The sequence below is a fragment of the Lissotriton vulgaris genome, chromosome 2_1 (assembly GCF_964263255.1).
Source record: "Lissotriton vulgaris chromosome 2_1, aLisVul1.2, whole genome shotgun sequence".
NCBI lineage: Eukaryota > Metazoa > Chordata > Amphibia > Caudata > Salamandridae > Lissotriton > Lissotriton vulgaris.
Window position 1 is genome coordinate 1,393,611,657 of NC_141687.1, and position 72,089 is coordinate 1,393,683,745.

Genomic DNA, 72,089 nt, shown 5'->3' on the forward strand with positions numbered 1-72,089 from the left:
TAAATATACCTTTACTTGCTATTGCAAATCACCGTGGTTCGAAGCAGATCGACAGCCTACTTGCCCGACGCAGCTTGCTACAGCAAGTGCCGAAGGAAGCTGACTCTTCATTTGACCCACTGATTAGGAATCTGCCCTCATCAGCTGAGAAATCCAGCTCCAGTGTTTCTGACTCCCCTTGGGGGGTGTTGGTAAATTGAGTCCAGAGAAAGAGAAACCAGACCTCCTTCATTTTAAGGTATGGAGCTGATTAGAACCTAGAGAAAACTTGGTAGATTCTTGGCAAAACTAAAACCTATGCTAAACAATACTTACTTCCTCCCTTGTACTAGACTTAGGTTAGGTATATTGGGGTAGGTGTATTTTAGAAGCACCAGTTGAGTATTTTAGTCTATGTTATTTATATATGTATTTTTATATGGCTTAGAAACCATACCATGCTGTTACAGTATTATTTCATAATACTATTCTCGCTGTACGCATTATACTTTGCATTCTGTCTAACGATTGAAGCAGTTCATATCTCTTGCATTAGAAAGAAGACTGTTCAACAAGCCTTTTATTGAAAACACCCATCTCCCTATTTTTCTGCACACTCTGTAGAAACGAACACTTATCTATTGTTTCCACAACTCTGAGAGATATATTCTTATTCTTGGGAAACAAAGTTGTCATGTTTATGCGGTTGTCAGAAACTAATCCCTTCTTGTGAATTCGAGAAAGTTTCTAGTGACTTCTGAGCTAGCTGGCACTCACAATTAAGTTTAGTATATTTGATAGAGACCTATTGACTTAAGTCCTACTTCAAATCTAGGATATATTATTCCAATGCGCAGAGCCTATTGGGAATATAGGAACTACACTACAGTAGATACTTCAAGCACTTCCCCTCCTCGGTATCCCACCTTCTTTTTAACACTAAAGTATAACAATTCAGCTCCATATTGAAGTTGCGGGGGGATCATTCTACGTAGGTTTTTTGGGCTGGTCTACATGACATTTTTCCAAAGGCCTTATAAAAATTCTTTCAGCCCTCTCACTGAGGCAATAACCGTGGTCTTCAAATCCTCTAGGTGAAATTTCCTTTTCATGGACCGCTCAAACCTAGCCTCCAAGATACTTATATTCATTAACTAATTCAAGTCTCTTCGAGCCTAGGTGCCAATTAAGTTTGCTTTTGATTTTTGTAAAGCAAAGCATCCTAGTTGCATCCATATTTACCACTAGTTTTTTCCATCTACAATAATCCTCGAATGTATTTCCTTTGCAGGCCTATTTCTGTCTGGTCTAAATACCAGATCCTCTGCATCCATAAGGCATGCCACATGTTTACCTTTCATTTTAGGACTAAATCCATTTGCAGCAGCTAAGGTCACAGGCAGATCAGTGACTAATATAGAGAAAAGAAAGTAGCGAATTCACACCCCTGTCCAAATGCATTATTCACTTGTATTTTTTGTGTTAGAGTCCCTGCGATGTCCATAATATCCTGAGCCCATTTACTCCTCTGTAATTTCTGAATCAGTCTTAGAATTTTTTGGGGATATCTATTTTTTTCAATGCCTCCAATAGGTGGTATCTATCTACCAGATCAAAAGCTGCACAGAACTCTGCAAAGCAGCAAAATAAACTCCACCTATGCTCCACGGATTTACATGCAATAGACCAAAGCCAAAAACAGTGGTCAATTATTCAGTGCCATTTCTTAAAACCCCCCTGGTCAGGTGGAACTATGCCATTAAGATCTGCCCAATCTTTTAACATTCCCAGGATTATTTTTGCAAATACCTTTTCAGCCACATCCAGGAGATTAATCAGCCTATAATATTTTGGGCTTTTTGTACCTTCCTTTTTATGTATCAGCCTAATGATTGCACCTCTCCAATTTTCAGGTATAATCCCTGTATTCGAAATGCCTATCAAATAACCTATACAGTACCTCCGCACACCAATCTGGGCAAGTTTTTATAATTATTGCAGGCATATTATCGGGTACAGCAGCTCGGGTAAGGCTTTATTTATTTTATTTATTTATTTTCTTATATAGCGCAGGATTCGACCCCCAAAGGGGTATCTCCGCGCTTGCGCATAGGTACAGATGTTAGACTGATAACTGAATAGTAGAACTACCAGCGAACTATGAGGTCGAGTATAGATGGGTTTTAAGGAGCTTCCTAAAGGATTGGAAATTTGAATTGGTATTTAGGGTAAGTGGAAGTGAGTTCCAGAGAATGGGACCTTTGTAGGAGAGGTCACTCCTTCCCTGTCTTGCCCTCTTAATCCTGGGGACCTGAAGCAGTTGCTGGTTACTTGAACGCAGGGAACGTCCAGGACTATAGGGGATAACCTTGTCTGTTAGGTATTTAGGGCCTGTACCAAAGAGGCATTTGTGTATGGTACAGCAAATTTTCAGGCAAGAGTGGAAAAACACGTCGCAGGAGTCCGATGGTGTGGAAGCATAGACCAGCAACTTGATTGGCATGTTCTTTAAGCACCAGTGCCTGATCCAAACGTACTGCAAGGTTTTTAACGGTCTGTTTTGGACTGGGTACTGGCCCAAGGTCTAGAGGCCACCATTCTGGGGACCACAGAAGCGGGGCCTCTCCGAATAACATCACCTCTGTTTTGCCTACATTGCATTGAAGGCAATTTGTAGCCATTCAGTTTGAAACCGCCCTCATACCATCCACAAAAGATTTCCTTATTGCTGGAGTAAGGGACTGGAAAGGGAACAGGAGCTGGGTGTCATCAGCGTAGGACACCGGGGTGAACCCATATTCTCTCACAATGCCAGCCAAGGGTGCCACATACACATTAAATAGTGTGGGGCTTAGACATGAGCCTTGTGGCACTCCCTTGGTGAGCTCCCTAGAGATGGATGGAAGGGAGCCCAATCTGACACCTTGTGAGCGGCCTGTGAGAAAACTCTCTGCCCAGGACAGCGCCACACCCCCTATGCCCACCTCCCGCAGGCGGCCGAGAAGAATCTCATGTGACACCGTGTCAAAGGCCGCAGACCAATCTAACAGCACCAGAATCATTGAGCCCCCTCCATCTAGTGCCATCCTGATCGTATCGGTCACTGAGAGGAGGGCAGATTCGGTGCTGTGATTGGGTCTGAACCCCGATTACGAGGGGTCCAGGCCTCCGCTGTCTCGATGTATTTTGACAGACAGGTGTTCACATGCTTCTCGGCCATCTTGCTAAAGTATGGCAAGAGGGAGATGAGTCGGAGGTTGGAAAGATCCGTCCATGGGTGTGCCGTGTTCTTACGAATAGGGTTCACCACCGCTCTCTTCCATTCCATAGGTACCCGCCCTTCCTTGAGTGAGAGATTTAATACAAATTTGACCTCAGGTCCAATCAAAGTACTCAAGGGGGCGATCATTTTGGTGGGTAGAAAATCATCCAGAGACCCAGATTTTATGTGACTGATAAGATTGAGAAAATCAGTATCATTAATAGATGGACAGGTGGTAAATGAATGGTCCCTAAGTATGGATGATTTAGGTGGATTAGGAGAGCTGTTCATGTTACTGGAGGCTATCATGATTTTATCATAGATCGCGTTTATTTTGTTCTCAAAAAACAGAGAGATGTCATCACAGAAAGGCTGAGAAAAATCATCCGAACTTTCACAGGCCATCGGTTTTACAAAGGTCTGTAGTATTTTATAAAGTTCTTTAGAAGAATTGCCTGCTTCATCAAGTTGCTGGATAAGACTGTTTTTCCTAGCCAGCCTTATGTTTTTATAATAATTCGATTGAGCCTCTTGATGTGCCCTTTTATTCTCCTCCGTTCGGGTTTTCCTCCAGTTCTTCTCTATCTTTCTACATCCCTGTTTCTCTACTCTAAGTGCTTCGGTGTACCATATTTCTTGGTTAGAGGTGGGATGTTGTTTATGCAGTTTTAGCGGTGCTAGTGTGTCTACTGCCTTTGTGAGGGAATCAATAAGTCTGGAGAGAGCAGAATCCGCGTTATCTATCTCAGTGAAGATTGGTCTCTTCCATACCCTCTCTAGCTCTTCTACTGTTATTTTATGCCACTGTCGGCGCCAGATAGGTGGGAGCGGTGGCTTATGGGAGGGTTTAGAAACACCCAATAAGGAAAATTCCACTAAATAGTGGTCAGACCAGCTTATTTGGGTAGCAGGATAGCATCGTGTATTGGGGCAGTTGGAGAAGAGTATGTCCAATGTGTGACCTTCTTTATGTGTGGGGCCCTTGTTATGCATTTCAAGGCCTAAAGTGGAAAGATCAGCTAAAAATGTTGAGGTTTCTGGGTGTGAAGGGATATCAACATGAATATTAAAATCACCCAGGAGAATAACATTTTCTTTTGCTTTAAAATGCGGTGCCAGTGCTTCCACCAGGGATAGGGTAAAGCCCGATATAGGTCCTGGAGGGCGATACACTAGGGCTCCGTTCCAAAAGGTTTTAGCATCAGAGCTTATTTTAAAAATCATAATTTCCATTGATAAACAGTGTGTTTAAATGGGCAGCCGGGTGAAGGTTAGCCTTGCAATGATATTTGTTCTGTTACTTAATGTGAATATGGACCTTATATCCTCACCCATTTTCTCCCAAGGGGTTACTTGTTTCCCCACCATCTCCACTTTTTTACCTCATATCTCCTCCAGATGGTCTAACCAAGCTTCTTCCTCTACCACACAGACCATCCATCCCTGAGTTTTTCCTGACTCTTCTTGTACTAGTTTCCAAAATGTTTTATGTTTTTTAGTTTCTATTGCCTGTCTCATACGTCTCTAACACTTCTCTTTATGTTCTCTTTTCTGGTCTCTGTTTGAATTTTGTTTTTACCTTCTCCTTAACTTCATCAGCGCATTATGGCTTTCTGTGCCATACGTTCATTTAAGATTTCTCTCCCCTTTCCTTATCTGCGCCTCAAGAATCTTACATTCCTCAGTAAACCATTTGTTTTCATAACTTTGATTATTCGTGAACTTTACATTTCTTATTCCCTTCCCTTTTGAAATTACTCTAAGGCACTGTACTACCTGTCCAATGATATTCTCATACCATTCAGGATGAGGCTCCAAGCTATCACTTAGTGATGTCATTTGCTAGTAATTTGACAGTTTTTCCATATATTCTTCTGTTAATCTAGTGGACAGCCGTTTAGGATAATTCATATGAACGGGGATCACGTTTTTCCTTTGAATTACTTTTCCTCTTCTCAAATTTTATCTTAGATGATGGTGATCACTTCCCTCTTCAGAGCCCACTTTGATGCCCCATATTTTGTCAAAGTCTAACCATGCATATACATAAAATCAATTGGGCATAATTGTTGGCCGATCCTGAAAGTCTGTTGTGCTGGGCAAACCTTCACCCAGCAGCCCATTTAAACAGACTAGACCTTTTGAGCCCAGATACATTCCAAGCGCTTTATCCCATTTTGATCCTCTAGTTCTAGGGACATTTGCCATCTTTATACTACATGGTTTCAGCATTTCTTTGGACCATCTATCCACTTTGTTCAGGTTCAATCTGTGGTTCAGACCCCCCATCAATATAAAAATATCTTTCAAGTAACTTTCGTACAACCAGTCAATGTCCTCTTTCATCCTTCCCATTTCCTGCCTATACTCCTCAGACTGCCCCCCTGTATATAGACATTAGCTATTATCAACTTTTCAATCATAGGGTATGGGTCCCCGGACTCCACCTTAGAGGCTACCAGCTATTTACATCTTACTGATAGAGGTTCACCTTTCTAGCTATTCTGGTTGATTTTAAGGTGGATATCCACCCTGCAGGTCGTCCTTGTTGACCTTTTGTTGCAGACTAATGAGCCAGCACATATCCTTCTATTGTTAAAGTTACATCGCACGGCCAGCGTTCTTGCAGACACGCAATTTTATGAGAATCTAATATTTTTTTGAGGGTTTCTTATTTTGATATTTTGCTAACGTCATTTATATTCAAAGAAAGAATCCCAAGGCTGTGCGATGACACAGTATCTTAACCAACTTCACTTAGCCACTCCACTTCTCTCTGGGTTGGTGTAGCATAGTTCAAGAACGTATCTCCACAATTTTCATCACTCCAGCCCTTTGACATCCTCCCTCCGGTTACTGTGATTTCCATGCCTTCCTTTCCATCCAGGTCCTGGTCAATTAGTCCTATTTGTCTTTGCCCTTGGCCCACATGGTGGCTCAAGAATACTAACATTTGATTATCTACTACAGGTAGTTCTGCATCTGGGACTAACCTTATTCCTTCCTTCTGCAGCTCCTTTTATGCTTTTGCTATTGTAGATTTTACTAAACCAGAATACATCAGGGCTGGTGACCCCCTTCCAGTTTTTATTTTGTGAAAGCCCTATTTGTCAAAGGTTGTTTGTCCCGATCTCTCTTAGGCTGGCACATTTATAGAAGGATAACAATAGCTGTGATCGATTTAAGGGGTGTAGTTTTCTTAATCTTTTATCCCCAGCCCTGTAGTGTGATGCTTCTAAGTGCAGCCACAAACTTCTCTCCTCCTTATCTTTTGTTTTTTCTCTGGTTTTCCTTTTCACTTCCCTCCCTCATGTGGTTGAGTTCCCACTAATCCTTCCTTGTTCCATCACATTATCTTTCCTTATTAGTAGTCTACTTGGGCCTCTATTCTCCTTGTCTCTACTTTGATATTTTTTCAATCTCAATTGTATTTTCTTTTCCTCCTTTTTCATTTCTATCCATTCGTTCTATGCTTGAGCTCTTTCTGAGTTTTCTGGGCATTCTTTTTTGAGTGCATGTTTTCTGGTTTCTTATTTCTACCATTAATAACCCTGACAATGTTCTTTTTTCCCAATAATTTCTCCCTCCCCTTTATAGTCATGACCACCCTTCTTGCTCTAGGTATGTATTATCTGTAACTAGTTGCCTCTCCAAATTTCTTTACAAGCATTAGGCACCCAGAGACATATGCACTGTGGCCCCCTACTATATGCAGAGCTTGCTCTGACGGCTCCCTATTTACATTTTCACTCCTTACTGGTCTGACTATGGATGGCATATGTTCTCGTATTTGTTCTTTTTGAGATTTCAATATATAACTAATTATCATAGATACTTCCAACAGTCCTTGTAGAATCTTTATAAGATCACCATTACATCTAATATAGTAGAAGATAGAGACGCTGAAATCTCTAGGTTGGGGGTAGAGTCAAATACTGAGCTTGCAGTTATCTCACTTGCACTTTTCGGGTTTAGCTCTGGGCTCTCCATCTGCCCTCCCCCCCCTGTTCAGACACATTACCCACCAATCCTGAGGTACGATTCTCTCTATGTCCCTCCTTCGTCTTCTGTTGATGTGGGCTTTTGCCTGTCTGTGGGGTGAATAGACGTGGTGATGAAGACAACCATGGATTGAAAGTAAGAACACTTTGGTTAGGTAATAATTGTCTGTTAATGATGGGTAAGTCTGGATCTGGTGGAATCAGGCAATTCAACATGACCTCGTAGTGGGCATTTATTTGTTGCCCATCAGCACTTATGCCTGGACTTGGCAATTGTTCTTTTCTTTTAAAATGTTTCCTCACAAAGTCCTTGATGGGGTTAGAAAAGGCTAACCCTCCTTCCTTCTCGTCTTGCTGAGGGCTTTCCTAGGATATACTGCTGTTGATATGGCATGCTGAATTTTCCACTTTTCCTTTTGAGGCTGTCTATTGGATCATTTCCAGTTGTAGTGTCTGTTGACATGCCATTGCCGTTCTGCAATTTGCCTCTGCCAGGTGACATCCCAACTATTACGCAGCATTTTTCCCGTACACTCCTCCAGGGGCACCTACTGCACTTTTGAGATGATTAGATTACTTTGCTGTACTCAGTCACGGCTCAGTAGCTTACTTAAAAAATTACTTAATAACTAACACTTCCACTTACCTCTGCAGTGCCTGTTTGCCTGTATGCCTGTGTGTTTTGTTATCTCCTGTCGCGGCATACACCGTGTAGGAGAGAAGGGTCTGCTTCCTATGGTCACCCCCACTTTTTGCTGTGATGTTCAGTTTTTTCGACTTTAGTCTGGCTATAGCCCTTCTAATCAGGACCACAGCCTAGCTGTTCTCTCTTTAAATTGATACCATGTACTTTAGGTACATACCAAATTGGTTACTTGGTCACCTTTGGAGCCCCTGAATAGTGTACCCAAGATACCCAGGGCATAGGTGCATCCAAGGCCTACTAGGGGCTGCAGCATGTGTTACGCCACCCCTGGCTGGCCTCCAAACTGACACCACAGGTCTGTTCACACAGCCTGTGTAAGGTGGTGTAATCACCCCTTACTTATGTATAGTATACCTATATCTACCTTATATATAGACACATATACACCTATAAGTCACTCCTAAGGCAGACCTCGACAATCCTGGAGGTAGAGTGCTTGGTTTTATGTGAGAGGGTGCCCTAGCATGAGCTGAGCCCCTCTGCAGCTTTCAGAACCATCTCCTTATAGCTGTTCTATGATATAGCCATACCATATACTCTTAAGTGCATTATGATCCTTGCGGTAAATGCTAACTTTGGTTTGTCTTTATCAAAACATGTCGTGTAAGGTGTCAAACACTTTGGAATACTAATCCCGCCAGTCCTGGCGGCGGGGGTAGCATTCCACCCTTCTAGAGGGAGAAGACATGTAGTTACTGTACAACCTGGTTAAAGTTAAACAGAGCCTCAGCATCACAAAATGGATGTTGCTGCCATAGACATGAGTCTGACCTCCTGCTGCTGGACGAAACTCTGGCAGGGGAGGCCAGGACAATAGGTTTCCTGTCAGGGGAGGTGATAGCACCACCCCAGACAGACTTTAGTGTATTGGGGCAGGGAGGGCTGCATTCAGTGAATGCTTTTCAAACACTGTCTGGGGCACACAAGATGCTCCATGCATAGCCCGCTTCAAACCAGTTGCTGGGGCATTCAGCCCCAGCTCTGACATGAAACTGAACAAAGGGAAGGGGGTGTAACTAACCCCTCCCCAGGTCGAACCATAGGTAGTCCAACCCTTTAACTTAGTATAAGTATAGGAGCTGTGTCCCTGGTTCTTTAGATTACCCTGGACGAAACTTTGAAACACAAATCCTGGACCTTCAATGTTCCATTTCAACTGGAAGATGGAAGACATCTCCCTTGTTGTCAAGGAGTGACCACCCTGTGCAAACAGGCACCACCAGTAACCTGCCGGTCTACATTGTCGCGGCTCCCGCCGGAACTCAAAGACTTTGCGAGACAAGACATGGACTTCCAGACATCTCTGACGCTGCTCGACGATCCCATCAAAGCTGAGACCCATGGCAGACACGAGAGATGTGGGACCGGAACTCCTTGACATCCTGCATTTTACTAACTGCATCGACTCCCGATGTATTTCGCAGGTATGCATTGGGGTACGAGTAGCCCCAGACCCGAGCACCATTTGCACTGAAGCTCAGGTCTCCACACTCCACGAGTGTCCTGTGGGGCCCGCTCTTGCATTTCAGTTCAATGCATCTTCCCGGTTCCTAGTCTGTTGGCTAGTGAGCCCTCTGAAAACTTCCTTTTAATTCCAGTTTGCTTTCCTGGTTGCTCCAGGCTTGCTCCAGCTTCCCTACAAAAGAGAAGTGCCACAGACCTTGCTGGTCTGCACCGAAGCCAATCTTCATCTCCTGCTTGGATTGCATTTGCCAAGGCCTGTTAAGTCCAATCCAGATACCGACACTGCAGTCAACTAGATCCTTTGTGGGACAGCTCGAATCCAGCTCCTGGTTATTGTCGACACCTCCTGGACCTTGTGGCTGTAGAGACAAGCTTCACTTCTTCACATGAAATTAACCGACATCGCCAGGTTCCTTCCTGGTCACTGGCTAGTGATCCAGACTCTGTCCCTTCTGCTTTCAGGTTCTTCAGATCTTCGATCCACCCTTGGATCCATCCGGACACCTTTCCTCTGGTCGCCTGCAGCACTTCTTTACAGATCTCCATTGAAATCAACGACAAAACCCGACATCAAAAGACACCTATGCACCCAGCTTCCGAGGGTGAGGTAACACTGGTACTCCTGTAGTGCCGAGGTGATTGGCCCTCCAAGGGTCCTAGTCTAAAAGGGTTTCATCGTAGTCAACCTAGAATTGTCCTTAATCTTTAAACTTGTAACTTGCTTGTTTTCCATAGAAAGTCAATGGTAACTTGCGGCTGTGTTTAGACACTGCACGCATCTCCCGTGGGCCTCCTACTTCCTAACCTTTGGTTGTTTAGAGTAGCCCCAGCGATTCCCCAGGCCCCAGGCCTGTTTTCTAACTCAGAATTGGTTGTTATACCACTATTTTACTATATGGTTTGTGAGGCCCCTAGGGCAAAACATATACTGTGCAACTTATCGTATGCTAATGAAGTAACTTGTATTGTACTTTACCTCTGACCTCATAACTAGTGTAGAGGGGTTGTGTTAAGGATAAATACATATATTTTTTTCATTTTTTTCCTGCCACCCTGTGCTCCCTCCCCGTCTGACCTTTCCACCCTACCACCCCATGATTCCTTAGCCCCTTGACCCCTTGAGGAACCCTATCTACCAAAAAAGGATAAGCACCTATTCGGGCATTTTCTCCCTCTGGGTTTTTGCGTAGAAAACGTATTTTAATGTAAACTTAAACTGGAGGCTTGGCTTGAGGTTTTTATTTTAACTTCTATGTTCGCCCCTCTCACCCCCTCCCTGTTTTTTAATCTTTATCTTTGCTATTAGGGTGTCGACTTCCTGGGGAGAGCGATTCATGTGCATGCGGTTGTTCTACATTACACGCAATGTCGCTGGGAATCTCAGTTGGGCCCTTGCCCCCAGTCCGTTCAGCTCTGGTAATCTCTTCCCCAGCTCCCACTGCCTCTCTGCTGTTATGTGAGAAGTGTCTGATCTAATACAGAATGAAAAGGAAGACTGTTCTGCAAAAGGAGAAGGGATGGCACCTTCCTTCAGATCTGCGGACAAGATTTGTTCTTTTACCGATTAAGACAAAAAATTGACCAAGATTTTCTGGGGCTTCGACCTACCAGGGTTCCTTTTAAATGGGTCTCTATGGAATCTCTGTATTTCATAGGGAAGAAAAATTCTCTCATCTCACAGAATTTTTAAACAACGTTGTAGAGGCTGTCTTTTAAGTAAGGGTGGTAGGATGGAAAAACAAAATGAAGGGTCATAACATTAGATTTGTGTCTTGGACTATAAACAGCTTAAGATGCTCAAGACGACAAAGATTAATCTTTAAATACATAGAGATGCTGCCAGCACATGTTTGCTTACTACAAGAAACTTATTTAGGTCAAATAGAATCTGAGAACATCTTTTCTAAACTCCCCTGGCTACAAAGTTTTTGTCACTCACAGCAATCGGGGCACTGCCGAGGGGTGGCAATATTGGTTAAAAAAGGTCTCAACTGCGAGATAAAATCGGTTTTAACAGACCGATCAGGAATATGGATTATCGCCCAGCTAGATTTGGAAGGGGAAAAAATTACATGCAGTTCTTTTTATGGTCCCAATGTGGACGACCCCTCTTTTCTGATTAAAGTGCAAGAGAATTTTATCTCAGCGTCGCCTCCGATAATTGTTGGAGGTGACTTCAACATTCGCCTCGACCCAGCTATAGATAGGTTCAATCGTAGTCATGTTATCGAATCTTCAAGATCTGGAAGGGTTTTGAAGAATCTTCTCCTTAATATCAATATGGTGGATGTCTGGAGAGCAAAAATGGGGGCTTCACAGAGTTTTACTTTCCATAATAAAAAATATCACCACTCAGCAAGGATAGATTATGTCTTAATTATTAAGGAATCCCTAGATAAGATCCAAAATATCTCTGTAGCATCTACTCATCTCTCGGATCACGTCCCTTTACTTTTTACATTCTCTAGAAATAGGCCATGTTTACAGTCGAGGTGGACTCTGAATAGAGCCTACTTGATGGATACAAATATTATTCAGGTAATAAAAGTGGCCTCAACCGAATTTTTTACTTTGAATATGGGGTCTGCCTCAATGGATCAAGTGTGGGACGCATATAATGCTAATTTGAGAGGGGTGCTGGGTACCCAAGTAAGAATTAAAAACAAGGAAAATGCCCTAGAACTGCAGTCTCTCGAGTCAAGAATATCGGCCCTTGAAAGAAAAAGGATTCAAGTAATTCAGGAGAATCCAAGGGGCTTGGTGCAATGAGAAGAAGACCTTGAGAATGCAAGACAAAAACGAAGGATCTTCCTGGATGGGAAATGCAAGGCCCAATGGCAAGCACGTAACATGGAAAACTTTGAGTATGGGGAGAGAGCTGGAGCATTGCTTGCGTGGAAAGCAAGATTACACCGGGCAAGAAATGACATAAATGAACTTATTATAGATAATCTGGGAACAAAATCTAGTAACCCGGAAGATATTCAGAATTGCCTTCGGTCTCTATTTACAACCTTGTATAGCGAGGAAATAACACCTCCCCCGAAGCAATTAGCTCATGGCTCAGGGATAAGTCCATGTCTGTTTTAACTAAAGCAGCTAAAGATTCATTGGAAGCACCCATTACAATGGAGGAGATAAAGGCTCAAATCAAGAGGGCAAAAAACAAAAAAGCAGCGGGCCCCGACTCCCTCCCCAATGAAAACTATAAACTGTTAAGTGATGAGCTTTTTCCCATTCTCCTGATTCTCTTCAACTCAGTTTATTCCATCACCGGGGTGGTCCCAAGATCTTGGAGAGAGGCTGCAATAGTTTTAATATTGAAGCCAGGGAAAAACCTGTTGTTGACTGACTCCTACCGACCAATCTCCCTGCTGAATGCCGACTATAAAATCTTAATGGGCATTTTAGAAGGGAGGCTGGCAAAGCTTGTATCAAACCTAATTAATCCCGACCAGAAAGGTTTTATGGCGGGAAGGTTCATTCAGGAGCAAACCCAAATCTTGATTGGCAACATCGATCTGGCTGAGAGGAGGAATGACCCTTTAGCAGTTGTGGCCTTAGATGCCGCTAAGGCATTTGATCGAGTGTGCAGGAGATATCTCTGGGGGGTACTTGAGACAGTGGGAATGGGTCCGATATTTGTGCAAACTTTTAAAAAATGCTACTCTGGGGCGTCAGCGAATATATTGGTAAATGGCTCCCTGATTCCGAGTTTTGAAATAAAGAGGGGAACAAGGCAGGGGTGCCCCCTGTCCCCCCTCCTATTCAATATTTACATCAAACCCCTGGCACAAGTGATCAGGATGGATAACGACATCAGTCCATTTAAATCACAAGAGTATCTGTGTAAAATAGCTCTTTACGCAGACGATGTTATCATATATACAAGCGATCCCAATATTGCCATTCCCCGGATTGAGACATTGCTGCAAGAGTTTGGCACACTGTCAGGGTATCTGGCCAACTCGACTAAAACAGAGATCATGTGCTGGAATACGGTGTACAGGGGTGGCCCAGAAAGTGGGGAGTTTAGGTATTTGGGGATTAAAATCGTAAAAGATCTGAAGAAAATTCCCATATTAAACCTGGCTAAGATTGAAAAAGACATAGAGTACCTCTTTGCAAGATGGAAAAATCTCCTGCTGTCTATTTATGGCAGGGTTAATTTAGTAAAGATGACAGTCCTCCCCAAACTGACCTATCTGTTTAATACTATTCCCCTTACTTTCCCACAGAAAGCTATCACCAAAATCCAGGGCAAGATTGGAAGTTTTATTTGGGGACAAAAGGGTGCCATGAAAGAAATTGAGAAGGAAGCTTTTAAAAGGCGGCTTGGCTCTACCAGATATTAATTGGTATTTACTGGCATTTCAGTTTAAGGGCATTAGGATGCTGCTTACAACACCGGCTGAATCTAAGTGGGGTAATCTTTTGAGGGAAATGGCCATAGCAGAGTGAGACAATGGGCAAGGTCGTTTTTTGTTTAAATTTGGGGCCCCCAGATTTTTTAAACGAGTACGCCTAAAGGTTTTGAAAACCGCCCTGTCAACATGGTATACATTGAGGCGTATCTGGGGTTTAGAGTATTCCTCTAATTTAGCCCCAATATGGGACTCTCCTAGGTCCCCAGAGTGCTTGAAGGACAGCTTAGCGGTTCCAATAAAGGGGGCAGGATTGCAGATATGGTCGGATTTGGTAGATCCGGGGGTTTACTTCCATGGGAATACTTATCGACCAAGATTGGTCCCACATTTTCAAGATTCAAATATATCTAAATAAGATCATGGTATGAAGGTGAGGGTGAGATCAAAGGGAACTGGGATCTGGAACAGCTTTTTTTAGATCCGCATCCAAGAAAAAAAGAAATAACTTATTGGTATGCAAAGCTGCTTGAGGCGGAAGATAGAGAGATCCCATCCCAATCCGCTGTGTGGAATTCCCTCCCCCAGGCCTGTCCGGCAGAAGAAAGATTGGAATTTTCTCTTAAAACCTTATACAAATATATAAAGCCAGCGATATTAAAAAGGAACCATTTTGTTTGTGTTAAATAGGCTTTATTTTCTCCTGCCAAGATTGCGAAATTTGCTTCAAGTCCGACGCCCAAATGCCCCAGATGTAACACCGATAAGGCTGATGATCTTCATCTGTTTTTTGACTGTCCAGAATTAACTGTATTTTGGGAGAAGATGAGGGAAATTTAGGTTGCAATTTTCAGTATAGAGTTGGAATTGGACATTAATTTGGTCATTTTTGGCAAGAACGACTCCACAGCTGAGGTGCTCTCCCAGTTGGAAAAAGGCCTATTACTGTATTTGATAATCATAGCCAGGAGAGAAATATGTTTAAGGTGAAAAGACTCGACCGCCCCCAAAAGAGAAAGCTGGGTTAAAGCCATATTAAAGATCGCTCATAAGGGTCAGGGGGATCTGTCAGAGAGTCAGCCCAGCATATAGTCCCCCCTCCTGGACTGGGGTCGACATTTACATCTGATAAACTTTTAGAACAAAGGTGGCGGTTTCCCGGTCCAATGATTACACCTGACCTCAAGCACAAGAGGCTGCCCGGGGGATATGGATCTATGCAGTGAGTCGAAGGGCGCCCAGTTGGATCAGAGACGGCTTGTTAAACCTGCTCATATCTAAGGTGAGATGAGGACAAAAAAATATAAAAATAGAGCAAAAAAAAAAAGGATAAATACATATATATTTGATATATACCTTGTGTGGTGTCCTTTCATTTGGTATTCAAGGGATTATAATTGGTAAAGCAACTTGCTTAATGTGCTCTCTGAAGTCTTAGCGTGATGACTGCTGGTCCATGCTACCACTAGGATAGCTTTCTATAAGGTTGACCTTACAACCACCATCAATAAGGGTCGAGTAGACTGGTGCAAGGTGCCCACTAGAACTAGTGGACATCATATGCCATGCTAACTTCTCACATTGGTGGCAGCAGTGGGATAAGAGCTTGCATTGTTTTACCAAATAATCTTGAGACATCGTTTGAAAGATCACATTAAGGTTCCTGTAGGTACATATAAATCAAGTTCTTATAATACATACGTTCTACTGAACTTAGCATTCATTCATTCATTCATAACCACTTTATTCGATTTTTCAAAAAATCATAAAAGTATGCTATATACAATAAAAACATTTCAACAATTCATAAAATGCATACAGTACATCCAAGTATCATAAAATAGCAATAAAAAGCATATAAACTTAGCAGTTGTAGGTGGTAAGGGCTTTGCACACCCTGACTACAACTTCTAGAGAAGTTCTAGTAGGAAAACAAATAGTGTAGGTAGGTGCACACACCACACATCACTAGTCATGTCTTTAAGAGCAGGAGGTAGCACCTCTCTGCCAGATGTCAGCAATCTACAGACAACTAAGTATGATACCTTTAGTTTCCAAGATTTGAGAAGCGTATGTGTGGTCAGAAAGTTAAGACAAGGACGGATTCCAACCACCCAGCACCTTGTAAATCTTTTAGTGGCAGATGACCTAGCAAAAGCATCAGACCCAGATGCACAGAGTAGCAGGGAGGGGGGCCAACCTTCCACAGAAGAGGATACTAATGGGCCAGACCCACTGGACTCTGATGAAGAGGTTGTAGACCAGGTTGAGATAGATGAACCAGACCTGGGAAACACAGGACTATCTGGAGGAGGAGAGGGCCTAAGAAGGCCTCCCTCCAGATCTCAAAGTAGGCCTAATGTTGGGAACAGAAGACCCAGATCCCTTTCCAGTGGATCTGAACATTCTGACTCATCAGTAGGCTCCAATGCCTCTGCTCTAAGGAGAATGATTTCCCCTCAGAGAAGAGAAAATAAAGCTAGGATGAAAGAAGTCAATCTTAGGATCAAGAGGCAAGAAATTGCCATTGCCAAAGAGACCCTGGCTCTTGAAAGAGAGAAGAAATTGTGTGGGCTAGAGCCCACTGGTAGTAGCATAATCCCTAGTGGTAGGGATAGGTCTCATGACCATAAAAACCTGAACAAAATTGTACCTCCCTGTAGGAGAGTAGGGTCTGCTTTCCTATGGTCACCCCACTTTTTGCTTTTTGCTTCACTGGTTTTCAACTTAATGTGGCTGTGGGCCTGCTAATCAGACCCACAGCCCAGCTGCTCTCTCTCTAAATTCACTACAATGTACTTTAGGTGCATTACCAATTGGATACTGGGTCACCTTATGAGCCCCTGTACAGTGTACTATAGGTACCCAGGGCATAGGTGTATCCAAGGCCTACCAGGGGCTGCAGCAAGTATTATGCCACTCCTGGCAGGTCACTCACATTGACACAACTGGCTGATCACTCAGCTGGGGCAAGGTCGTGTAATCACCCCTTGCTTAGATATAGTATTCCTATATCTACCCTATATCTAGACACATATATACCTATAAGTCACTCCTATGGCAGGCCTTAACAATCCTGGAGGCAGAGTGCTTGGTTTTATGTGAGATGGTGCACTAGCATGAGCTGAGCCTGTCTGCAGCTTTCAGAACCATGTCCTTATAGCTGTTCTAGGATATTGCCATTTCATATACTCTTAAGTGCATTATGAACCTCGCAGTCAAATACTGACTCTGGTTTGGCTTTATCAAAACATGTTGAGTAAGGTGTCATACGTTTTGGACTACTACCCCATCACCAGTTCTGGCGACGGGGGTAGCATTCCACCCTTCTAGAAGGGGAAGACATATTGTTCCTACTATTCCCGGTTAAAGATAACCAGAGCTTCAGCATCACAAAATGGATACTGCTGCCACAGACACAAGTCTGACCTCCTGCTGCTGGGAGTCCTTCCAGTGAGGGAGGCTTGGACAATAGGTTTCCTGTCTTGGGAGGTGCTAGCACCACCCCATACAGGTTCTTGTGTATTAGGACAGGGAAGGCTGAAAGAAAGGAGACACTGCCTGGGGCACACAAGGTGTCCCATGCATAATCCAGTTCAAACCGTGCTGGGGTACTCCAGCCCCAGCTCTGGTGCAAAACTGGAAAAAAGGGAAAGGGGTTTAACCACCCCCTTCCCTGGTCCCACCCATAGGAGGGACCTAGCAGGTAAGCCAGCCCCTAGATTTGGTGTATAGGTAGGAGCTGAGTCCCAAGACTTTAGATTATCCTGACTGAAACTCTGAAATGAAACTCTGGACCGTCGACGATCTACTTTGCAAGAAGACGATTGAAGAATCTCCCAGCAGCATTTTCTTCAAGGCTCCATAGGATTCAGCGATGAAACCCGACACACTTTGACACCTATGCACCCGCTTCCTGTGGGTGAGGTAACGCGAGTACTTCAATGCTCCTGTGGGTATTGACTATCCAACTGTCAAGGTTTCAAGTAAATTTCATCGAGTCCAGTCAGAAGTGCCCTAAAATAACTAGTTTCCATCTTTTACGTTCCCATTCATTTTCTATGGTAACTTGCGTGTGTGTAAAGACTCTACACACGTCTCCTGTGGGTCTCCTGCTTCCTAACTATTGGTAGTATAGCGTATCCCCAGCGATTCCCTAGGCCCTAGGCCTATTCACTTTCCGTGTAGCGGTCCTTATACCACTATTTTAGTATATGGTTGAGCGTGCCCCTAGGGCCCTACTGTATTTTGTGCAACTTATTGTATTTTAATTAAGTATCTTGTTATGTGCTTGTGCCTCTGACCTCATAAAGAGTTCAGAGGGATTGTCTAGAAATAAATACATATATATTTTATATATATCCTGTGTGGTGTGCTTTCAATTGGTATTTAAAGGGGTTACATATGGTAAAACAGCTGGCTTCACATGCCCTCTTGAGTTTAGCCTAAGACTGCTTTGTCCATGATACCACTAGGATAGCTGGTCTATAAGGTTGACTTTACAACCATCACCATAAGGGTTGTTGGGACTGGTGCAAGGTGCTCACTAGAATAGTGAACAGCATATACCAGGCCAACTTCTCACACTCCCTATCAGAATGGAGATGACATCCACGAATGGATCATTGCTTTGGAGAGGGCCTGCGAAGTATAGCAGGTACCCCAAAGTCAGTGGGCAGCAATTTTGTGGCTCTCCTTTGCAGACAAAGGCAGAGACAACCTCCTCACTGTTAAAGAAGAGGATGCTGACAACTACACTGTCCTGAAGAGTGCTCTGATAGAGGAGTTTGGCCTAACCACTGAGCAGTACAGGTTGCTGTTCAGAGACACCCAAAAGACACAGACTCAGGACTGGACAGATTTTGTAGATTGTGCTACTAAGGCTCTGGAAGGCTGGTTACTGGGCAGTAAAGTAAGTGACTACACAGGATTGTATAACCTTATAATGAGAGAACAGATTCTTAATAATTGTCAGAACCAGGTATTGCATCAGCACTTGGTTGACTCTGATTTGACCTCTCCCCAAGAATTGGGTAAGAAGTGAGACAAATGGGTCAGAACCAGGGTAAAGCAGAAGGTACAGAACCAAGGTGGAGACCAGAAGAAGCAAGACCAAAAGGGTGGGGAGAAATCAAAAGACCAGAGTCTTCTCAAGGTCCCCAAAAAGCTTCTAATGGTGGGTGTTCCCAACAATCCAAAAAGAAAGAAGGTCCAAAGAAACCATGGTGCAAGGTTTGTAAAGTAAATTCTCACTGGACTAGTGAGTGCACCAAGAAGGAGGCAGCTCCAGCCACCATTGTCCCTAAGGCAACTGTTCCCCCTAGTTCAGCTGCAAGTGGTGGTTCTCAACAGAAGGGTGTAGTAGGGTTAACCCTGGGAACTGTGATGGATTCTGGCCTAGTCAGAATATCAACAAAAGCTGTTTTGATCTGTGATGTGGACATACCCATGTCCTCTACTGTAAGTCTCAGTAACTTGGGCAAGTACAGACAAACTCCTTTAATTAATGATAAAGTGGATCAGCCCTACAGGGACACATGTGCTAGTGTCACAATGGGGACACCCAGCTTTGTGAACCATGGACAGATCATACTAGGTGAAAATTACCTAGTGACCAATGCTAGCAATGCCACTACTACACACAGTATGGCAGTTGTTAATTTCTCCTGGGGAGGGGTAACTGGCCTAAAGAAGTTTGTTGTTAGCTCAGACCTCCCTGTAGAATGTTTGCTTGGCAATGACCTGGAGGCTTCAGCATGGGCTGAAGTGGAGTATAGGACACATGCAGAAATGTTAGGTATCTCAGCACATGTGCTTGCTGTGACTAGGTCACAGGTCAAAAATTACAACACTGAACAGGCACTGGATTCTGGAATAATGGGAGAGTTGCCTACCAGGAGGAGAAGCAGTAGGGTAAAGGCTGTGCCTTACCCCCTGCCTCAGGATGAGGATCAGCTTGAGCATGATCAGGTTGAGTTTCTTGGGACAGGGGGACCTTCCAGGTCAGATCTGAGGCAGGCGCAGTTGGACTGCCCTTCTCTTGAACCCCTCAGACAGCAAGCTGCTGCTGAGGCTGAAGAGAATGCTAGTGGAACCCATAAGGTTTACTGGGATGAAGGGCTCCTGTATTCAGAGGCTAGAGACCCCAAGCCCGGTGCTTCCAGGAGGTTGGTCATACCTTTGGCATTCAGGGGCTTCCTTTTGACACTAGCCCATGATATTCCCCTTGCAGGACATCTTAGCCAGAACAAGACTTGGGACAGGCTTGTCCCTCACTTTCACTGGCCTCACATGTCAGAGGATACCAAGGAGTTTTGTCGCTCCTGTGTCACCTGCCAAGCCAGTGGCAAATCAGGTGGCACCACAAAGGCCCCCTTATACCACTACCTGTGGTGGGGGTTCCCTTTGAACGTGTAGGGATTGACATTGTTGGACCACTGGATCCCCAAACAGCATCTGGGCACACGTTTATTCTGGTGGTAGTGGATCATGCCACCAGATACCCAGAAGCTATTCCACTTAGGACCACAACAGCACCTGTTGTGGCAAGAGCCCTTTTGGGAGTTTTCTCAAGAGTAGGCTTCCCTAAGGAGGTTGTATCAGACAGAGGTGCAAACTTCATGTCTCGCTTTGATATATACTTTATTTTTTACAGGCTACATATGTGAGTGTTATTATCATTGTTGTTCTTATTTATACCATATGTTGTTAAGCGCTCTGATACCCAAGGGTCTAGTTCGCGCTATAGAAAACTGTTTATAAATAAATAAATAAATAAATAATTACCTGAACGCAATGTGGAATGAGTGTGGAGTGAACTATAAGTTCACCACACCCTATCCCCCACAATGCAATGGTCTAGTTGAAAAGCTCAACAGGACCTTGAAGGGCATGATTAAGGGTCTCCCTGAAAAGCTCAGGTGGAGATGGGACATCTTGCTGCTCTGCCTTTTGTTTGCTTATAGAGAGGTCCCACAAAAGGGGGTTGGCTACAGCCCTTTTGAACTTTTGTTTGGGCATCCTGTAATAGTACCCCTTTGTCTGGTGAAGGAAGGATGGGAGTTACCTCTCAAACTTCCCAAGCAAGACATTGTGGACTATGTACTTGGTCTCTGCTCCAGGATGGCCGAGTACATGAAAAAGGCATCCAAAAACCTTGAGGCAAGTCAGGAATTGCAAAAGGCCTGGCATGACCAAAAGGTTGTGCTGACTGTTTACCAGCAGGACAGAAAGTGTGGGTGTTGGAGCCTGTGGCCCCAGCAGCTCTACAAGACAAGTGGAGTAGACCCCACACTATTGTTGAACAGAAGGGAGAAGTCACCTACTTGGTTGACCTTGGACCTCCTAGGAGCCCACAGGGTGCTTCATGTCAACATACTCAAACCATATGGTGGCAGGGCGGACATGGGCTTGCTCATGGCCACTGATGCAGGACAGGAGGAAGAGAGTGACCCTATCCCAGACCTCCTCTCTCAGAACCCTGATGATGGTTCAGTTGATGGTGTAGCCTTGGCAGGCAGCCTCACTGACCAACAGCAGAATGACTGCAGACAGGTTCTGCAGGCCTACAGACATATGTTTTCAGTGACTCCAAGTCAGACTACCTGGTGCACTCATGAAGTGGACACTGGGGACAGTCTGCCTGTTAAAAGTAAGATTTACAGGCAACCTGAACATGCCAGGGACTGTATCAGGACAGAGGTCCAAAAGATGTTGGAGTTGGGAGTCATTGAACCCTCAGCAAGCCCTTGGGCCAGTCCAGTAGTCCTTGTGCCTAAACCTCACACCCAAGATGGCTAGAGAGAGCTGAGGTTTTGTGTGGACTACAGAGGTCTCAATGCTGTTACTAGGACAGATGCCCATCCAATGCCCAGGGAAGATGAGCTCATAGACAGATTGGCATCTGCCAAGTTGTTGAGCACATTTGACCTGACAGCTGGTTACCGGCAGATCAGGCTAGCTGTTGATGCAAAGCCAAAGACAGCATTTTCAACCCCTGGTGGACATTATCAGTTTGTGGTAATGCCCCTTGGTCTGAAAAATGTACCTGCCACCTTCCAAAGGTTGGTGAACCAAGTCCTCTCAGGTCTGGATGACTACTGTGCAGCTTATCTTGATGATATTGCTGTCTTTAGCTCCACCTGGGAAGATCACCTGATCCACCTGAAGAATGTTTTGGAGGCCCTGCAAAAGGCAGGCCTAACTATCAAGGATACCAAGTGCCAGATAGGGCAGATTCAGGCTGTATAACTGGGCTAACTTGTAGGTGGAGGCCAGGTTCAACCATTGCAGAGGAAAATCCAGACCATATTGGACAGGACTGCTCCAATCACCCAGACGCACGTCAGAGCTTTCTTGGGCCTGTCTGGTTACTAAAGGAAATTTTTCAAGGGGTATGGTTCCATTGTGACACCCCTTAATGACTTAACTTCCAAGAAAATGCCAAAGAAAGTTCAGTGGACAGTCAGCTGTCAAAAGGCATTTGATGACCTGCAGCAGGCCAAGTGTACTGCACCAATTCTGCAAAGTCCAGACTACTCCAAAGAATTTGTTGTTCAAACAGATGCTTCTGAGTTGGGATTGGGGGCTGTGCTTTCACAATTGAATAAAGATGGTCAAGACCAGCCAGTAGCTTTTATTAGCAGAAGGCCGACCCCTAGAGAGAAACGTTGGTCAGCTATTGAGAGGGAGGCCTTTGCTGTGGTTTGGGCACTGAAGAAGCTGAGGCCATACTTGTTTGGTACTCACTTCAAGATTTAGACAGACCATAAGCCCCTCTTGTGGCTAAATCAGATGAAGGGTGAAAATCCCAAACTACATTTTCCTACAGGGGATGGACTTTACAGTGGTACACAGACCTGGGAGTGACCATGCCAATGCAGATAGACTCTCCAGATATTTCCACTTAGAACATGAAGACTCAACTGGTCAAGGTTAGTTTAATGTCCCTGCGTTTGGAGTGGGTTATGTAGGAGAGTAGGGTCTGCTTCCTATGGTCACCCCCACCTTTTGCTGTGATTTTCTGGTTTTTCAACTTTAACCTGGCTGTGGCTGTGCTAATCAGGACCACAGCCTAGCTGATCTCTCTCTAAATTGATACCATGTATGTTAGGTACAATCTAGATTGGTTAATGGGTCACCTTTGTGAGCCCCTGTATAGTTTACCCTAATTACCCAGGGCATAGGTGCATCCAAGGCCTACCAGGGGCAGCAGCATGTGTTATGCCACCCCTGGCTGGCCCTCCAAACTGACACCACAGGTCTGTTCACACAGCCTGGATAAGGTGGTGTATACCTATATCTACCTCATAAATAGACACATATACACCTATGAGTCACTCCTAAGGCAGACCTGGACAATCCTGGAGGTAGAGTGCTTGGTTTTATGGGAGAGGGTGCCCTAGCATGAGCTGAGCCCCTCTGCAGCTTTCGTAACCATCTCCTTATAGCTGTTCCATGATATAGCAATACCATTTACTCTTAAGTGCATTATAATCCTTGCGGTTAATGCTAACTTTGGTTTGGCTTTATCAAAACATGTTGTGTAAGGTGTCAAACACTTTGGAATACTACCCTCCCCCCACCAGTCCTGGCGGCGGGGGTAGCATTCCACCCTTCTAGAGGGAGGAGACATGTAGTTACTGTACAAACCGGTTAAAGTTAAACAGAGCCTCAGCATCACAATATGGATGCTGCTGCCACAGACACGAGTTCGACCTCCTGCTGCTGGACGAAACTCTGGCAGGGGAGGCCAGGACAATAGGTTTCCTGTCAGGGGAAGTGCTAGCATCACCCCAGACACACTTTAGTGTATTGGGGTAGGGAGGGCTGCATTCAGTGAATGCTTTTCAGACACTGCCTGGGGCACACAAGGTGCTCCATGCATAGCCCGGTTCAAACCAGTTGCTGGGGCACAGTTTGTGCAAAACTGGACAAAAGGAAGGTGGTGTAACCACCCCCTCCCCAGGTCCACCCATAGGAGGGACCTTACAGGTAGTCCAACCCCTTAACTTAGTATAAGTATAGGAGCTGTGTCCCTAGGACTTTAGATTACCCTTGACGAAACTTTGAAACACAAATCCTGGACCTTCGACGTTCCATTTTGACTGGAAGATAGAAGACATCTCCCTTGTGGTCCAGAAAAGATCACCCTGTGCAAACAGGCACCACCAGTAACTTGCCGGTCTGCGTTGTCGAGGCTCCCGCCGGAACTCCAAGACTCTGCGACACAGGACATAAACTTCCAGACATCTCTGCCACTGCTGGACGATCCCAGCAAAGCTGAGACCCGTGGCGGACACAAGAGATGTGGGACCAGAACTCCTGGACATCCTGCATTTTGCTAATTGCATCGTCTCTCGAGATATCTTGCAGTTGTGCATTGGGTACGAGAAGCCTGAGACCCGAGCACCATTTGCATTGAAGCTCAGGCCTCCACACTCCACGAGTGTCCCGTGGGGCCTGCTCTTGCATTTCAGCTCGACTCGTCTTCCCGGTTTTGAGTCTGTTGGCTAGTGAGCCCTCTGAAGACTTCCTTTTAATTCTAACTTGCTTTCCTGGTTGCTCCAGGCTTGCTCCAGCTTCCCTACAAAGGAGAAGCACCACAGATCTTGCTGGTCTGCACCGAAGCCAATCTTCATCTCCTGTATGGATTGCGGTTGCCAAGGCCTGTTGGGTCAAATTCGGATACCGACCCCGCAGTCAACTAGATCCTTTGTGGGACAGCTCAAATCCAGCTCCTGGTTGTCATCGACACCTCCTGGACCTCGTAGCTGCAGAGACAAGCTTTACTTCTTCACCTGAAATCATCCAACATCGCCTGGTTCTTTCCAGGTCACTGGCTAGTGACCCAGACTCTGTCCCTTCTGCTTTCAGGTTTTTCAGATCTTCGATCCACCCTTGGATCCACCCGGACACCTTTCCTCTGGTCGCCTGCATCACTTCTTTGCAGATCTCCATTGAAATTGACGACGAAACCCAACATCAAAAGACACCTATGCACCCGGCTTCCGTGGGTGAGGTAACACTGGTACTCCTGTAGTGCCGAGGTGATTGGCCCTCCAAGGGTCCCAGTCTAAAAGGGTTTCATCGTAGTTCACCCAGAAGTGTCCTTAATCTTTAAACTTGTAACTTGCTCGTTTTCCATACAAAGTCAATGGTAACTCGCGGCTGTGTTTAGACACTGCACGCGTCTCCAGTGGGCCTCCTGCTTCCTAACCTTTTGTTGTTTAGAGTAGCCCCAGCGATTCCCCAGGCCCCAGGCCTGCTTTCTAACTCAGACGTGGTTCTTATACCACTATTTTAGTATATGGTTTGTGAGGGCCCCTAGGTCAAAACGTATACTGTACAACTTATCGTATGCTAATGAAGTAACTTGTATTGTACTTTTACCTCTGACCCCATAAAGAGTGCAGAGGGGTTGTGTTTAGGATAATAAATACATATATATTTGATATATACCTTGTGTGGTGTCCTTTCATTTGGTATTCGAGGGATTATAATTGGTAAAACAACTTGCTTAATGCGCTCTCTGAAGTCTTAGCCTGATGACTGCTGGTCCATGCTACCACTAGGATAGCTTTCTATAAGGTTGACTTTACAACCTAGCATCAATAAGGGTCGATTAGACTGGTGCAAGGTGCCCACTAGAACTAGTGGACATCATATGCCGGGCTAACTTCTTACACACCCGATATTACAATGTTCTCCAGTCTTCTCTGCTAATATTTATTCTAGATTTTATAGACAATTGCTGGCAATTGTAGGAGATTATACAGTTGTAATGCTTTGTACCTGCTCTACTTTATACCCCCCCTTTCAGGGGATCTGAGGATTATAAAGGATTACTGCGCTGCCCTACCCTGTATAACGTTTTGCTACAGACCTTCTCAAGAACCTTTTCTTAGGGCTTGCGGTCAGCGACAGTAGATAACGGCGCATTGGTATTTTCTCCTTTCTTTTGTTCGAAGTGACATCGGTGTCGGGTGTCCGATCGCAAGCATCCACATTCGGTGCTGCAGGTGAGCGGGCACGAGCAGGACAGGGTGCACTTGAGCTCGTTACAAGTGGCAGCGTCAGGCCACAGCTACGGCTACGGCAACAGCAGAGGCAGAGCTGTCTGGAATCACGGTGTCACAGTGTGACATAATAGATTGTATAAAACATCTAGAGCTGAGATAGCGCTGACCTCTAAGTCTGGTGCCTTGGCCCCAGCGACCACCACAAGCTGATTAGTCGGAGAGTAGTCCCAATTCAGATCTTTTCCTTTCCCTTTGGTTTGGTCTGAGCACCCTGCCTTCCTATTAGCTTTGTGCAGGGTTGTGGCAGAGTTCGTCCTGCTAGTGTCTGGCAGGCTTTCGCTCTCACTTGTGTCCGACAGCGATATAGAATTGTCTACACAGCAGGTGTCATCCGGCAGTGAATAAAAGCATTCTGTTGCCCCTAAATCAATTTCCTTTACACCCCCCTGCTTTCTTTATTGTGCTCTGATGCCTGTCGCCATGATCTCCACAAGGGTCTCAAGGGGGTGTTTAGTATCTTGTTGATCATTTTTAGAGGGTTCCTGTTGTGATTTTATAATGTTGGTCCCTACCGGCGACCGTACTGCAGTTCCAGTGCGTCGTCCACGTTGTTAGATAACCTACATTCCATTCTGGAATGTTAGGAATGTTCTTATATGACGTCACACCGGCGTCCATGTTATTCTGTCCCGGTATATTGTCCTTGCCACTACCCCTGCCCCAGCTGTGTCCCCGTGGGCCTTTCTACCTGAATAAATTCTTATCCCCATTCCGTGGTCCATGCGTATTTACAACAATGGCGACGAGGGTAATTTGAAATAGAGAGGCTCACGGACATCGAAGAAGACACCAGCAATTACCTCGAGAAATCGAGCAAGAGGTAAACAGCAAATGAAAAACGGATTAGCGGAAGAAAGAAGTAAGTGACTGACCGCTATTGAAGGTGCCGCCGAGAGACTGAGTGTGAGGCGCGGTGAAATTGACACGCGTGAGGCATCATGGGAATGCTGTGGACTTCAGGCACGGTCTGGATGCTGATTGGTGCAACGTCAATTACGTGCAACGTGCGCCCATTTTGGATGTAAAACTAAGGCAAATCCTGTCAGTTTCAAAGGTGTTTATCGGGAAATATAAACATTGCACGAACGTAAACACTGCACGAAGGAAAAAAAACAAGCACTGGCAAAAGGTGGCATCGATATAGGAGATAGAAATAGACAACTGGCATAAACTAATAAAGGAATGTAGGAAGTGTACGGGACTGCAAATGTAAAGGCAAATTAAGGAAAATAAAGAATAAATTAACGAATAAAAGAGAAAACTATGCACAAGGAAAGGAAGTTCTATAAATTTTAGAACGTGTAAAATTAAACTGTGAGAGAAAGTTTAAGGATTAAAACTAAGACCAGAATACAGTGAAGAATATTGGAAGAAAAATAGTATAAAATGGCCCAAAGTAATAATATCTGTGTTCCACCACTCTTCCTTGAGGAACCTGGGAAACCCATAATGAAATGGAAGAATTGGCTAAGAGCCTTTGAGAACTATATAGTGTCTATTGATGGGAAAAAATATGACGCAGAGAGGAAGAAATCGCTTCTGTTCGGATTGTTGGGAAAAACAGGTCAGGAAGTATTCGACAGCCTACCAGAATACGAAAGTCCACCTGGCGTGTTCATATCTCTTAATGAGTATCAGGAGGCGGTCAAAAGGCTTGAGAAACAGTATGATGAGGAGAGCAATTTAATCGTTGGTAGGCATAAATTTTCGCTGCGCAAGCAGGAAGAAGGTGAAACGGTCGAACAGTATATAGCATGTTTGAGAGTGCTAGCGAAAGACTGTGAATTCAACGAGATGACTGATATCTATATTAGAGACCAAGTGGTATTTTATTGTCACTCAAAGAAGGTTCAAGAGAGGTTGTTGACATGCAGGAACCCAACATTGCAGGATGTGACAGATATAGCAAAGGCAATCGAAAGGTCAATGATTACCACGAAAGTGTTATCAAGCAGTTCAAGCAATGATAATGTATTCTACCTACAGGAGAAAAAGAGATATGACCACAAAAGCACTGAGAGAAGTTGGGGAGACAAGAAAGTGGCAACAAAAAGAATGAGTTGTTACAGATGTGGGGCGCAAGATCATCTTGCTGATTGCCGCGCATGCCCAGCCATGGGAAGGAGATGCGGAAAATGTAAAAGAGTAGGGCACTACACGGTACTGTGTAAAACGAAAATGAGATCAAATGAAAATATAAAAGTGAATACCGTCGGAGATTTCGATGAGGAAATGTGCGAGAAAATTGTACTCTATGTGGAGATGGAAGATGGGAAGATAAAAGGGCCCATCGGCAATATGAAAATCGGAGACATTGAATTGAAGTTCACGGCGGATTCAGGGTCACCCATAACGATCATATCGGACCTGATATTCGAGGAAAAATGGAAGGATATAACGCTACATGACACAGATGTAAACCCCAAGGCTTTTGGGGAGCAGGATATTGTGATGTTGGGATACTTCTGTGACACTGTAACATTTAAGGGCAGAACGATTAACACTAAAATATATGTAGCAGTGAAAGGCAGAATTTTGATAGGGTGGAAAGACTTAGCAAACTTGGGAGTGATACTCTAACCAGGCGCAAAAGAACCACTTATATTAAGAGAGGAACTTATAAATAATATATGCCTATCAGAGAGAAAGGAAGGAATTGAAGGAATTATGGAAAAATACAACACAGTCTTTAAGAACACAATAGGATGCGTAAAGGGTTTCACGCACGAAATCAAGCTGAAAGAAAATGCAATACCGGTCAAGCACAAGGTGAGAGCAATACCATTATCCATAAGAGAAGAATTGAAAGGAGTGCTCGGGAAATTGTGCAAGGAAGGCGTGATAGAAGAGACCGATGCATCAGAATGGGTGTCCGCAATAGTGGTCTTGAAGAAAAGGAAAACAGGAGAAATCCGGCCGTGTGTGGACCTCAGGTCCTTAAACAAAAATATTCTAGTGAACTGCCACCCACTCCCAATGATACAGGAAATCTTACAGTCAGTAGCAGGATCTAAGTATTTTACCCTGATCGACCTAAAAGCCTCCTACCACCAGGTCATGTTGACAGAGGAGTCAAAAAAGCTCACAACATTCATCACACCTTTCGGCGCTTTCAGGTATATAAGACTGCCGTTTGGCCTAGCGTCATCCTCAGGTGTATTTAAAAAACTGATGGATATCCTGTTCGGAGAGATTAAAGGAGTCAAGGCATTCCAGGATGATATCCTTATACACACAGAGACGGAGCAAGAACACTTACATGTGCTCGGCAAGGTGTTAGGCGTACTAAAGAACAAAGGAATGACAGTGCCAAGAGAAAAATGTAAATTCATGGAAGAAAAGATTGAGTACCTGGGTCACGAACTGTCATCCGAGGGAATAACTCCAAAAAATGATTTGGTCCAAGCCATAAGAGAGGCACCAAAACCAAAGGATAAAGAAACCCTGAAGTCCTTCCTAGGACGTAGCTTGTACTACTCCAAGTTCATAAAGGGATACGCAGACAAGGTGGAACCCCTAAGAAAAATACTGAGGAAAAACGTGACCTACATGTGGTCCAACGAGCAAAAGTTGGCATTTGACAGAATCAAGCAAGATATTGCAGAGGCACCTGCTCTGAAAGCCTACGACCCAATGCTTGAAAATGTAATCACTGTAGACGCCACTGCAAAAGGTGTGGGAGCTGTGTTTTGCCAGATGAAAGGTGGCCGAGAAAACACAATAGCATTCATATCAAGAAGACTAAACGACACTGAAAAGCACTATAGCACAATTGAGCGTGAGGCACTTGCGTGTGTTTGGGCTGTGCAAAAATTGAAAAACTACCTATGGGGAAAACAGTTTGCAATAGTTACAGATCACAAGCCTCTTGTGTACATGATGGACGGTGAAGGTCGAGGAAGTGGAAGAGCCAGCTCCAGACTGATTAGATTGCTGTCTAAGCTCTAAGAATACACTTTCAGCATCAGGCACATCAAAGGAGGATTGAACTGCAGGGCTGATTGCCTATCAAGACTACCTATTGACAACCAGGATGGTGAAGCACTAGACGATGTGGAGTGCGTTGTAGCTTGGATAGATGCTGCGGATACCAACAGCGGTTCAATAACAGAAGCAGAATGGAAAGAAGGTGTGGAGAAAGACAGAACAATGAGTAGAGTAATGGACTACATGAAGTCGAAGTGGCCCCCAATTAGGAACCTTCAAAATGAGTATAAAAGTTACCAACAGATAAGTGGGGAACTGACTATAGAGAATGGATACCTGAAAAGGTGCGACCAGTTAATTCCACCGGCAACGTTGAGAGAAAAAATAATAAAGTTGGTACACAAAGGGCACCCCGGCAGCAGTGCAACCAAAAACATTATCACAAAACATTATTAGTGGCTGGGAGTGCACCACGACGTGAATGAATTTGTTGACAGGTGTGAACCCTGTCTCAAGTCCGACAAACACTGGAAAAGGAACAAAGGGGAGCTGCAACTAGTGGATATACCCAGCGGACCATGGCAAAAAATCGCAGTTGACTTCGCGGGTCCGTCCCAAGGATTGAACGAAGAATGCAAGTATATCATTGTGCTTACGGATTACTACTCCAAATGGATACACTACAAATTTGTGCGCACAATCACAACAGAACAAGCCATCAAGTTCTTCAAAAAAGTGTTTGCAATGGAAGGGCAACCCAAGATCATCGTCTCAGACAACGGCACGCAACTGGTGTCAAAGCAAATGACTGAATATTTAATGCGAGCAGGCATCAAACAAGAAAAGACACCGCTATACAGCCCAAAGAGCAACGGGCAGGTGGAAAGAACAAATAAATTCATTAAAGAGGGAATTCAACTAGCCATCGCCGCACAATGGAATGTGAAGGACAGTATCAGGGAGAAGGTGAATACATACAACAGAACACCCAACGAAACCACCAGATACACTCCTTTTTTCTTAATGCGGGGACGAGAGTGCAATGATGTACTTACACCTAAGCTTAACGATTGGTATAGTAGCAAAGAATATGCGGAGCAAATCAAGGATAGTGAGCTTCATGTCAGAGAAAACATCATGTGCAAACAAGAAAAAGTCAAGAGGTATTCTGATTGGACCAACAAGGCGAAGGTGAAGGAAATAGAAAAAGGTGATTGGGTGATAACAAAGAAGCCAGGCTAGGTGGCAAAGGGAGAGACAATCTATAGTAAACCTTTGCAAGTGAAGGAAGCATCCAGAGGAGCAGTATACCTAGGAGAAAAGGGTTGGCGAAGTAAAGACGATATAGTCAAATTAAAAAAGGGTCAAGAAAAGATCATCCTGAACAGAAGAGAGGCTGAGGAAGTAAGTGCCGATAGTAGTATCCTCGAATGGGATGAGGTATCTGATTGCCAATGTACAAGAGTAGAAGAAGACAGCCATGATACCACTGCGACAGAGGAAGTGGACGGAGGTGGTCTTGGAGACAAAAGTCAAGGCACGATGGAGATGGACAATGTCCCTGTGACCGCTCCAGGACTAGGTGGTAAAAGTACTCAGACCAGATGTAGAAGGCAAATTAGGATGTCTAAGCGCTATGAAGATTTCGTTCAAGAATGACTGAATTTTGATTGAAGTGTAAAGGAGGGAGATCTTGTGACTTTATAATGTTGGTCCCTACCGGCGACCGTACTGCAGTTCCAGTGCGTCGTCCACGTTGTTAGATAACCTACATTCCATTCTGGAATGTTAGGAATGTTCTTATATGACGTCACACTGGCGTCCATGTTATTCTGTCCCGGTATATTGTCCTTGCCACTACCCCTGCCCCAGCTGTGTCCCCGTGGACCTTTCTACCTGAATAAATTCTTATCCCCATTCCGTGGTCCGTGCGTATTTACAACAGTTCCTCTCGCAGCTCCTCTCCCCTGTCCTGTGGCATTGACTTTTGAGGTTTCAGGCTGGATGTTATTGCTTTTACTATCTTTATCGTTTTTACCCTCTTTCCCATCTGAAATAGCAGCACTCAAAGCCCCAGATTCACCCTGAGGGATGTGATCTAATGAACAAGAGCAGCAGTGATGGCACTGACTGTCATACAAAGGAGAAACCCCAATGGCCTCTTAACGGATGAGTTGGAAATAATTTTATTGGTAATGGGAGGCAAAACTGACACTAGGTCATCTTGAAATATATGTCCTCAAGAATATCAAGTTATTGTAGACTACATTGATCGGCTCAAGGCAACAATACATGGGAAATCAGAGCTGGTATTGAAATACAAAGTTGTTGGGGAAAGGGCATGGGGTTAATTGCAGCTTAAATTTGATAATAGTGTGTAAGAAAGACATCGAAATTATTTATAATCAAAGTTATCCAGAGACTCCAAGAAGTTACGGAAGATACAGTAGAACACGCTAAATTGTGATGAAATGAAGGAAGACTTTTTGTGGGACAGAGTCCAAATGATGGTGTAAATATGCAATGCTGTAAACATGTGAAATTGTGAGTTTGGCTTGATTGTAAACAGAATGACTTGTTAAAAAGTTAATAAAAATATATCTTCTTGAACGTAACAACAGGGTTGTGCAAAACTTTTATGATTTTAGAGAGCAGACGTTGCTGGCCAGTAACCCCAACTCTGAAAATTGTTCCAGCACCACTGCCTGACAGCCTACCAGAGAACAGATAGTTGGATGCTTTTAGAAAGGAATTTTGTTATGTTAAAGGCCTTAATAATGTTAACGTTTTTTATTCAGGAAACTTGAATGCAAAATACTTTCGCTTCTTTTGCTGAAATTTATTCCAATATGGTCCCCACTAGAGACAATTTTCAAACAAAGCAAAATGAGAAAAGAGAATTATATATTTACACAATATATAAACTGTATAACTACCTCAACATTTTCAAAGCTTGAAAATATATTTTCATAAAGATTTCTGAAGAAGTTGAAGCAAATGGCATTTTCGCAAAACTGGCACATTTTATTTAGTGAAAAAAATCCATAGTACAGCCAACTAATAATATTATTTAAAATAAGCATATTTTGTAACAAGGGAATCATCTTCTTTGAAGGACACTTTCTTTAACTTTTTTTCTTTGAGTGGACCCCCACTCTAGCGATTTGCTGCAGCTGGAGTGAGTCTCTGGTTTGGAACCCTGCAGAATTTTAAACATATAAACTATTTCTGTTTTATATGATTACTTTTTTTTTCTTCATGTGCACACCAGCTGTAACTAGATTGGAAGTAAAGAAAGTATTAATAAATCTGCTTAATCCAAAACTCAATTTCATTACTGTATCTGTTTTAAAATATTTCACCTGATATGTGCTCTCAGAATAACATTTCTTGAACGTACTTTATTTTGGATTAAATCAGTAGAACTGTGATGCTTGGCATAACAGATCTAAAATAGGAAGCATGCAAAACACCCTAAAAGGAAATCATGCAAGGGAGAGATATGCCAAATGTCTGATAGTGGGATGTGTTATCCTTTAGGAAGGCAATACAATACCTCTCTTCAAAAAAAGAGGAAAAATAACCCCATCTTTTAAGTAAAGTATTTATTCCATGGGCTTATTTGGTCAGCTGTATAGTAGCAAAAAGGTTGCCTTTCAATTATTTAATCCCTTAAGTGTGTTTCGTAATTTAAGGTTAATTTTTATGCATGTGGTATATTTTGCTCTGGCTACCAGTACAAGCTGTATAAAAAACAACTTGATCTCCAGTGCTATATATATGTGGCTGCTTCTGCAGAAACAATAGTGATAATAGGATGAGAACCTTGACTCGATTTTGTTTCTTCTCTGAAGACCACATGAAGCTGTTGAATCCGCTAACTCTGGGTACTCATTTATGCTGCAGTATTTGTATATTGCCAGTGCATGAAATCTGGCTTTAAGAAGTTATGACTGTGCTTTGACTCATCATAAGCATTGCAGTCATATGTAAGATAATATACTTAAGAGTGGGGACATTACTGATTGGGCTTCTTCTACGACCAACAACTGAAGCTTCTCAAATGCTTTTAAGCATGTTTTAAGAGGACTCAAGTTCACCATGTTAATAAGTTGAGCACAGATTTAGATCTTGGGGATGATTACTTGTCACAAAGGTGATGGATATCCTGCCCACCAAAATATAAATATCATTACATCCTATGAGATTTATATTTCCACAAATGCAATATCCGTCACTGTTGTGATGGAGTAACCTGTCTGCCTAAACCTAATCCAGGCCCTAAATCTATGATCCCCAGGTCTACGGCCTCAAAATTCCTAAGGATATATACCTGAGGGGGATAAAATTGATTCCAATAGACTTCCACAAAGGTGTTTCATTCTATTAACTCAATATTCTATCCTGTTTATAAGCTTTTTTTCCATTATACTCTTTATTTCAATGTATTCCATTTTGAATTGTAGATCCACCCATTTTCTAGCAGCCCATGTAGATATGTCTTAAACATGTCCCATTTCAAGCAAGAATGAGCTACTGATACCTTGGGGAGCTCTTTCAAGCTGTGAGGTTATCCTGAAAGTCATTAGCAGGAGATTATTCACATCGCTTTAAAAAGTCTTTTGACACTCTCTCCCACTTAGCCTACCCAGAGCACGTTACACATTTCAATATACAGAATTAATGCAACCTATCCAGACAAGAATTCAAAAGCACATGTGGTGCTTTTCCTATATTGACAATCCAATTGGACCTTTACAACCACAGTCAACATTTTAGAGAAGAACAGGTATTCACATTTAAAATTTGTCTTTGAAAAAGTAAGCACCTGGTAAAATGTTGATCTTTTTCATTGTATCGTTCTGTTCTATATTCTATGTTTCATGGTTATGGGGCAGATAATCTCTATGCTCAACAAGTGTGGTAGAAACATGAGGAGTAAAGATATGAGCTACATAGTGATCCTTCCTGCATTGTTCCTGACGGATCACTGACAGAACCTCGACAGACAAAATATCGAGAGGACAAAATATCGAGGTTAAAATATCGACTGACAGAATATCGACTTCCTATCTTCAAACAGGTAAGTGCAAAAATATCGACTCCAAAATATCGAGTGTAAAAAATATAGAATGTCAAAATATCGAATTTTTTAAATATGTTAAAAGGAACTTAAAAGTAATATAACAATAAAATAAATTAATATAAACATATTTAAAATATTTAAATAAAAATTACTATTACCACTCCAGAGAGTGCAACAGTAGGGAAAGGGTTGGATAGCGTAAGGGTAAAAATTACTATTCCCACTCCAGTGAGTGCAACAGTAGGGAAAGCGTTGGAAAGTGTAAGGGTTTAAATTACTATTCCAACTCCAGTGAGTGTAACAGTAAGGAAAGCGTTGGATTGCGTAGGAGTAAAAATTACTATTCCAACTCCAGAGAGTGTAACAGTAGAGGAAGCGTTGGATAGCGTTGGGGTCAAAATTACTATTCCAACTCCAGTGAGTGCAACAGTAAGGAAAGTAAATACTTTTTATATAAATATAAATATCATAAAAAGTAAAATCTATTGCAAATTAATTTAAATATTTAAGAATTGTGTACATTATATTACATATTCTATTAAAATTTTAAATAATAATTATTTAATAATATAAATTACCTACAAATACTAATTATTTACCTAATAACAATCAATTAATTTAAATGTTTTAAATATTTTACAAAATAAACTCAATATATTTATTTAAACAATTTAATTACTTACAATTTAATGACTTCAAAATCTATTCCTCTATAAACACACAACCCACTACAGAAATTAAATTAATTAAATTAACATATTTATTAATTAATCATTTAAATGTATTTACCAATTATATTGTAATTAATTCCCAATTAATAATTAATTAACAATTAATTCGAAATAAATACCAATAAATTTAATTACATATTTAATTTATGATTATTAAATTACTTCCCACCCTAATCCCTTATAAACCCACATCCCGCTACAGAAAATGAATTACTAAAAATAAATATTTAATCAATTAATCAATTATATGTAATTACCAATTATATTTTAATTAATTACCAATTAATGATTAATTAACAAATAATTTTAATTAAATACCAACTAATTAAATAACATTTTTAATTAATTATAATTAAATTACTTCCCACCCTATTCCCCTATAAACCCACAACCCGCTACAGAAAATAAATTACAAAAAAAATATATTTAACAATTAATCAATTATATCTAATTATCGATTATATTTTAATTAATTACCAATTAATGATTAATTAACAATTAATTTGAAATAATTACCAATTAATTAAATAACATATTTAATTAATTACAATTAAATTACTTCCCACCCTATTCCCCTATAAACCCACAACCTGCTACAAATAATAAATTACAAAAAATTATATATTTATCAATTAATCAATTAAAATGAATTACCATTTATATTTAAATTAATTACCAATTAATAATTAATTAACAATTACATTTAAATAAATAAAAAATTAAATAATTAACATATTTAATTAATTATAATTAAATTACTTCCCACCCTATTCCCCTATAAACACACAACCCGCTACAGATTTATATTACACAAAAATTAAACATTAATATTAACTTACCTTAAATTCGATATTTATGTTGTCTATATTATGTCTAGTAGATATTATGTCCATTCTATATTTTTGATTCGATATTATTGCTATTCTAGTCGATATTACATTTTTGTAGTCAATATTTTTGTAGTCTATATTATGTCTAGTCGATATTATGTCTAGTCGAAATTAAAAACTCGATATTATGTCCAGTGGAAATTAAAAACTCGATATTATGTCTACTTACCGTTCCTGACACCTCAAGTGAACAGCAGTTAGCATCTATAGAAAAGCTTTTTAGTCATCTCAAACCATCACTAATTTACTAGACCCAAGGCTTTGTGTGTAGATCTGACGGCAGCAAAAGAGTCCTGTTTTTTTATGGTTGTTGTGGACAGTATGTTGAATCTTACTGCGGAACTGGCTTTAATATCGTGGCAAAATAAGTGCTTTATAGAACAATGTAGTTTGACACTCAACTGAATATATTTTTTTCCTGATTCAGTCATATAATCGATGAAAATGTGTGTTCAAACAAGGTTAGAAAAAGTTCCAGGTTAAGTCAAACTATCAATTGTGCTAAATATAGAAGGTGAGTATTGTAGGTATAATTATGTTGAGATATATGTATATCATTTATGTATTTTATACATACATTATCAAAGTTTTAAATATCTAGAATCCAGTGCTTTTGTACATTACAATATTTTTGACATTTTCTTAAAGTAGCTATAACTTGTGCCCTCGCCATGCACTGTGTTGTTATTAATGATGTCATTTCAGATGTTGCAGTGATGTTACCAATGAGGTCATGGAACATGGCATCAGTGATGTAATGTCTGAGGTAATTAGTAGTACATGGCCATAGTGTGAGTTATAGATACTTTAGGGCACTAATTACAGTTACTTGAGATAACTACAAATGGTGAATTTCAGTGATTTTGTTTGTTGGTAAAATGTATGTTTATAATGATATTTTCAACTAACTTTAACATCCATTTAACCCATGTTTTCTTCAGTGATTTTCTAAGGTGTTGTTTTTAATGTAAAGTAAGATATTATTACTGTACCCAGCCATAAGGTGATTTTAACATTTCTTTTTTTTAGTGAGTTTCTAGTGGTTTTATAAAGTAAATTAATAGTTCATTACCATACATATTATAAACACCATGCCTGCGATCAGGCATCGGGTCCAACTGCCCGTGAACTGCCGACCCCTTGACATGCATGGTCATTGGCTGTGCAGGGTATGGGGTTGGTCACAGCCAGTCCATGCATCCAAACCCCCTTCCTCAGGCTGCCAACACCAGGCATGGCCTCTATCTGTGCACATCAAGGGGGTGAAGGCAGGGAGTGGCCTTAGCATAGGCCTTGCATCCAACTTCTCACTGCTGTTGGTTTGGGCACTGAGGCTTGCACCTAAACCTCGCAGGCACCCACGGCTGATTATGTAATGTTATAATATAAAAGGTATGATTTCAAGTAAGACAGACTTTTTTTTATAACACATTTTATTAGGTTTTTGTTTTTCTTCAGCAATTAACATCCATTATCAAATAAACAAATGTATTAGGTACATTAAATGTTGCAATACAGTCTGGATTAGAAAGGGTGCTAAGGTTACAATGGTAGCACCGTGTGTATACAGCAGCATTACATTTCCTATTGTGTCCGTGCTTGATATACTGTATTGTTCGGCTGTAGCTCTAAGTGGTCCATTTATTGCTGTCCTGCAGCACTGCTGCAGTGTGGTAAGAAGATTCATGTAATGAGTTAATTAAACTAACCTGTACTTCCCTCCCTTCCCCAATTTGAGGCCCATGCCACATACATTTTTGTGTCAGAGTGCTCCGCTAGCTGCACCCGCTCTTCCCGCAAACATTCAATATACATACTGTACAGTGTTAGATCAGCAGGACTTAAGAACCGTTAACATTGTAGGCTGGAAAGGGCCTGGATAGTAAAGCTTCTACTAATCCTGCGCTGCGGGGACTGGTGGTGGTGGATTGCCTTGAAAGCTTCTAGTATGGTATCCCAGTCCAGAGAGGTTATCTTTTTGCGCAGTGCACATGGTTCCTCCTGTTGTATTGCAGCACTTTCTGCCCCACCTCACCACCTCCTCGTGCCAGCCATCGAGTGGTGGGGGTGTAACTGACTTGGGCGTTTGCCCATAAGTAATGCTAGGTCTATAAAAGCGAAGCTGTACCCTCTGTGCCTTGGGGCGTTGAGACAACCCCAGCAGGCAGACAGCAGGCGTGCTTGGAATAGGGATCCCAACCGCAGATTTGACCATTGTAACCACTTTAGACCAGTAAGATGCGAGCACAGGGCACAGCCAGAGTATGTGGAGTAAGTCAGCGTCTTCTAACTTACATCTGGGGCATTGATGTTGTGTGGCTGGGAATATGCGCTGCAGCTGGCGTGGGGTGAGATATGACCTGTGTAGGACCATATATTGAACAAACTTAAATTTGGCGTTACTTGGGATTTTCTTGGGGTATTATAAGATCATACACCATTCTTTGTCTGCCAGTTCTGTGCCAAGATCCATGGACCATCTATTGTGCAAATCCGTCAATGGGATTCGAGTGTGTGCTGTAATGCCTTTGTAGAGCCATTTAGTGAGGTGGCAGCCTTCTCCCATCAAGTAGGTCATATAGACCAGTTCATGCCACGTGGTAGCCTCCCTGTGAGGGGCCCAGTGCTTCTTCACATATTGTAGGACTGCAGCATGTGTGAGATATAATGCTTCTGAGACCCCATGATGTCCGATGAAATTGCCATGGTCCCTGAGGGTGCCCTCATCAAACAAAGCACCCACTGTGGTGACACAGCTCTCAGTACAGGCAAGAAGTCGTTGTTTAGTGAGTAAGCCAGTGGGGTAGGGATGCCTAAGAGTGGTGTGTTATCAGAGTATGAAGGGCAGCTACGTGTGTAATGAGTGGAAAGTAAGACAGACTTAAGGACTTTTTCAAAGTGCCAGAACACAAAACTCAAAAGTGGCATTATTGGCTTAATGAAAGGGCAAGCTTATTAACATATATGAAATACAATTATTGTCTTCTAATCACTAATAGTTTTAATCAAATGTATATTTCATTTTTTCACACAGTGTGCAATGTTTAATAAAAGGGATTGCCATGAAAGCTTTTATTGATGTTTTATTTAAAAGAGTCAATAGGTCTTTGAGTCTTTTTTTAATACTTTCAAGCTACAAAGAGCACCTATAGAACCAATCACAAGGGGCCCTGCACACTAGCTGAAGAGCATAAGTTCATGCTAGGAATACTTAAACAAATTATGGTAAGCTCTCTTGGAGTCATATATAATGACGGTTAGAGCCGTCACTCGACATTATTCTGCCAAAGAAACACACTCATAATAAATCTGGAGCCAGTTACAATCTCTGGTATACGCCCAAACTGCAGGAATTCAGGCAGTCTAGTAAGAAGCTAGAGAGGAATTGGAGAAAAGATCCTACAGATGCTAATAAAATGAAATATAGACCTATAAGCTTGAAATAAAAACAGCTAAATCCCTTTACTATGAAAAAAGAATGACTTCAGCAGCAAATTGCCCTCGTGACATTTTTAAGATTGCTAAATCACTTTTAACTCCTCCTGCGCCCCCCATTGTTGCTGCTGATATCCCTTTACGCTACAATTCAATTGCAGAATTTTTTAATGACAAAATACGAATGATTTACAAGTCTTTCCCTGTAGCAATAACTCCACAGACATTACCTTCATCTAGCTCTTCCACCCATCTGATGGAAGCAATCCCCCCATTGAATTTGATTTCACTTCAGGGGATTTTGAGCCAACTGAAATCTGGAGCACCTACTGATGCCGCCCCACCCCTAGCATTTTAAATTTAGTTTTTGAGAATGTAGCACCCGTGATCTTAGAAGTGATCAACGCTTCTTTAGAAAAGAGACCTATTCCTCCCCTTTGGAAGCAGGCTATGGTTAGAGCTCTTTTTAAACAAACTAACCTTGATCCCGAGGTACTAGCAAACTACCGCCCGATTTCTTTACTCCCAGGAATAGGAAAAAAGTCAGAGAAGTACGTAAATTCCACAATCTCAACCTTCCTAGAAAATAATAATAGTTTTCACCCCACACAGACAGGGTTCAGATCGCAGCCAGGCACTGAGACTGCACTTGTGGCAATGGTGGAAGAACTAAGAAAAATTCTGGATGGAGGAGGCTGCGCTGCACTCATTTTACTTGATCTCAGCGCAGCCTTCGATACGGTTGATCACCAGTTGCTAACTCAAAGACTCAGGATGGTTGGAATTGCTGGATCCGCACTAAAGTGGCTACAGTCCTTTTAAGAGGATCGCTCCTGTGTAGTATTTGAAGAGGAATTTACCTCAAAGCCAATGCCTCTCAGGTGTGGTGTTCCTCAGGGCTCGTCCCTGAGCCCCACTCTATTTAACATTTACATTTACATGAGTTCCCCGGCAGACATAGTAACACCATTTGTCATCCAAATCATCACATATGCTAACGATACCCAGTTAGTGTTGTCGCTCAGCCTAGGTGACAACTCAGCCTCAGGCTTGGCATTATGCTTGGGAAAAGTCTCTTGGTGGATGGATAGCTCATCAAAAAGGGGGATTTTGAACAACTGTATCCCCTGGAACATAGCTGGTTTGGGTGCCAAGTTAAAGAACCCGAGATGGATAGCCTATGTAAAACAATTTCTGATAATCTGCCTACAGAAAACTTGGTCGGTAGAGTGTGACCTTTTCCTAGAAGGCTACAAGGCCTACTTTGTCCCGGCTATAACATCCACGAGGGGGAGACCAAGGGGGGATAGGTTATTTATATCTTGGTAGCTGTTGCGTGCAAAGTCCACGTACTGATCTCTTCACATCTTGATATCCTTGCACTAGCAGTACGAAAGGGGACTTACACCTGGGGACTAGTTAATTTTTATAACTCCATTCCTTCCCAGTCTGGTTTCAGTAATATAACGGCTCTGAGTGAATTTATAAATAATTTCCTGAGTCATAGCCTACCCAACCTTACGGTTGCAGGGGATTTTAATATTCACTCCTGTGGCAACCCATTATTGTCATGTATTTCAAAGTTGAGCTGTCCTCAAATGCATGGACTTCATTTTGAGCATACAGTTGAAGGGGAACGGTTAAATGATCTGATTAATGACCTAGATCTGATATCTACCATGGCTATATCGGATCCCCATACTAGTTTTACGGTGCCCACATTCAAGGGACATGGGAATGGGTCTTTTATTGTTTTTGTTTTAATTTCATCATTAATGCAATCATCTGTAGGTACTTTTTCAATTATTGAGAGTGAATTTAGTGACCATAACCCATTATCTCTCTACTTGACCGGTCCTTGGGGAGTCAAAACAGGGGAAACCCCTGAAGTGGCCCTACTCCGTCCAACTGATGGAAAACGTAGATTGAGATGGTCACAAGTAACTCCAGAATTAATTTTTAACAATATTAAAACTGCTTGTGTGGACGTTATAGCCCTCTGCACCCAGGGTAGGTATTCACCTAAAAAGGTGTTAGTGGTCTTTAAGGCTATCTCAGAAAAGGTGACTGGCTTGCTATCTGCACCAGCCAAGAACCAAACACATGTGGGTCCTAGATGGTTTGACTGTCACTGCTCCAAAGCAGCAAAAAGGCTGATCAGGAGGGGGGGGGGCTTGAATGTTATATATCTAAGGAGGAATGGGAAGCCCACTATGAACAAATGTTTGATTGTTCCTCCGAGCAGAACGATATGTCGCCACCTGGTCCTAATGCAGTGGAAATAAGGTTTAGGATGGGTGAAATACTGGAAAGTATTGCCGGCCTAACAGCTAGCAAAGCCCCTGGTCCCGATGGGATACCCCCTGATCTTTTTAAGTCTGACCCCTCCTTTTGGGCGCCTATTTTGGAGTCTGTTTTTAACGCTGCAATACAACATGGCTGTCCTCAGTCATGGGCGACCTCTACTATAGTCCCCGTTTTTAAAAAAGGTGACAAAAGTAGCCCTCATTGTTATAGACCCATATCACTTTTAGATTCAGTGGTGAAACTAGTGGGGAGGGTCCTCCTGCACAGACTTTCAGCATGGGCAGAGGACAATTAGATTCTGTCTGATGTCCAGTATGGGTTTTGTAAGGGGTGATCCACCATTGCCCAGTGTCTCAACCTTTTTTTGATACTGAGCAAGTATACTGTGGTTCATCAGAGGACTATTCTCCTAGCCTTCATGGACTTGTCCTCAGCTTTAGACTGTGTTAACAGGAACAAGCTTTGGCAGTCCATGAGGGCAAAGGGAGTTGAGAATGGCTTTGTAGACTTTTTAGAGGACATACACAGGTTCACAAAAGCAAATGTCAGGTTCTCTCAGGACCTGAGTGTTACAAAATATTTTAATATTAAAAAGGGTGTCCGACAAGGATGCATCTTGGCCCCCTTTTTGTTTAATTTTTATATTAATGAACTAGATAGCGTTTTGAGGGGGTTGGGGGCTGAGTGCCCCAGAGTAGGCTGGCGTGGGATTCTGGTCCTGTTCTATGCGGACAATGCCGTCCTCATATCCAGGACAGAAAGGGGACTACAAGCACATTTACTGCCTTTGATGCTTTTATGTCAGACAGGGATTTGACAATAAATAATACTAAATCCTACGTCACGCAGGTAGGGCAGCCTCCAAAAAAGAACTACTGATTTAAAGTTGGAGACTCAAAAATTCCCCTCACTTACCTAGGGGTCCTTTTTGATAACATGCTCAAATGGGGCCCTCATATTTTGAAAAAGAAAGGGGACATGGCGAGGGTGAACGCAGCAATTTGTAATTTTGCCTCCAAACTGAGGAAAAAGCCTACTGGAAGGAACCATGCTGCATGTCTACAAGGCTAAATCTGTGGCTACATCAACTTATGGCAGTGAAATAGGGGGCACAACGTTGGAGACTGCCTACAAATCGCGGAGAACGATTTTTTGAAACGTTTATTGTGTGTCCCACGAGGAACATCAAATTTAGTTGTCCACGAGGAATTGGGGATTCAGTTTGTCAGTGATGTATTTTCCTTGCGTCCTCTGACCTGCTGGTTAAAAACGTGGTTGAATCCTGATATCAGCCTGACTCACCTGATTTTAAAAGATTGTTTGTCAATGGACCACTCGACCGTAGTACCGTGGCAGAACTACATTAGGAAGAGTCTAGTAGGTCTAGGGCGGGGGGAGTTATTTGTCAACCCTAAACACATTATAAAGGGAGATGTGGAGGCAATAAAAACGGCCTTTCTACTAGAAAGGAAACTGACAAGGGAAGCTAACGAGGTACAGAAACCTAGTGTCCGCACATATGTTATGCTGAAAACAACACCGAGAGCAGAGCCTCATCTCTTGGGTACATTGTCCACGTACGAGAAATTTCTCTTACCTAGGTTTCATATGAACTTGTTTCATTAAATGCTTGTAAGACCAAAATGTTTTATCTATAACAAAGTGGCAGCTCCCTGCAGCTGCATTTTACGTTTTTATGTCAACTGTATGAATTCCCTCGCAAACGCTATCTGGTCCCTCTTTGAAAAAGAACTCAACTTTGGTCAGATTCGGCCTGCCATAATGTACCTACAATTACTAAATGGGGATTGCTTATTTTTTATTGTGGAATTCTTAAAATCAATTGTTAAGTCTAGGAAGTTTATGGACTTGTAATGAATTCTTTTTAAATTTTAACCAATTATTTATTAACTGTATGCTGCTATGGAGGTCACTTTAACAATGCACCGTCGCTTTCTCTTGGTATTATGAACTGCAATAATTCTTTATCTAGTGCTCAAAATTAATTATTGTTTGGATATTGCTGCTGATAGTATTTAGTAAAATTTATTTTTATCCTTGATGTATTAGTCTGTGTAACTTTTATGGTTTGCAACTTAAACCGAATAAAGTTTATTTGAATTGAATTGATAGCTCATGTCTTAAACTTAATGGAGCTAAGACAGAACTGATGCTCCTGGGTAATCATACCACACAGAGTATAAGCCTCTTCTGGTCTAATTGTCTTGGCCCACCCACCTCCCGAAAAGTCCAAAGTAAGAGACTCGAAGTGTGGGTGGATCACAACCTGGATTTTAAGGAGCAAGCACGCAAGGTGGCAGCTTGCTGCTATGGGATCTTAAGAATGCTGAGAAAGATCCTCCCTTTGCTTCCTTTTTCTGCTAGAAGAGTGCTGGTCCAGGCACTAATCCTGTCCCGCCTGGACTATGGTTACGCCCTATACCTAGGATCTGCACTCTCTACTATCAAAAAGCTGCAGATTGAGCAAAATTGTGTGGCACGTCTGCTCACTAATTCTTCAAAACGCACTTTAGCCAAACCTGCGCTCCACTGGCTACCGATCCAACAAAGAATCCAATTTAAGGCGATGTGTATTACTCACAAAGCCTTATTAGGTAAAGGCCCACCAATCATTAGATCCATCATTCAGCCTTATCAACCCTCTAGGTCGTTGACATCTGACAATAAGCAGTTGGCAGCAATTCCTAAAATAAGGAAAGCACGAAGCTGAGGACGCCGCTTTGCGTATAATGCTGCAAAACTGTGGCACCATTTACCCGTTCGGATTTGCCTTGAACCGAACTATTATACCTTCATCTAGCTTCTAAAGATTTTTTTATTTCCTTAACTTCTCTCGAACTCGAAGCAGCTTGCATTAGCGCTGGGATACCCCCAGGTAGCCATGCGCTCTAGAAATATCTTTCATTCATTCAATGACCCAGGAGAATTACTGAACATTTTAATGTTGCTGGGGAGGCTGCTGTACTCCCTGCAGCCCCCACAACATTAACAAATGTACTTGGTGGGCCCCTGAACCTTCTAGGGACACAACCAGGCTCCAAAAAATATATACTTAAAAACACCTCACAGTTCAATTGTCAAGCGTCGGCTCACGAGGCTCCTGTTGTTTCCGTCTTGATGATGTATGCTCCCAACTCCTTCGTGAACTAACCAATTAGCCAAGGAATAACACTTGATGCAACTGATTAGTCCCCAAGGGAAAGGGGAAGTGGAGTGAGAAAGAACAAACAAACAAACACTGGATCTCTTCTTTCTGAGATTTCAGTTTGGTTCTTCTCTTGAAGTGTACTGGGCTTCTTGCGATAACTCAGGATGTCTTAACAGCTTTTCTAAATTAACAAATATGTACATGAACCAACCACCTTTCTTGAAAACTAAACATGAAAGATATTATTATTTGAATAACAGTACGTACCACAATCCTGTAAACCCTTGCTAACACTTCGGTAAGATTAGGCAACTTTGATTTGGTCTATGTGCCTTTAAAATACACAAAAGATTCAAAAAATTATTAATCAAGAAATTATTTGCCAGAGAACTGGTTAGTGATTAGTCTGTTAATTAGTTCAACACACCTTAACTTGTCCTACCTTATCTATGCAATCTTTCTCCTTAAATTGGATTCTGCAAAAAAGAACAAAGAACAAAAAACAACAACCTATCCTACTCTGAATTACTTCTCAGAGGGACCTCTAATGCTCTTACTGTTCTTTCAGGATTCCAGGAACCGGAAGCCGACAGACTCTGCCTGGAACAGAATCAGGAAGTTCCAGGACTGCTGCCGATGACCTTCTTCAAGACGCGAGAACAGAGGGAAGAGGAATCGGGAGGAGGGATGAAGACGCGAGGAAGAAGGTAAGCGGAATAGGGAGAAGGGAAGCAGGGAAACAATCAGACTGCCAAATCCTAGATGTACTTGAGCAGGGAGCTTCTCCGAGGAACATGAATGTTCGTGATGACGCTGAGCCAGAAAGCGATTCAGAAAAAGGGGGTGGTTATGGACAGAGCATCTGAATTAAGCAGAATACTCGTACCCAGTCAACAGATCAGGGCTTGATCTATCACCGTTTTTTAGCTCACTGCACCATCCCAGCTCAGAACCTGGCTACATGCAAATTAGTCTGTCCCTGGCCCAGTGCATCATGGAAACAGGGCAGACCAAACTACCAAGCCAATTCTTTTACTGGAAAGGAAACAAGCTTCCGGGAACCGGTTTCTGGCATTACAGCCGTCTTCGGCCCGGCTTGCTTGAATCCTGATGGTGCAGTGAGCAAGGGACTCATGTCTGAACATACCCTACCACGCTTATGGTGGACAAAACGATTCAGAAAAAGGGGGTGGTGATGGACAGAGCATCGGAATTAAGCAGAATACTCATACCCAGTCAACAGATCAGGGCCTGATCCATCAGCGTTTTTTAGCTCACTGCACCATCCCAGCTCAGAACCTGGCTACATGCAAATTAGTCTGTCCCTGGCCCAGTGCATCATGGGAACAGGGCAGACCAAACTACCAAGCCAATTCTTTTACTGGAAAGGAAACAAGCTTCCGGGGACCGGTTTCTGGCATTACAGCCGTCTTCGGCCCGGCTTGCTTGAATCCTGATGGTGCAGTGAGCAAGGGACTCATGTCTGAGCATACCCTACCACTATCGTTTTGTCCACCATAAGCGTGGAAGGGTATGCTCAGATGTGAGTCCCTTGCTCACTGCACCATCAGGATTCAAGCTAGCCGGGCCGAAGACGGCTGTAATGCCAGAAACCGGTCCCCGGAAGCTTGTTTCCTTTTCAGTAAAAGAATTGGATTGGTAGTTTGGTCTGCCCTGTTCCCATGATGCACTGGGCCAGGGACAGACTAATTTGCATGTAGCCAGGTTCTGAGCTGGGATGGTGCAGTGAGCTAAAAAAACGGTGATGGATCAAGCCCTGATCTTTGGACTGGGTAGGAGTGTTCTGCTTAATTCAGATACTCTGCCCATCACCACCCCCTTTTCTGAGCCAGAAAGCGAAGCGTCGTCACTGGGGAGGAGGGTGTTTATATAGGTTGAACTCAGGCGTTGACTCTTCTTACACGTGTAGCAGAAGACAGATAAAAAACGTGCAAACGGATGTTTCTTCAGCATGGCAGAGCAATGAGCAATGCTATCTAATGACAACAAACAAGCGTTGCTAACTACAGAAAGTTCAAATCATTTTTCAGTCATACCAAAAAGATTATACCTCCCATTTTGAGCATACTACATCATGGGAACTCATGACAGTTCTCCCCACCAAAGGCCGTCTTACTGGTCGAGGTTTATTAGGGTTCTGAGCGTGGAAAGATCGGATTAACTTAGTGGCATGTACGTTTGTTTCAGGTTCCCAGGATCGTTCTGACGGGTGATATCCTTTTCCAGTCAATAAGGTAATACAAACGACCCTGTATATGTTTTGAATCCAGAATCTTTTTAACCTCATATTCCAAGTGATCGCCCACTACAAGGGGAGGTGGAGGATTATCTACTCGTGTGTTTGGATCAAAAGGTTTTAATAGTGACACGTGAAAAACAGGATGAATAGAATATTCTTGGCGAAGGACTGATTTCACAGAAACCGGATTTACAATTTTGTCAATAGGGAATGGTCCAATGAATCGAGGTTTTAGTTTTCTAGGTCCCTCGATTTGGATGTTTTTAGTTGACAGCCAAACTAATTCTCCAACATTATACTGCGGAGCTGGAATTCTATCAGCAGATAATTTCATTCTCTCTTTGTGTTTAGTTAAATTCTTTTTTATGTGTACTTGGAACGCTGTTAACCTAGCTAGACGTTCAGAAACGGCAGGCATGTCTTGTGTCTTGACTGGAAATGCTATTGGTAGACTTCTAGGATGTTGACCTGTGAGGAAATAAAAAGGGGAACATCCTAAAGCTGAGTGTACCGAATTATTATAAGCAAACTCTGCTAAGGGCACTGTCTCATCCCAATTTGAAGTCAAAGTGGTTGTTAAACAACGCAAACTTTGCTCCAGGTACTGATTGACTTTTTCAGATTGGCCATCTGTTTGGGGATGAAAAGCTGATGATAGAGCTAATTGTATTGTATTGTATTGTGGCATACTTATATAGCGCAACCTGTCACCACCAAGGGCATCCTGGCGCTTTGACCCGTACTCAATGAAAACAGTAGCTCAGCCTATCCTGGGAAAAAGATGAGTTTTTAGAGCCTTTCTAAAGGATAGGAGATCTCCAAGGCTTCTCAAGGATATAGGCAGAGAGTTCCAGAGTTTGGCTGCCGCTACTCTGAAAGAGCGGCCCCCCATCCTCACTCTCTGGAATCGTGGAACTACCAGTAGCCTGGATGACGAGGAGCGTAAAGCTCTAGATGGACAATACCAGGCAAACATTCGCCGCAAAGGAATGGGGCCCAGATCGTGAATAGCCCTAAACACAATACACGCTGCTTTGTAGCGCACCCGAAGATGAACTGGCAGCCAATGAAGTTCTCGCAGTGCTGCCGTAGAAGAGCACTGTAATTCAATACCCAATCGACTACTAAGTTGTTTCCAAAATTTAGAAAGGAATTGAGGGCCTCTGTCTGAAATTATATTTTGAGGTAATCCATGAAGTTTGACTATGTTAGCTAAAATGAATTGCTAAACTCGGCCGCTGATGGAAGTTTAGGTAAAGGTATGAAATGTCCCATTTTAGATAGCAAATCTACTACTACTAGAATGGCAGTGAAACCGGATTTAGGTAGATCTGTGACAAAATCTAAACTTATAGTATGCCAGGGAAATGGAGGGATAGCCATTGGTTGAAGTAGACCCATAGGAGGAGTATGTAGCGACTTCTGTCGTGCACACACCGGACAAGTTTGAACATATTGATGTACATCTTCACTCATTTTACTCCAGCAAAAATGTCTTTGACATAATTCCAGAGTTTTCTGAATTCCTGGATGAGCTGCAGTAGCTAAATCACGATTCCATTTAATTATTTGTTCTTTCAAATCTTTTTCTGGAACAAAAAATGTGTTCTTGTGGTAAAAAAAAAAATGTATTGTAGAGTTTTTTTTTAGTGAGCCATTGTGGGTTATCCAAACAATTGGTCTTACTTTTTAGTAATGTCAAAAAATCTTGAGAAGAGATTTCAGCACAAACCCTCTCAGCTGGAATAATACTTTTAAAGTCTGATCTGTGCTCAATTTCTTTTTCACATACTAAACGAGAAAGTGTATCTGATAATAATTGCTTAGCACCTGGATGGTAGGTAATTAAAAAATCAAATTCACTGAAAAATTGCAACCAGCGCATTTGTCTGGGAGTAAATGCCTTTACTCTGGAATAAAATTGCAGATTCTTATGATCAGAAAAGATGGTAATTGTGTGTTTTGCTCCTAAAAGATAGTGTCTCCATTCCTGGAAGACTGCTTTTATTGCTAAGAGCTCTCGTTCTGCAATAGTATAATTTTGTTCCGCTGGTACTAATTTTCGAGAAAAGAAAGCTATGGGGTGATAGTTGTAGGAGAGTAGGGTCTGCAATCCTATGATCACCCCAGATTTTTGCTTTTTGCTTCACTGGTTTACGACTTCCCTGGCTGTGGGCCTGCTAATCAGACCGACAGCCTAGCTGTTCTCTCACTAAATTGACACGTGTACCTTAGGTGCATTTACCAATTGATACTGGGCTACCTTATCAAACCCTGTAACTCAGGGCATAGGTGTACCCAGGGCCTACCAGGGGCTGCAGCATGTATTATGCCACCCCTGGCAGGCCATCTAAATCTGACACAACTGGCTGCACGACAGCTGGGGCAAGGTGGTGTAATCACCCTTTGCTTTAGATATAGTATACCTATATCTAACCCTAAAATAGACACATGTATTCCTATCAGTCAGTCCTATGGCAGGCCTTAACAATCCTGAAGGCAGAGTGCTTCGAATTATGTGAGATGGTGCTCTGGCATGAGCTGAGCCCGTCTGCAGCTTGCGGAACCAAATCCTAATAGCTGTTCTATGATAACGCGTACCATATACTCTTAAGTGCATTATAATCCTTGCTGTTATTTGCTATCTTTGGTATCGCTTTATCAAAACATGTCGAGTAAGGTGTCAAACGATTTGGAATACTAACCCCTCGCCAATTCTGGCGACGGGGCTAGCATTCCACCCTTCTAGAGGGACATGGCATGTATGTAACTGTGAACCCCGGTTAAAGTTAACTCGAGCCTCAGCATCACAAAATGGATGCTGCCACCACAGACACAAGTCTGACCCCCTGCAGTTGGGAGTCTTCCAGCGAGGGGAGCTTGGACAAAGGGTTTCCTGTCAGGGGCGGTGCTAGCACCATCCCAGACAGGGTTTTGTATATCCTAGGTAGGCAGGGCTGAATAGGAAGGTGACTGCAAGTGGCACCCCGGTGCTCACTGTGCATCTGCCAGTTTGAACCAGTTCCAGGGGCACACCAGCCCCTGAGCTGGGGAAAGTCCGGCATGGGAGAGGGGTGTAACCACCCCCCTTCCTGGTCCCACCCATGGGCAGGACCTAGCCCCGTACCAGCCCCTTTCTTTAGAATAAAGGTGGGAGCGGGGACCCTTCCAAATTAGATCATCTTTGAATCCTGAAACTACTTTCTACGAAAGGAACCCAAGACTTCTTCTCAAGATTTCTCCCTTGTGACTAAGGAGTAGTCACCCTGCATCTGCGGGCACCAACTAAGAACACTGCGGTTTGCTGCACGTCCTTCCTCTGGAACCAGACTGACCAGCACGACAAGACCCAGCTTCCCTGGCACCTCTGACCTCTACCTACATCATCAGCTCAGCTGAGATCCATGGGTGTGACGAGACCTCGAGGGACAGGCCATCTTCAGAACTGCACTACGCTTATCCAGCACGACCGCCGAGGGATCCTCGAGTGAGTGCTTTGGGGTTTGAGAAGCCCTAACCCTGAGTAGCTCCAGCACCGAAGTCCAGCCCCCCAGCATCCACGAGATCTGCGTGGGGCCCTTCTGCTCTTTGCTGCTCACCGCGTTGTCCGGCCACTTGCCTGCTGGCTTGTAGCCCTCTTGACGACGAACGATGACATTTCCATCGCTGGTCTGGTTGCTCCAGACTGGCCCTTGCTCCCCTCCAACAGAGGAGCACACCGGACCCTCCTGGTCCACTCCAGATGCCATTTTGAGTCCACCGCGTGGGCTTGCATTTGCCAAGAGTTTTTGCCCCAATCCTGGGTCCAGCATCGCCGACAGCAGATACCTTCGTGGGACAGCTTGCACCTCCATCCTGGTGCCGACAACGCCTCCTGGTCCGAGAGACTGCTGAGCCCAGCGTCGCCCACTCACCTGGTCGAGGTGACTTCATCCGGTGCTATCCTGGTACCCATCTAATCACTGGCTAGTGATTCAGAACTTGGTCCCCTCTGCTTACAGGTACCCTCTTCAGCTGATTCAGTCCTTGGATCGGCCCGGAACATCTTCACTGGCCGCCTGCCAGCAACTTCCACTTCAGGCTCCTGGTTCGTCAACGAAGAAACCCGACGACACTTGAACCCTATGCAGCCGCAGCCCCTGGGCTAGGTAAACCGAGTACCACGGTGCTCCAGCGTAGACCAACTCTCTAAGTGTCTAGATCCACTTTCGTTTTTGACCTACCTAGTCGGGTTCGCCAGAGAACACTAACTTTGTAATTTCTAGCAACCATAGACTTTGTCCCGCATCACGCATGAGAGTTTCCACTCTGCACACGACGTCCTTAGGCCTCCTGCTTCTAATCCAAGGGTTCAGCATTGTAGGCCTAGCGTTTCTAAAGTCTTTGAGAGTAGTACTTACCTGCTAGTAATTTCGCATTCCACTTGTAGAGTATATGGTTTTTCGTGCCCCTCTGGCATTTGTGTAAATTGTGCGACTTTCAGAATTTCTTTGAGAGCTTTGTATTGTGCTTAGCGCCCTGTCCTCATAAAGAGTCCAGGGCTGTTGTGTTCTAAATAAATATACTTTTATTTTCATAACAACTTGTGTGGTGTCCTTTCACTTGGTGTTCAAGGGGTATATGTGATGGTATAACAGCTGGCTTAACACGCCCTCTAGAGTTTAGCCTAAAGACTGCTCTTGTCCATGCTACTAGGATAGCTGGTCTATACGGTTGACTTACAACCAATCATCAATAAGGGTTGTTTGGACTGATACATAGTGATCACTAGAATAGTGAGCACTGCATATCAGGCCAACTTCTCACAATAGTGTCCTGTGTTAGTATCTTTTTGCATTAGAACACCACCTACGGCAGTTTGCGAAGCATCAGCTTCCACAAAAAACGGTCTGTCAGGATCCGGATGCACTAAAATAGGTGCTGATGTGAAAGCTTTTTTCAAAATATTGAAAGCTGACTCTGCTTCAATTGACCAATGAAATTTCTTTCCTTTTTGGAGTAACTGTGTGATAGGCACAACGATCTCAGAGAATTTAGAGATGAAGCGTCTATAAAAATTCGCAAACCCTAAGATCCTTTGGACTTCCTTGACAGAGGTTGGAGTTGTCCAATTAAAAATTGCTTCTACCTTTTTAGGGTCCATAATGATTCCTTCAGGGGATAACCAATACCCCAGAAACTCCACTCTTGAGGTATGGAAAACACATTTCTCCAATTTAACGAACAAAGAATTGTCTCAACTTTTGGAGGACTAAGCGAACATGTTTTACGTGTTCTTCTGGATTTTTTGAATAGATCAAGATGTCATCTATGCACACGATGACGCAGATATCCAAGAGATCGTGTAATACATCATTAATGAAGTATTGGAATGCAGCTGGTGCATTACAAAGACCAAATGGCATCACCGTATATTCAAATAAGCCATATTTGGTGCGGAACGCGGTCTTCCATTCGTCCCCTTCTTTTATTCGAACCAAATGGTAAGCTCCGCGTAAGTCTAGTTTAGTGTAGATGCTTGAACCCTTAACTTGATTCAAAAGCACAGGGATCAAAGGCAAGGGATATTGGTTTTTAAAGGTCGCATTATTTACCGCGCGATAGTCAATGCAAGCCCTCAAATCTCCTGTCTTCTTAGCTATGAAAAAGAGAGGAGACGAGACAGATGAAGTGGAATGACGAATAAAACCAATTTCTAACAATTCGTCTAAGTAAGTTCTTAAGTACTGGTTCTCGGGCTCTGTAAAAGCATATATCCGACTACAGGGCAGTACCGCTCCTGGGATAAGATCAATTCTGCAATCATAGATCCTGTGAGGGGGTAATTTAGTTGCCTTCACAGGATCAAACACATCAGCGAATTCTAGATAGACATTTGGGATGTTAACCTTCTCAGGCTGTGATAAAGCACAATAAAGAGGCATGACTGTATCTTTTGTCTCATGATAACAATGTATTTTGCAATAAGATGAATACAGGTTTGCAGTACGTTTAACCCAATCTATCTTTGGATTGTGGAGTTCAAGCCATGGGATTCCTAAAATGACCCCGAACGTTGGTGTGTCAATTAAATCAAACGTGGTATGTTCTGTATGACCATTATCAGCTACAAGAATCAAAGGTGTTGTATGGAACCTGATTAAACCTAAAGAAAGTTCCGAACCATCAACAGCACGCACTGGTTCAGGTTCTTGTTTTGGCACTTGTGTCAGATGTAATTTACGGGCTAACTCTATGTCAAAAAAGTTCCCTGTAGCTCCAGAATCTATGAGGACAGGAATGCTATGTCTCTGCTGATTTGATAAAATAAAAATAACTCTTATTGTAAAATGCCTAGGTACATGATTAGTAACACTAGTTGCATATTGTGAGATCTTTGGATAAACAGCTCCCGAGGAACCGATCCCTTTATTCCATGAGAAAATTAGTTTTCCGATACCTGAGAGGACTCTGAGGTTATGGCTAAGACTTTTTTCTTGACTGGTTTTATAGGACACTCCCTGGCAAAATGACCTGCTTTACCACAGTATAAACATAAGTTCCCTTTTCGCCTTCGTTCTTTTTCTTCCTGGGATAAGGGCCCTTTAACACCTCCAATTTGCATAGGCTCTACCTGGGCAGTTTTGTCCTCACTTTCCTTACGCTCTACCTTAAAATGCAGATTTTTAAATTCACCTCTGGGTCTTTCGCTTTTCCGTTCCCCCAATCTATGGTCTAATTTTACCACCAGATCTTGGAATTCAGTAAAATCTTCTGGTAGATTAATAATGTGAGCTAGGTAATCTTTTAAGTCATCTTTTAAACCTCGATAAAACAACAATACCCTTTTTTCCTCAGGCCACTGAGTTTCGGCGAGTAACCTGTTAAAGGTAGTGACATATGTGATCAATCCTTAGACCCCTGACGTAGGTTTAACAGCTCATTATCTGATGCCTGTAGAAAAACATGTTTTGAAAAAAGACTTGACATTGCTGCCTTGAACTCATTTAGGTTATGTAACAGGGGGTCATTTTTATCTACCAAAGGCATGGCCCAATTAGCTGCCACACCTCCGAGGTAAGAACTAATGAAAGCTACCTTTGAAGTGTCATTGACAAAAATCTGAGGTTTGCACATGAAGTGCAACTGACATTGACTCATGAATGTATTATAGCGACTGTTGTCTCCTGTGAATCGCTCGGGGTTTGCTAGGGGAACAGAACTAGGTGTAAGAAATGTAACCTGTACTGGTTGCTCTGGCACTTGCCTTGTAGAAGTCTGAGATGAAAAGGCTGGAGCACCAAATTTAGGGGGTTGTACAATAGGTCGTCTTTCTTCCGTTGATTTCCTCCAAGTAGTAAACCCTGTTCTAGTTTTGTCTAACTCATGTCTGAGAGATTGGTTTTCTAGAGGTAAATCTTGCATTTCATCATTCATTTTGCGCACGAATTGTGCCAACTGAATAACATCCATCTCTGAAAGATCCATGACCTTACACCATCAAGAGGAAACAAGAGAATATATGTGTGGCTTCGCTTTCTGTCAAGCGTCGGCTCACAAGGCTCCTGTTGTTTCCGTCTTGATGATGTATGCTCCCAACTCCTTCGTGAACTAACCAATTAGCCAAGGAATAACACTTGACGCAACTGATTAGTCCCCAAGGGAAAGGGGAAGTGGAGTGAGAAAGAACAAACAAACAAACACTGGATCTCTTCTTTCTGAGATTTCAGTTTGGTCCTTCTCTTGAAGTGTACTGGGCTTCTTGCGATAACTCAGGATGTCTTAAAGCTTTTCTAAATTAACAAATATGTACATGAACCAACCACCTTTCTTGAAAACTAAACATGAAAGATATTCTTATTTGAATAACAGTACGTACCACAATCCTGTAAACCCTTGCTAACACTTCGGTAAGATTAGGCAACTTTGATTCGGTCTATGTGCCTTTAAAATACACAAAAGATTCAAAAAATTATTAATCAAGAAATGATTTGCCAGATAACTGGTTAGTGATTAGTCTGTTAATTAGTTCAACACACCTTAACTTGTCCTACCTTATCTATGCAATCTTTCTCCTTAAATTGGATTCTGAAAAAAGGAACAAAGAACAAAAAACAACAACCTATCCTACTCTGAATTACTTCTCAGAGGGACTGGGATCAGAGTGCACTGAAATCTGAGTGCAAACGTTTTCTGGTTTACAATGTTAAATACACAATATTATTCACAAGTACTTTTAAAAGTGGTCACAAGATATAGCTTACAAAGATTAACACGTTTTTTTAAATTAGGCAAAAGGTTCTTTCACAGTCTTGCATGGTTGTAGTTGGAATTGTCTTTGCCAATGCTTGTTCAAAAAATATCTTTGCCAATGTTTGTTTCTTGACTGCTGTTGTATTTCTAATGTTGCCAAAACGCTGCTGAAAACTCTTTCAATAAATGATTGATGCTAACAATGATTATTGCCCAAGAATAAATCCTGTTGCTTAGCAACCTCTAATGCTCTTACTGTTCTTTCAGGATTCCAGGAACCGGAAGCCGACGGACTCTGCCTGGACCGGAATCAGGAAGTTCCAGGACTGCTGTCGATGACCTCCTTCAAGACGCGAGAACAGAGGGAAGAGGAATCGGGAGGAGGAATGAAGACGCGAGGAAGAAGGTAAGCGGAATAGGGAGAAGGGAAGCAGGGAAACAATCAGACTGCCAAATCCTAGATGCACTTGAGCAGGGAGCTTCTCCAAGGAACAGGAACGTTCGTGATGACGCTGAGCCAGAAAGCGAAGCGTCGTTACTGGGGAGGAGGGTGTTTATATAGGCTGAACTCAGGGCGTTGACTCTTCTTGCACGTGTAGCAGAAGACAGTTAAAAAACGTGCAAACATGTTTCTTCAGCATAGCAGAGCAATGAGCAATGCTATCTAATGACAACAAACAAGCATTGCTAACTACAGAAAGTTCAAATCATTTTTCAGTCATACCAAAAAGATTATACCTCCCACTTTGAGCATACTACAGCATGGGAACTCATGAAATCAATATGAAGTGCTCCTTGCAAGCATTAGTGCATAATGATAGAGCAGCACCTGCCTCCCATTTATTATTTAATTCACAATTTTTTTCTTCATTTTTATTTCAGGAGGACTCCATATCACCCGGCCAAAAACATTAAATACAGGAATCCGATAATCCTTACCCTATCTTTGAAACCCTATCAGTCTCCATGCCTGGAAAGGACAAAGATGTCCATAAGACCATCTAAATGAGAAAGAACTACATATTTGGGGAAAATATCCTGTTTTATCCTAGAGAGGGACCTGAAAATCCACCAAAGGTCCTGACGAAAGCACAAGTATGGTGGAAACATGTTGACCAAATGTTTTTTTATTATGTAGATGTGTGGGACACCCTAATAGTTCACTAAACATATTGGCCATCTCTTTTTACCCTTTCCACTATCTTTAGTAGTCTGTAAATAAATTCAAGAATTATGTTTGGGGACAGTAGGCAATTTTGACTATTTTTTTTATTGAAAGAATCCCATCAATGGCTCTGACATGACAGACATCTCCTCCTGGTTGAGGATAAGACCCAGTAATGTAACTTTCAGTCATAAAGAAGTCAGAGGAAGACATATCACTGACTGAATGTCACTGTTGAGGGTCCTACAAAGAACTCAGATGGAGGTCCTTGATTCCAAAATATCTTTGTCTAAACCAAACAAGACCAAACGACAAAAATCCAACATAAACAATTCAAAATATTACTTTTAAAAGGTTTCAATCAATTCTGTCCATAGAAATCTATGCATGCTTGCTTTACACAAGGTACCTTCAGTTGTGTCAACATTCATAAGACCAAACAGCTGCAGAGAAGGAAAGCATCAGAGAACACAGCAATGCGCCACTTCTTGAGCCCTTGGGGAGGCAAGGCGACAGTTCTGCTGCACGCAGGAAAAGTGATGCATCAAATCTGAACTATAAGGGAAAGTGAGGTGTTGATTCCAAGACAGTTCTAGTCTGTGGGTGCTGCGCCGGAGATGTGTGGTGCACAGGCATGATGTATGGAAATACAGGATGCGTGGGAGGTCAATACGGCGGTGGCAAACAGGTGCTGCGTTGATTTCTTTAACTGCTTTCCCACAAGACGTTGACTCTATTGGCTGCAAAGCCGGACATGCATTAGAGGTCGGTGCCCTGGACTTAGTGTACAGCAGAATTTTCAGTCGCTGACAGGTGCTGCCTTGATTATTTGGCCGCACTGTGGTAGTGCGTGGAACTCCTTCCCACATTGCTGTGCTGCATTGGAAAATCAGGCACTGGAAGGGCGATGCATACATGTACAGCAAGGGTGCAGTACTCCTTCTAGTAGCTCTTCTTCTAGGCAGGGTCCTCTTGTTTCCAGACGTGATCCAAAGTTCTGAGGTTTTAGGTCTAATATTTATACCCCATTTTCTCTTTGTAGACTTTGTTTGAAGATTCTCTGAGCTCAGTAAAAACAGTCCTGTCCTCCGTGGTCCAGCTTCACTACAGGAGGTGGAGACAGCATTGTGCAGAGCAGACACAGACTACTTAGGTGCTAGTGAATACTTCTCCCACCACTCTAAATGCAGAACGCCTGGCTTAGAGTCTCCCAGGAAAGGCAGGACACACCTCAACCCCCACTTGTGAGTGTTTAAAGTAAATGCACATCCACAACATCTTTAACTCCAAATCCAGATGGCGAATACACAAACAGGCAGAGGCATACAGGATGGCTAAACAAGAAAATGTAAACTTTCTAAAAGTGACATTTTCAAATGCACAATTTAAAAAAAACACATTTACTAAAAGGTGTGTTATTAATTTCTGAATTCAGAGAGCCTAAACTCCAAATCTCTGTCTGTTCCCGATTGAAAGTTACTCTTGTAAAATGTTACAAGTCAGCTTCAATGATTGTCTATAGTAGAAAAGCCCTTGTAATAGTGAATAATGAAATACACAATATTTCACTATTACGACATGTAAAACACCCAAGTACCTATCCTCTCTTTCACATACACTGCACCCTGCCCTGGGAGGTACCGAGGGCCTACTTTAGGGGTCCCTTACGTGTATTTAAATGAAAGGTTAGGGCCTGGCTAGTGGGTGAGCTTGCCCAGTTGACATGACAGATAAAAACTGCATGCAGAGACACTGCAGTGCCAGGTATGAGTCAAATTTGAAAGGCAGCTTGTGTGGGTGGCACAATCCATGCTGCATGCCCACTAGTAGCATTTGATTTACAGGCCTGGTGCACTGCACACACAGTGCACTTTAATAGAGACTTACCAGTAAATCATATAGGTCATCATGGATTACCAATCATAATTACAATTTACACTGACATCATATCATATGCACTTTAGCACTGATTTGTTATGGTAAAGTGTCCAGAGTCCCAATCCCAACAAAAACAGGTTGTAATAGGTTGTTGTAACTGGTATTGGTATCTCCATTTAAAAAACAATTATAGTTTCTATTTTTGAATGTGTGTATCAAATGTTATATTAGGGTGAGAGGAGGTCTGCCACCCTTTCACAAGGATGTCACTGACCATGTCATGAGTGATGTAATATGTGACGTCATCAGCACTGCATTGCGGGCGCGCAAGTTATAGTTAGCTGAACTAACTATAACGGGGGAATTTCAAAGGTTTTGTATGAGTGAAATGCCCAGCTAACTATAACATGTGTGAAACCTATGGTTTTTTCAGTAAATTTCTAAGGTTTTTTTTTATTGCTAATCCCTAACTATAACGTGCCTGAAACCTATGGTTTTTTCAGTGAATTTCAAAGGTCTTTTAAATGCTAATTCTTAACTATAACATGTGTGAAACGTATGGTTTTTTCAGGGAATTTCTAAGGTTTTTTAAATGCTAATTCCTAACTATAACAAGGCTAAAACCTATTTTTTTGTCAGTGAATTTGCAAGGTTTTTTAATACTAATTCCTAACTATAAAATAACTACAACCTAAGTTTTTTTCAGTGAAAAAATATATATATATATATGCACTGGAAAACTAATCACCCACTTCCCTTACAAAGAAATGGAAAGTTTGCATCTCTGCAGCCTCTCTTATTTTTCACCTTATTAATTTTCTGCTCAATCAACACACCATCCACAAATACACACACCTACTTACTGCCTTTCTTAGCTGGGCTTATCAATTATTCTTCTTTATTTTAAATTCAAAGTCAAGGCCCTTTATGCAGCCTTCTATGTAACTACTACCCATCAATAGCAGTGGGTAATTTCCACACTTCCGTCCTTTCTTCCGTCCTTACTACCGCACACTATATGTACTTTATGCACTAGCTTGCTTCCTTAGATGTGTTACTCGTTTCTCTTGCTCCCACTGCGGATTTGAACACCCTATCTGTGTAATGAGCTGGAAATCAAAATATTCTCTTCACTAATAAGGCAGTGGTTAGTTTGCGTGTCTCCAACCTTTCTTATTTTTCACCTTTTTCATCTTCCACTCAATCAATACATCATCCACACATACACACAACTACTTGCTGCATACATTAGCTGTGATTATCAACTATTCGTCTATGTCATATACCTATTCAAAGTGCAGGCCTTTTTCAAACATTTTTATTGTAACAAGTCCCCCAGCCGAAGACATTGTAAATTTGCACACTTGCTCCCTTTCTTGGCTTGGGTTATCAATTATTCTTCAATTTCATATTCTGATTCAAACTCAAAGCCATTTATCGAGCCTTTTTGTTGTAACTACTGTTGCAGGAATTCTGCTTCTACACAGAACTGTGCATAAAGACTTAGGACCTCAATGAATTAGGGTGTACCAAAACCCACCTTAGTACCCAAACCCCCTACCAGACTAGCAATCAGTGACTCATTGGTTCTTCGTCCTATAGCCAAAACACCAATGACTACTCAAGCCAGAACATACGACTTAGATTACCTCGAGTAAGGTAGATAAAAAGAGCACTCTTTCGTTATAATCTTACACCAGTCCAAAACAAGGAGTAAATAAACACACGTGCAAGTTTGAAATGTTTATTTCCAACGCCGTAATCTCAAGCATAGTACCTTAGATAATACAGCCAAACATATTATCAGAAACAAGGTTGTCAGCATTGTTACTATTCCATAAAATATAAAGGGAGAAAGCATCTGATATTGCTAACGGGAAACAGGTTTAAAACATACCTACATTTCACCCTCCCTACCTACCAGGTTAGTTTATAACTACAGAAGGTCTCATAGAATTACATGGATGGCCGCATACCTCTGGTACTCAGCAGTAGTGGATCACATTGAGTTCTGCACAAACTGTCAAGATACCAATGTTCTCAAACTGTGTCTAATTATGCCTCCACAATGCATTATTAAACGAGCCAGTATCAGACAAAGCCACACCTGCATATGTGTTATAGGTCAAACGTGTGAGGATCATTTCGAATAACAGACACAGTATCCAAGATAACCTTATTGTTCCATGCTCTCACTATACACACTACACTAGCGAGGCAGTCTAGAAATGTAGCATAACAAATTATTCTCATGTGAACAAAATACTCAGCCTTCTCTAAACAATATCAAAATTACGTGTTGTGTGCAAAGCAGAGCAGGAAAGAAAAAATGGCGTTTAAGCTTCTAATGAACCCATGCTAATTTAACACGGTGTGAGTGCAAGGCTCAGCCCACGACACCCTCCCTCGATAGAACCACGTGATATAAACGTGGGCGAACTAGGAACGCAGAGTCCAAGCCTGAAAAGCAGAGTCAAGTTCAAATTTGCATAAAAAAATTACTCGCTGTTTGATAGAAAACAGTAGCTAAATAATAAAGAATAGGTAGGAAAATCAAAGAGTCTTAATCCAACAGCGTATAAGCACAGTATATAGCAACAGCCTCCAAGAGGAAGTCATTGTTCTCATCTGAAAACATTTCCACCATCCAATTCAATAGTGAGAATGAACATACATGTTCCTCAACGACCGGAGGCTCTATCACCATCGGAGGAAAACTCAGGTCATCTTCAATGTAACTGCGTGTCAAGAACTCATGCGCCGCTGCAAAAACATTCCAACGTCCCATTATTCCATGTGTCGCTGCTAAGGCCATAATCCCGCCGCCAGAACAGAGCAAGTCATGAACCACTGAGGGGATCATCAGCTGGTCATAATCCATTTTGGGAGACACCGTACTGCAGAGACACAAATCCAGGGCCCAGTCAAAATCGCAGCTCAGGCAATGGAAGACAGGTTGAACGCATGTGAAAAAGGAGAATCGAAATGATAATCCATAAACTGCACTCAATGTAGCCAGAGGCAGAGCTCCGTAATAACTAAGCATTCGATTCCGGAGCAGCAACAGCCGAGAAATATTGTTGTGTGCTGGAGGATGTGCATCTATATTTAAGTAAACAAATTAATAGAAGCACAACAGCAACTAATGCGGCTATTAAGAGGAATCCACCAAAGATGCTGGAAAAAATCGAATGAAAAAATGCCAAAAAGACACCAAATATAGTTTGAAAAGAATTCACAAGACCACTGCTTCTAACTTTAAAAAAGTAAGGTAACCCCGTAGTCAAGGACACATTAAAGATACTGTGAATTAACTCCCCAAAATACAAAGGCATGTCTGTATTTAATAAATCATACACTTCTGTGCGGGTGTTTACTACATCAAGGACAAATGTTTCTCTAGCAGATGTAAGAGCGACCTCTTTTTGAGACAATAGCGCTCTTATACAGCTCACTTGGTTGACTCTCCTTTCAAGGTCGGAATCGACGGCCAGATGGAAACATCCCGCTTCCCATGCAGAAGAGTAAACACAACTTTTTTTTAGCAAACCACACGCTCAGTTACCGTAATCTTGTAACCGACGCCTGGTAACATTGCACAACAATCTACATTATTTCAAATTCAATAACTCATGTTTCCAGTAAACTGAATGATGGTATAATAGCAGGTGTCGCAGTGCCTTTCAAAACTCACACCAAATTAAGCGCATCTTGATTACAAGAGCCATGCAATTGTATGTGTCTACAAATTAAGGAGAGATGTGGTGCTATTGTGCAATCCTCGCCATTCACATAGACTTCTTTTCCCTCCCTCAGACACCTATATGTAAATGATAATAACCAAGCTTAATGGACATAAGGGCTGCATAAACATCCATATCTGCCTATAGCATAGTATTACATGCAAACCTCAAACTTAAACAGGTTAAAAAGTAACGTTATGATGTCATGGATAAGCCACACAGCTAAATCGGATTTCCAATGAGTGACCACTTCTAATCATTCTCATAGCGCGCCCTGTGCTCTGATTTGACAGTGAGAGAGTGATCGCACCATAGTTTGTACTGCTAATCATTCTCCGCATATGTGAGGAATACGCATTCACATTACATGTCGCATGAAAGATTCTGTGTGACGTCATGTACGGCGCCCCTTACGCAAAGACGCAAATGTTTTTAATTGTTTAAAAACATATATTTATGTATTTATTGAACATACTAACAGAACACATTATCTGGGATAATTATGACATTTTTTTTTAAGTTCCAATAATCCTACATTACTTTTAAAAGCAATTACACCAATTGCGGTGAAACGTCATGCGTACTCGCATCCTAAGAACACCGTCATAACAGCGTAACCTTACGCAAAGCCATGTGACTTTAAAAGAAGAAATTTCATTAGTTCATAACACTTCCTATTACAACTATTGAAACTTCCGTCCCATTTTAATAATTCTACTTTGACTTTCTAAAAAGAAGCATCTCTTTTGAGAATCTTATCAAATAGAACAAAGTTTACCATATTAACAGCAATGGACTCATCTTCCAGCCATTCTGCAGAAGAATATTTCATTCCTAGAGAAACTCCAAAGAAGAGGAAAGAAGATCTAATTTGGCAGTTTTTTACTTTTCCAGAAGGGCAAAAAAAGGTTAATGCTCCAAAAGTAACCTGTAAAATTTTCCAAAGCATCACTGTCCTCGACATTACTTTATTTTTTCATTCTTTTCTTCATGTTGGACACTACCAAGCCCCCCCATTATAGAAAAAAATTGCCCCCGGGATTTGCCCCCCCCCCCCCGGGAGCTAATTAGGAATAAAACAAACTTCTAGTTTTCTTTCCTTTTATACCGCGTACGAGTACAATACGCGTACAATGCGTTTTTTTTATTATTTAAAAAAACAATTGCACCTAAACATCCATGTAAGACCCCCTGGGCAGGCCTAGATGGTCAACATATTTCTACCCTACCCCCTTTCCTTATTTTTCAACTTTGTTTCACTGTTTTCTTGTGACTCAGTGTTACCGTTATACAAGATGGCTGGCAACACTTCCTGGTTTGGAGTGTTGACATCCAATCAGCATGCAGCTTGTGCTCGTAATTGTACGGATTTCGGTAAGCGTGCTGTACTTCGTCTCTAGATATCGCTATGATTTTACTTTTGATTTTCTCAGGAACTATTGAACGGATTTACACCATTTAACAAAAAGCACAATCTGCTAACCGAACTCTACCTCTCTGCCAAATTTGGTGTAATTCCGTTTAGCCGTTCGGGCTGTAGCCTTGACTAAAGGTCCCTATGGAAAATTGCATAGGGAAAACATGTTTTGGGACCCCCCTTTTTTCTCGGCCCTCACTTGATGCATCACCCCTAAACTTTGGGGGAAGGAGCGGAACTGAGTAGGCCATTTTCTTGGAAAAATTCGCGAAGATTCGTCCACCAATGCCAAAGTTATTCCAAATAGAATGTTGTGGATTTCCTATGGAAAGTAGGTCCTAACTATAACTACCTACTGGCGACCAACAGTAGGTAATATATATATATATATATATATATATATATATTCACTGAAAAAACCATAGGTTATAGACCATATATAGTTAGGAATTAGCATTTACAAAACCTTAATTTACTCGCACAAAACCATAGAAATTCGCATATATAGTTAGTTGCAATAACTATATATCGCGCACCCGCAATCCACTGCTGATGATGTCACATATTACATAATTCATGACATGGTCAGTGACATCACTGATGACATCACTGATGACATCAACCAGTGTTTGTATGTTTGTGTAAAGTTAAAATATGTCTTACATATTGAAGAATGAGTGGATGTATAAGTGTCTGGATGAAGGGTTTAGTAGGTGCATGACTGACTGTATGAGAGAGTGATTAAATGTGTTTCACTGAGTGCATGGGTTAGTGACTAAACTGTCATAATTTGTGCATCATTATGTCTGTTGTTCTGTAAACTGCTGCATGTGTTAATCAGTAGCTATATGAGTAACTATATGGGTTATTGATTGGTTGCCCAAGTATTTGTATGAGAGACTGAGTATGTGTGTGGGTGGCTGGGAGGTGTATGACTCTGTGCATAGATGTGTGAGCAGTTGATTCACTAGATGTATGGGTTCAAACGTGCATGTGGAAACAGCTGTATGGGCAGTTGACTGTGTGCATGAGTGTATTGGTGAGTGAATGGATATCTCAGTGCTACATGTCAAAGTAAGTACATATATAAAACACAGTACATGTGAGAGTTGACATATATAAATAACTGAGCATAAGAGCCAGTGAATGTGAGAGTGGCTTTATGAATCATTGTGAACTTGTATCAGAGATTGTATAAGAGAGTAAATATGTGTTAGAATATGTTTGAATTAGTAAGGTGTGTATAACTGTATAGTTGAGGAAATGGAGGAGTGATTGATTCTTTTCATGACTGACTAGATATGTGAGTAACTCCATGGATGAGTGACAATCTGTGAGTGTCTGTTTACACTGATTGTATCTAAGGTTATATTAGAGTCTGAAGAGGTTCATCATATTATCACATGAATGATATTATCAGTGATGTGATCAGTAATGTCAAATGAGATGTCATCAGTGATGTCATCAGTGATGTCACTGACCATGTCATGAATGATGTAATATGTGACATCATCAGCAGTGGATTGCGGGTGCGCGATATATAGTTATTGCAACTAACTATATATGCGAATTACTATGGTTTTGTGCGAGTAAATTAAGGTTTTGTAAATGCTAATTCCTAACTATATATGGTCTATAACCTATGGTTTTTTCAGTGAATTTCAATGGTTTTTTAATAGCAAATATCAAAAGCTGTAAAATGTCAAGTACGTGGTAGGTAAAAACATTTTCGTATTTATGCACGCTGATGTGCTTTGAACGCTGCCCCCCCCTTCTCTTTTCTTTTAGGAGTATTCTCTCTTTGCAGATAGTGAAGGGTAGGGAACATAAGCCTTTGCCCCCATTGTAACCCGTTGTGCCTGCTTCCCTCTACATTTGATTGATTGTTATCGAAGCATTTACTGTTTTAGAATTGGGTGCTCTCATGCTGACGCCAGCTTCAATCTGAAACATCCAGAAACACTGTAGACTACCAATTCAATCAGTTCCGGTGGAGCCCCAACGTGACCCGGTAGAGAAGAACTTGCCCTCCCCTCTTTGACTGATTGTTCTTGTTGCCTGTCCCTTCTGTTGTCATTTAACAGAACTTTTTGGACTGCTGAAAGGGGTTGTATTCCGACCGCTGGTTGGTGGAGACATTTTGGCTATATTCTGGACCTGCGTTGTCCCGTAATGCGTCATATGACGCGCCGCGTTAGCGCACCCGGAAGTGCTCCGGTGCGCAAGGCGCAGCTTCCTGGAAACGATCCAGAGCGCGGCGCGCAGCGCGTAACGTAAGCATAACAGGTCATGTGACTTGTTTATAAAACTTTTCATTGGTTCATTTTACTTTTGGTTTCCTAATGATGGAAGGCTTGATCATATGACCTAAAAATAATACTTTTCATTGGATTAAAACATTTTTTTTTCCCAAACGATGAAAGACCCACCTTTTTTTTTCTCACTCGGCAATCAAAAAAGGTTCCGTTAGATGACAACAGAGGGGACAGGCAACAAGAACCATCACTCAAAAAAGGGGAGGGCAAGTTCTTCCCTACCGGGTCACGTTGGGGCACCACCGGAACTCATCGAATTGATAGTCTACAGTGTTTCTGGAAGTTTCAGACTAAAGCTGGCGTCAGCATGAGAGCACCACCATCTCGTAGCTCCGTCATGGCCATTCCGCAAGCAATCATGGCAGCCGCTCCCCACCGCAAGCCTGCGGGAGTCGGGGGCCCCTAAGACTTTTGTAGAATCTTCAAGGCTGAAGGGACGCTTTCGAGAATGGAGCCCAAGCCCTAGCAGACAAGCGTTCGAGTTCCAAGGTGTCCCAGAGCCATTTTAGTGGACCAGGCCCAAATCCAAAGAACCGGCCGCCATTTTAAGAGTCCTGTGGCAGCCGCCTATCGCTGCACCGCAAGAGTGGGAGCAACTCAACTACATGGTGAGTGAGACGCTGTAGCCGCAAGAGCGGGCGGTAAACAGCTGAATGGGGGAAAAGGCACAGTGTAGCAAAAGCGGGCGGAATGGCAACTGAAACGGTAAAGGGGCGCCCCACTACAGCAGACGAGCCTCCACCTGGGGAGGCCCGTTCACGCCGCCTCCCCCCCCCCCCCGGGGCGCCCCACACCGTTTTTCGGAGCAGCATTGTAGGATACCAAAACCAGTGCGGCAACTTACTGGACATCACCTGGGTGCCGTCCAGATCACAGCGCGTTCTGCTGCCTTGGGACTATTCGCACAACAGACCGCTACTGACTAGGCACAGTGCAGCTAAAGCGGGCAAGTACCATGAGTGGCGTTAATTCGATCTTTCAATAGTACAGTAATCAATAACACATCAGAACTTAATATCAATAGGGATGTCAAAATGTTCAATCAATTCTCGTCCCTGCTCGCCATGTGCTTCAAAACTGCATACGTATCTCGTGATATCAAGGTTGGGCAACCAGTACACAACAAGGAGTTACGAGTCCCATTTATACCGGCTCCATTTTGGGCGCGGCCGGGCAGGTCCAGGCTATAGTCAAACATAACAAATGAGGCTGACGTCTCTGAAGCAGTTGACGCACAGCAGGACATAGCAAATAAACATGAAGTCTCTGAAGCTGTTAACTCACTGCAGGACAAAACAAGTGAACCTGAAACCTCTGAAATAATTGTCGCTCAGAAGAACAACACACAAAACTCTGTAGTGTCTGAGGAAAGTAAAACAGAAGGGCACTGTAGTTTCAGACACACTTAACACTAATGACTTAACAAAGATATCGTCTGTCTATGAAGCAGCTGTCATGTTCACAGAATTGACAAAGAAGTGTGCAGACACCAATGCTATTAAGAAACACAAGGAAATCCCTAACGCATCAGCATTCTCGGAAGAGGTTGACACAGATGACATCTTAAGGAACAAAGAAAGACAAATTAAGGATGAGGAAGTTATCACTTTAGTTTTTTCATCAGCTAGCGACAGCAACAAACACATTGAAAATGGAGATTAGAGAGGCTACGGATGGGTGAATAAATTATCAAAAGAAATGGCGACTCCCCCCTTTAGCAGATTAGCTAAATCTTTGCGTAATTTGGGCATAAAAGTTATATTATTGTTGTTGTTGTTGTTGTTGTTGTTGTTGTTGTTATGGTTATAGTTCTGGTTAATTTCCATTCAGAGTTGTTGTTGTTGTTATGGTTATAGTTCTGGTTAATTTCCATTCAGAGTGTCCTACACAGCACCATCCTGGGTAAACACTACTTTATGTAAGCCTGGGACATAGCACTCATTGAAATGTTTGTGATCTTTCCTGTTAAGTTGCATCATAAGTTATTTTAACCATTCCATATAAAGTCATGCATAAAAATGAATACACAGACACAAATAACATGTGTATCCAAAAACAAAATACAGATTTCAACCTTATTTATTGCCCCTAGTTTTCAAGGGCAAATTTCTGTGGAAAACATGCACATTAAGGGTTGCCTTTACTTAAACCTTTGTTTTTTAAAAAAAATTGGAAGAAACAAAAAGTCTTCCCTTCCATAAATAACCCAAGACTTTTATTTTGTTATGGCAAGGGAACGAAATAGAGAATAAACTATAGTTGGTCACCATGGCGTTTAAAGAAGGGATGGTTCTTCACCTGGGTGCCGTCCACAACTCAGCAAGTTGTGCTGCCTTGGAACTATTCGCACAACAGACCGCTACTGACCATTGTTGCTTCTGTTTTAATAAAAAAATGTTAAGGTGTTTACTGTTTTTGTTGCGATGTATATATTTATAAGTTATTAAAGTGTTATAAACCTACTACTTTGTTGGGGTGCTATATATTTTTAATGTGACACATAATTGTGAAGACTTTGATGTACAAAAAGGCATCCCTGGAATCTTCCTCTTCAGGCTCGGTCCCACACACCCTCACAGTGAGAATCCCCTCTCCAATCACAATACAGGATGGTTATCAGATTGCAGGAACGCGTGTAGTGTGACGGATCTCATCGGGTGGGGGCCTTGATCTACTGTAACTTCTTTGAAGAGGGGTGATTCTTTACAGTTGAGGCCATGAACTACATCTGCAGGGCTAGGTGATAGCCTGGGACGGGCCTGGACAATCGGACACAGAGGAAGAGGAGTGTCAGAGGGTGCGGTAGTGAATAGGGTGAAAGGCAGGTGTCGGGCGGGCACAGGGTGTGATTCTCAGAGAAGAACAGCGCAGATGGGAGGAGGTTTCTAGCCCATACATGAGAAAGAGAGCGGGAGTGACAGTGCGTGGGGGAGATGCTTGCGAGGGTGCAGACATTGGGTCTGGTCAAGGCATCTAAAATGGCTGCTGTGCTCGACAAAAGTGTGGCATTGCAAAAAAGGCAAGATGGCGCAGACAATGTTTATCAATAATGATTTATTTATAACAAATAAAATATTTACTCGCAGTGACAAAATGGCGGTCAACACTTCCTGATTTCCATCGAATCGAACGTTAACAGACGTCACGCAGCAAAAAAAAAAAACGCTCACGCACAGCCGCTGGAAGACATGTATCAACATATATGAGCCTCCTCAGCCACCCTCAGAAAACAAAAGGGGTCAGGATACGTCTCCCGTACCCCCTTATACCTAGTAATTTAATGAAATCGAAACACAAAATGGCGAATTCACGTTTCGCTACCAGTTTGCGAACCGAGAAGCGCTTCTACAGCGAAAAATCAATTTTTTTTATTTGCCCCACGGGACCCTTTAATAACCCCAACATCATTCCTAGGGGGTCAAGAGGGGTCTACCTAGCCCCCTTTCATTAAATTCCCCCTTTGTTTTTCTCCTCCTCTTGTCTCTCGATCCTACCGACAGACAAGATGGCGGCCGCACCGGACTGTTTAGAATGTTGACAGACACCGGACAGCCAATCAGCTTCGCTACGCAAAGCTCCGTTACGCGAAAAGTACGCGATCTGGAGCGCTATCTGGGACGCTGTCACAGATATATCTGTTTTTTAAAACGTTAATTTATCAAAATCCACTGGAGCACATATATTGAGACCCAGCAAAGGCACATCGGACTAACAGTCCCTCTAATTTTGCCAAGTTTGGTGCAAATCCATTCAGCCGTTAGTTTGCGACCCGGTTCGAGAACCGCTTCTACCGTTGAGGTTCCGTGACAATTGTAAGTGGTGTTTTCGACTCGCACGAATATGGTCGAGTCTGGTATCTATGAACCGCAAATGACGAGTTTAGTAAGTGTGCGCAGTTTCGCTGTGCTAACTTAAACCGTTCGTTTGTTATGTGGGTTTTTCATCTGTACCCACGGGTTCCATCTTAGATACGGCATCCATTTTGTCTCTTGCCCTCAAGTAGCCAGCGAACAGACGCTGTCCGCTTCGCGACCCTGGGACTCCTAAGATATTTGCGGAAGACACATGTTCTTTGTAAGTGTCTTTATGACGAGGGGGATGATACTGTACGGCAGATGGCCCCGCTCGAGGCTCATCTTGCCGTGCCGGTTTATTGTCTCAGCCGTGCATCTCATTAGGCACGTCCCTTTGATGCCTGTATCTCGTGTTTCCTGATACCTCCCCTTTTACACCCTTTCCGATCTCCCCACTGTCTCCGTCTTCCTCTGCACCTGTCCTTGTTCCTATTTCGATCTGTTTTACTGCCGATTGGAATGCACTAATGTTGGGAAGATGGGTTTTTACAGTTGGGAACCGCCAAATGTTTCCGCACTTATGTTCCGGACCTTGTGTGTATCAAAGTGACCAAAGCGACCCCTCTGGGGGATAATTATGGGAACCGGGTTGTAAACCTTTGTGTATCATGTTGTCCTATGGGTAAATTCTGTATAAAAGGAGCGATCCACAGAACCAATTTGAAGCAGTCTCCCCAAGTTGCACGTGTTGTACTTGTCGTGACTTCTGTGTTCCCTGCAGTAAATAAACCTTGAATCTTTGACGCCGAAGGAAGTGTCCCGTGTCTCTGTCATTCGTACGCCGGAGCAGGTTACCCACGAAGGTTTCAGGTGTTGTGCCCTGGCACCGCTGGGTCCTAAAGAACCCAGTCCTTCACCGTGAAAAATCAATTTTTTTTTATTTTCCCCACGGAACCCTTTAATAACCCCAACATCATTCCTAGGGGGTCAAGAGGGGTCTACCTTGCCCCCTTTCATTAAATTCCTCCTTCGTTTTTCACCTCTTCTTGTCTCTCGATCCTACCGAGAGACAAGATGGCGGCCGCACCGGACTGTTTAGAATGTTGACAGACACCGGACAGCCAATCAGCATCGCTTCGCAAAGCTCCGTTACGCGAAAAGTACGCGATCTGGAGCGCTATCTGGGACGCTGTCACAGATATATAAATTTTTTTAAACTTTAATTTCACAAAATCCACTGGAGCACATATATTGAAACCCAGCAAAGGCACATCGGGCTAACAGTCCCTACAATTTTTCCAAGTTTCGTGCAAATCCATTCAGCCGTTCGAGCTAAAAGTGAGGCCAAACGCCCTATGGAAATTAACATGGGAAAAACGCGTTTTGGGACCCCCCTTTTTTCTCGCCCCCCCCTTGACGAAACCCCCCCAAATTTTTAAGGGCTGCTCAGAAACAAAATGTGCCATTCTCCTGAAAAATTCAGCCGATTCCGTCCACAAACGCCAAAGTTATTAGACATAGAATTTTCAAAAGTCCCATAGGAAAAAAATCCTAACTATATATACCACTATATATACCATATCGCCAGTAGGTAATATATATATATATATATATTCACTGAAAAAACCATAGGTTTCACACCAGTTATAGTTAGGAATTAGCATTTAAAAAACCTATTAAATTCACTGAAAAAACCATAGGTTTCACACCAGTTATAGTTAGCTGGAAATTTTACTGATATAAAACCATTGAAATTCCCACGTTATAGTTAGATGGACTCACTATAACTTGCGCGTGCAATGCACTGCTGATGACATCACATATTACATCACTCATGACATGGTGAGTGACATCACTCATGACATCACTGATGACACCATCCAG